The sequence below is a fragment of the Rana temporaria genome, chromosome 9, assembly GCF_905171775.1.
Source record: "Rana temporaria chromosome 9, aRanTem1.1, whole genome shotgun sequence".
Classification (NCBI taxonomy): Eukaryota; Metazoa; Chordata; class Amphibia; order Anura; family Ranidae; genus Rana; species Rana temporaria.
In genome coordinates, this window is record NC_053497.1 from 121362255 (window position 1) to 121434343 (window position 72089).

Here is a 72089-nt window from a genome sequence, read left to right on the forward strand (position 1 = left end):
TCATGTCTTGTTGTTGAAGGCTGCAATTCCCAAACCCTTTCCTGACAGAGGGGCCAGTCCACCTGAATCTTTTTTGGTCGATGGCTGCGAAGAGTACGTGGTGGAGGCCATCCTTGACTGTAGGAAACGCAAAGGGCAAACTCAATTCCTGGTCAATCGGAAGGGGTACGGCCCAGAGGACAACTCCTGGGAACCTGAAGGCAACATTCATGCCCAAAGATTGATCTGTGCTTTTTTTTCTGCCCCCTTGGGGGGGGCAATGTCAGGGACCTGCCAATAGATTCCGGCGTGCGCGCATGCGCGCAAACTGCTGTGCAAAGTGAACAGCAGCAGCTGCCTGTGCCTGTGGGACCGCAGTCATGCACGCTAACACACGATTGGCGCCATTTTGCCTTTAAAAGTCAGCAGCTGCGGTGACACTTTGCTGTCTGATCTGCAGCATTGTACCAGTATTCTGTGACCCTGTTGAAACCTGCTACCAGTACTGACCCGGCTCCGCCTGACCACCCGAACCTCTCCAATCCGACCTTTGGCTTGTTCTGACCCCGCTCTGCTCTGCTGCCTACTGTTGCCAGACCCCCTTGCCTGAACCTTGACCACGCTTATAGCCTTCTAGAACCTCTGTCTGATCACCTGCTTGACCCGGCCCATCTGACCCCGCTACTGTCTGATTGCTCTGTGCCTAACCCGGCTTGCCTCATCCAGCTCCTGCTGCCCTGTTCCAGTATCTGTGCCAGCTCCAGAGTCGCTGACCTTCCACTTCTGCAACTGCTGTCTCCTGTGCCAGCCATACCTGAAGGATCACCATCCTGTGCCTTACTGCTACCATCACCCAGGCACTCCTACCTCACTGTGCTCTCGAGCTCGCTTTCCCCACTCCAGCGGCTCCTGAGCCAGGGCTGTAAGAGAGGCCTCCTCCTGCAAACTAGGCTCCGACTACCAGGTACGTTCTCATACATAACAGAAACATGGTGGTGGCAGCATCATGCTGTGGGGATGTTTTTCAGCAGTCGGGACTGGGAAATTGGTCAGAGTTGAGGGAAAGATGGATGGTGCTAAATACAGGGATATTCTTGAGCAAAACCTGTACCATCTGTACCACACCAAACTGCTAAAAGCAAAACTTGAGTGGTTTAAGGAGAAACGTGTAAATGTGTTGGAATGGCCTAGTCAAAGCTCAGGCCTCAATCCAATTGAAAATATATTGTCAGACTTAAAGATTGCTGCTCACAAGTGCAAAGCAACCATCCAACTTGAAGGAGCTGGAGCAGTTTTGCAAGGAGGAATGGGCAAAAATCCCAGTGGTAAGATGTGGCAAACTCATAGAGACTTATCCAAAGCGACTTGAAGCTGTGATAGCTGCAAAAGGTGGCTCTACAAATTATTGACTTTAGGGGGGTGAATAGTAAGAGCATTTGTGTACATTTGCATTTCACAATTTTTATTTATTTATATATTTTATCGGAATTATGCATCCCTTAGGATTTTTCTGATTTTGATTTTATTCAGGTAGCTTAAATCTAGACGTTATTTAAATAGGGGTGCTGTGTTCAAGCACAGGAGAACTAGGAATAAAAGGGAATATTATATAGAGGGTCAATAGAGTGACAGTTCTGAGTCTGCTCGTGCTGCTGAAATCACATCCAAGATGATGCTGCCCAGCAGCAGTCTCAGGGCTTTTGAATGTCTATACATGGGCAATCTTTACAGGCGAATAACGTGCAAACTATACATTGAATGCACATATAATCTTAACGTTGGGGACCCCTGCACTGCAAGGGTTAAATGCTTGTTATTTCAAGGGTAAAAGAAGAGGGTCTATCACTTACCATATTCCTTGTTTCAGCGTCGGCCTCTTCTTTCTGAACCTCCAGCCTGTTGGGGTCATCACATACACTATAATGCAGGGCTAGTAACCTGGCAATGTATGTGGAGGGGGTGAATGCGTGACCCCAGCTGTGAGCATCTTAGAGAGAAGGATGGACCGATCTCACGGACAGAGAAACCCTGCTGGAGCATTGAACAAGGTACGTATTTCACCTTAGTTTGGCACCTCTGGACGTAATGAGCATTTAACCCACGTATCGCAAGTGGGTTAAAGTGCAGGGGTATTTTTTTGCTCCAGCCTGGAGATTAGCTTTAATCTATAATAAAGGAACATCAACCCTTCGATGACAGTTCTCAATAGTTTTTTATTTATTTTTTATTAAATATGAGTTTAAAAAGTGCTTATGCATCTCAGACACAATTTCTCAACCATTACACGATTAAACAGTAGAAGTCTAACACAAAATAAACTTATTGCTTATCTCCCACTTATGTCATAATTAAAACCCAGAATGGTCTTGGCTGATGCTAAATGAAAGGCTGACAGCATTGGCCCAAGATAAAATGAAATTATTTCATAAAATAAAGTGTGGGAACTCCCACCCAAGATCCACTCCCCCCACCAAAAAAAAAATGATAAGCTCATATGCATAATTACTAAACCCCATATTTTTCCGATCCACTGTACCTTAGTAATCCTTTATGTTACTGTCCGCTTCCTGTATATGGATTCATCGGGTAGTGTGCGGGTATTCCATCACTTCCTCGATGCCGCAATGTCTCCTGGGAGCTTTTGTCATTGTTCCCAGGAGACATTGCGGAGGTCTGCCACGAGTTAACGCGGGATTTAGAAAGAAGCAAGTTCTTTCTAAATCCCGCGATAACTCGTGGCAGACCTCTGCAATGTCTCCTGGGAACAATGACAAAAGCTCCCAGGAGACATTGCGGCATCAAGGAAGTGACGGAATACCCGCACACTACCCGATGAATCCATATACAGGAAGCGGCCAGTAACATAAAGGATTACTAAGGTTCGCCTGCCCCTGACAGTGACTCGAGCTGGGCATCGCCGCTTAGTGAAGGATTGGCTTGGGCGGCTCGGGCGGCTCGGCTGCTCTAGTCCTGCAAAGGGAACTGAGTTCCTGCTGTGAAAAAAGTGCAGGAACTCCGTTCCCACGCGTTCCCGCAGGACTTGAGCCCCGATGGGACCCATGGCTTCATTACCTTACGAATGATCCAAGGATGTCTGTAGCCCAGTCTTGGCTCTTAGATCAGATGTCTTTCGGGTGCTGAATCCGGGCTCCCCCCCCCCTCTCCTCAACTATTCTTTCCTCACTGTTTTCTCTTTTCTTTACCTCTGTTCTTTGTATTGTATTTTTACTTTGGGGGGTCAGATCCAGGCCTTAAGGGTCTGTGTGACCCCCAATTTTCCTTGGTTAGTATGTTTTTAAAGGACCATTGTCAGTCCGAACGGTCTGAGGAGTTAAGCCCCCCCCGATATGTAGATGGGGGATGGTTCTTTTAGATGGGCGGTTCACTTGATAAACCCTGGGATGTGAGGAGGGGCTTGAGGCTCTGCGGGGCAGTGGACTATTGTAGGACAACTAGAGGTGCTCTTAGGTTCCAGTCCATGCTTTAGTTTTTGTTTACCGTTTATAAATGCTATGCCAGGGGCCCCCTGGATGCCAGGACCCTGAGTGTTTGAATCCCATGTGCTGTATTGAGACTGTAGAATGTCAAGTTGAGTTTTTTATATATTTTTGTACGACAAAACTTTAACAAAAACGATTGAAACAAAAACCCAGAATGGATAACAATGTTAAACCACTTAAGGACCGCAAGGATTTGCCCCCTTAATGACCAGGTCATTTTTTGCGATACGGCACTGCGTTGCTTTATCTGACAATTGCGAGGTCGTGCGACGTTGTACCCAAACAAAATTGATGTTATTTTTTCCCCACAAATAGAGCTTTTTTTGGTGGAATTTGATCACATCTGCTTTTTTTTTGCGCTATAAACAAAAAAGACTGTTGATTAAAAAAAAAAATATCCCCCCAAAAAAGTAAAAAAAATAAGTTTTCATCAGTTTAGGCCGATATGTATTCTTCTACATATTTAGCTAGATTCACAGAAAATTAGGCCGGTATCAGTAGATACGCCGACCTAACTCGGAATCTGCGCCGTCCTAAATTTAAATGTATTCTCAAACTGAGATACACTTAAACCTAGCTAAGATACGACAGCCTGCGCCGTCGTATCTTAGGGTGCAATATTTAGGCTGGCCGCTAGGTGGCGCTTCCGTTGAGTTCGGCGTAGAATATGTAAATGACTAGATACGCCTATTCACGAACGTACGTGCGCCCATCGCAGTAAAGATACGCCGTTTACGTAAGGCGTTTTCAGGCGTAAAGTTATTCCATCAAATAGCTGGACTAGTCAATGTTAAGTATGGCCGTCGTTCCTGCATCGAAATTTGAAAATTTTACATCGTTTGCGTAAGTCGTCTGTGAATAGGGCTGGACATAATTTACGTTCACGTCAAAACCAATACGTCCTTGCGGCGTACTTAGGCGCACTGGGATATGTACACGGACGGCGCATGCGCCGTTCGTAAAAAACGTCAATCACGTCGGGTCACACTTAATATACATAAAACACGCCCCCCCACATCCTCATTTGAATTAGGCGCGCTTACGCCGACCAATTTACGCTACGCTGCCGTAACTTAGGAGGTAAGTGCTTTGTCAATACAGCACTTGCCTATCTAACTTACGGCGGCTTAGTGTAAATGCCATACGCTACGCCTGCCTAACGTTGCGCGCCCCTACCTGAATCTAGCTAATTGTTGGTAATATACACAACAAGCGTATATTGATTGATTTGCGCAAAAGTTATATCGTCTACAAAATAGGGGATATATTTATGGCATTTTTTATTATCATTTTTTTTTTACTAGTAATGGCGGTGATCAGCAATTTTTAGTGGGACTGCGATATTGCAGCGGACTGATCAGACATTAGTCAGAGCTCAATATAGCCACTGATTACTGTATAAATGTCACTGGCAGGAAAAGGGTTAATACTAGGGGGCGATCAAGGGGTTAAATGTTCCCTAGGGAGGTGTTTCTAACTGTGGTGGGAGTGTAGTGACTGGAGGAGGAGACAGATCGCTGTTCCTAATCACTAGGAACAGACAATCTGTCTATCCCCCCTGATACATGTTTACATTGACAGGTCCCAGTTCTGTCTCTCTCAGGAACGATCGGGGGTGGCCAGCATACATCACGGCCACCAGCCACACGCATGGGCCCCCCTAGTGGTCTTAAAGCGGCTGATGTACCATGACAGCGATTTGCCCAGGAAAGCAAACCTGCCACAGTATAACTGTGGCGGCTGGTCTTCAAGTGGTTAAAGTTCAACTCCCGCACTGCAAGGGTCAACTTATTTTTTCTAGGGGTGAGGAGTAAGCTTATACTCACTTGATGCTTTGTTCCACTGTAAAAAAACAGCGTTCCTTCAAGGTCAAGTGGTGGACTGGATTTTTCCTGGTCTATGAAGCCAGCTCCGGGTTTCATGAAGTCAGGAACAGTCCACAATTCAAGACCTCTAGAGTGCAGGGGTGCGTGACCGGTCTTGTGCTGGGAATATCGGAGAATTAGGTTAGATAGGATAGGAAGAATAGAGATGACTGGTGACCGTCGGAGGCCCGGGCGCGATGTGATGATGTCACTCCCGGGTACCCGGAAGTAAACAAAGCCGCAATTGCGGCTAGTAAGCATGAGATCATGATTTTTTTTTCACGATCTCATGCTTTCCAGCCTGGAGGAGAGATGTGGGGTCTTATTGACCCCGCATCTCTCCTTAAAGAGGACCTGTCACACACTATTCCTATTACAAGGGATGTTTAAAAGTGTAAAAAATAAATAAATAAGTGAAATAAAAAATAAATAAATTAAAAAAAATAAAACGCCCCTGTCCCCGGTAGCTGGCGCTCAGAAGCGAACACACGCGTAAGTCCCGCCCACATATGTAAACGTCGTTCAAACCACATATGTGAGGTATTACTGCGTGCGTTAGAGTGCAACAATTCTAGCACTAGACCTCCTCTGTAACTCTAAACTGGTAACCTGTAACATTTTTCAAAGCGTCGCCTATGGAGATTTTCAAGTAACAAATTTTGGCGCCATTCCATGTATGTGCGCAATTTTAAATATCTATTTACTCGGCGTAACATCATCTTTCATATTTTACAAACAAAGTGGACTAACTTTACTGTGTTGTTATTTTTTTAATTCATGAAACTATTTTTTCCCGAAAAAAATGCGTTTGAAAAAATTATTGCGCAAATACCGTGCAAGATAAAAAGTTGCAATGACTGCCATTTTATTCTCTATGGTGTCTGCTAAAAAACATATATAATGTTTGGGGGTTCTGAGTAATTTTCTAGCAAAAGAATGATGATTTTTACATGTAGGAGAGAAGTGCCAGAATAGGCCCGGTATGGGGGTGGGTATAAAAGCCCTGTATTGAAGGGGTTAAACTCTTACATAGACACCTTATGGGATAGCATAAAAATTGGTAAACATATTTGTACCTAGCGCTAACATAGATAGTAGCAATGACATGAACACTTTTTATTCTCCCTAAAGCTGCATACACCTTTGGGGGGGGGGGGGGGGTGGTTAGCTTGTGCGAATCAATTCCGGGTGTTTACTGGACCCGGAGCCACCGCAGCAGCATCCAGCCCTGATGCCTACAGCTTGCCAATGTCTATGACAGGCCTAAAAATATTTTACCTGGATGCTGTACTTAGTGATATCTGTGTTTTGAGCTCTATGCATTCAGGGAACTATGCATGGAATACAGAAAAATGTTCTGATCATACGTCCCTGAACATGTGCGTCCCTAAACAGGAGTGCCACTCCAGACAGCGTTTAGCTGCAGATTATTTTGGTTTTTCACAGACATTGACAGGCTGCAGTCATCGTGGCTTCATGCTGCACATTTGCCACCTGGGGGCGCTAAAACACCAGGAATTGACCAAACATCCATTGTGCAAGAGGCCTTTAAGTGAATATATGCCTGCCATGGCTTTTTCTTTGTAACATTTGATGGATTAGTAGAGGATTATTGATATCTGAAATATTAGCTTGTATCCTTCTTCTTAGGAGTCTAGTAGTACACAGCCAATATACTGGAGCTGGGAAATGATATATGTAACCAGATAAATTATGGATTTTGTATCAGTTTATGAACTGTTTTATTTTAGAGATTTTCTGTGTTGCTCATGGTTTGAAGTGAACTGACTTGGTGATGGGCGGCAATAGTGATATCTAGTGAAACAATAGCAAATTCATCCCCTAATAGGATGCTCTTAAAATCATTTGTAAAGGTCATTTTTGTTTTCATACATTTTTTTTAATATAAAATAAGTAAAATATGTTATACCTGCTCTGTGCAAGCACACTGACTGTGTTGATGGGGGAATCTAGCGCTTTTCTTTCCTGCACTATTACACATACTTACAGTTGCTGCGATGCGCTGAGTTGCCTATAATAGTGATTTTTCATGTGTCAATGTGCGCTGGAAACCCATTCAGAATTTTTAAGGCTGCCTTGACAAGGAAAGCCATAAGGTACCAAAACACATGCATTATAGCACATCCGTTAGGGTGCAAAAGTATGAAAGGGCGCAATAATATTTGCTCTATCACTCTCTACTCCTATTCTCTTTAAGGCTAGTTTCACACTGCTGGAATTCAAAATTTTGTGATTTTACCGCAATTTCGCGGCCGCGATTTCAGGTAATGCCGGTCAATAGAGCTGAATTTGCATCGCACACGGATCAAACTCGCACAGGACCCTTTTTTCCCGCAGCTTAGATTCGCACTGCACTGATGTGAACAGCACTAATGGAAAACAATGTTATTTTAATGACTTGCGAATTTGAGCGATGGCAACGGCTCAAATTCGCAAAAGAATTTACAGCAGTGTGAACCTAGCCTTAAGCCCAACTCTGGGAATTTTTTAAATGATCCCTTGCAGTGGGGTTGTGCTTACACTGCTAAGGTTGACCGTTCATTTATTCTAGGGGAGAGAAAAAACACTTTAACTTACCCACTTCCCTGGCAGATGGCGCACCCCCCCCTCCCCACCCCCATGATCGTGCAGTGGACTGTACCTTGGTGCCATGGCTATGGATCCTGCATTGGTCTTGACCACGTTAGACAGATGGAGAGAACTGGTGTAGCAACACAGTGGAGTGGAGGATTGGGTAAGTAAATCTACTTTAACAAGTCCCCGAGCCCTAAACAACCAGTTAACCCTTAGGCCCAGATTCTCAAAAGAGATACGACGGCGCATCTCCAGATACGCCGTCGTATCTCTGCCTAGCGCCGTCGTATCTATGCGACTGATTCTTAGAATCAGTTACGCATAGATATCCCTTAGATCCGACAGGCGTGATTCTCTTACGCCGTCGGATCTTAACTGCAATTTTTTTTTTGCCCGCTAGGTGGCACTTCCGTCAATTTCCCCGTTGAGTATGCAAATTAGCTAGATACGCGAATTCCCGAATGTATGCGCGGCCGACGCAGTAAAGTTACGACATTTAGGTTAGGCTTTTCCCGGCGTAAAGTTGCCCCTGGGTCTATGAGGCGCAGCCAATGTTAAGTATGGCCGTCGTTCTCGCATCGAAAATTTATAAATTTACGTTGTTTGCGTAAGTCGTCCGTGAATGGTGCTGGACGTAATTTACGTCCACGTCAAAACCAATGACGTCCTTGCGACGTCATTTAGAGCAATGCACGCTGGGATTTTTTAGGGACGGCGCATGCACAGTTCGTTCGGCGCAGGGACGCGCTTAATTTAAATGATACACGCCCCCTACCCGCCGAATTTGAATTCCGCCGGGGTGATTTGCGTTACGCCGCCGCAACTTTACACGCAAGTGCTTTGTGAGATACGTTACGCCCGCGCAAATTTATGCCCATCTACGAGAATCTGGGCCTTAATTTTTAAATTTCCTGGATTTGGCCTTCAAGAATTAAAACTGTACCTTGCAGCCTTTTTTTGTATTTGCAGTATAATTATCATAACCCAGATTTAATTACAATAATTACAATACATGAGGCTGTACAATTGTCATAACCCAGATTTAATTACAATACGTGAGGCTGTACAATTGTCATAACTCAGATTTAAATCCCAAAAATTGGTAGACATTGCATGTGAATTCAAAACACATTTTAGGTTAAGGCATTATCATTTATATACTGTACTCAGTTCTGTACCAGCCATCAATAATATGTCAATGTAATGACCACGTCAGAAAGTACAGCTCCTTCAACCACTCTATTTAAGACGAGCTCCACATCTTTTGCAGACTAAAGTTCCCATGAAAACATAAAATAGGTATAAAATAAATATGTTTTTTAACACAAAAAATAAACAGTAAAATAAATCAAAGAAAACAAAAACAAAAAGCAATTAACTAATTAAACACTATTTTCTCCATAGTTTTTGTCCTACATAAAACACCCAAAACATGTTGCTAATAATTCAGGTTTGTGCAGTTCTGTTATGACATTCAGCCTCAGTTTTCCCAAGATTTTTAGCTTGCTACATGGACATTGCTTTTTTTATATACATAGGGGTAGATTCAGAGAGAAGATACGACGGCGTATCTCCAGATACGACGGCGTATCTCCAGATACGCCGTCATATCTCGAAGTCCGGCCGGTCGTATCTATGCGCCTGATTCATAGAATCAGTTACGCATAGATTTCCCTAAGATCCGACCGGTGTAATTGTTTTACACCGTCGTATCTTAGGCTGCATATTTACGCTGGCCGCTAGGTGGCGCTTCCATAGATTTACGCGAGGAATATGCAAATGAGCTAGATACGCTGATTCAGAAACGTACGTCCGGCCGGCGCATTTTTTTTACGTCATTTACGTTAGGCTTTTTTCGGCGTATAGTTACCCCTGCTATATGAGGCGTATCCTATGTTAAGTATGGCCGTCGTTCCCGCGTCGAGTTGTGAAAATTTTACGCCGTTTGCGTAAGTCGTTCGCGAATAGGGCTGGACATAATTTACGTTCATGTCGAAAGCAATGACGATTTGCGGCAGAATTTCGAGCATGCGCACAGGGATTTTTTCACGAACGACGCATGCGCCGCTCGTAAAAAACTTTAAATTCATGGGGTCACAGTTAATATACATAAAACACGCCCCCATCATCCACATTTGAATTAGGCGGGCTTACGCCGACACAGATACGTTACGCCGCCGTAACTAAGGGCGCAAGTTGTTTCTGAATACAGAACTTGCGCCCTAAATTACGGCGGCGTAACGTATCTGAGATACGTTACGCTGGGCGGACAGATAGACCATTCTATCTGAATCTACCCCACACTGTATATGTTCACTGTTTGTCCTATTTTTTAATATACAGTATACTATAGCCATTTGTTTTTAACAGTTAATTGTATTTATATGCTTATGCTTATAATTATCATCAATTGTCATAAAGATAAATGAAGACGGTGAATATTGGCAGCTGATTTTAGACAGGCCATCTGCGGATCTCTGATATATGGACATATATTCAGCCATTGTAAAGAGACATTTAAGTGGGCCAAATTGACTTTGTAAACCAATCTTTAACATGTTCCCTGTTTATTAAAACATCCCTGTGTATATCATTTAACATTAAAAAGACAAGTTGCATAACCATCTAACAATTTCTAAAGCAACTGTCATTCTTACCCCATGAACAATGTCTGTTCTGAATGACCTGGTTAGTAAAAGTAATTTCTGTCACCCTAAAAGCCCGACACCCACCCAGCGTGTCCCATGTTGTCATACTCACAGCATATCCTCCAGCCTCCAGCAACCTCTTTACAATTCTTCCTCATATGAATATTCTTAAAACCCTCCAGAGCAAATCCCATGTCACCTCCTCACAAGAGGACGCCAGAACTTACAAACTGTCTGCAAACCAGACTTCGGTGAAGAAAAAATAAACTCCATGCATCGTGGGAATTATTTGGCATAATGATCCAAAAATAAAAAATAAATAAATAAGGAAAAGTTTAACTTTCCACAACATTTTAAAAGTGGTTATATTTTCTAAAAGTTTGTTAAACTACTTTGAAGGGAGAAATCCACCTAGTTGTGTATTTCCAAAGATTTGAAGAGACACTGCCACCTTGCCCATGCATACTTGCCAACAAATTTGGCCCAGTCCCTGGGACACTGTCACACTTTCCATGGCCCACACTTAACGTACCTGTGATCCTCTCAGTTAAAAACCTTTGTAAATTACTGCACATGCTCAGTAACTCAAATAGGGGTAAAGCTGTGATTCCGGAACACACCCCAGGACAATGCATATTCAGGACAGTGCACCTAGATGTGGTACTGTCCCTGTAAATTTGATAGCAATTATGTCTGTAGCGCTCACCCCCGGAGGAGCCGCTGATTAGTTTGGGATCGGCATATTGAGTTACCTTCTTGGCTTCGTCTAGGGGTGACATCCGAGAGTGTAGATGAAGAGCAAATGTCCAGAGACGAAATGAGTTTTTAATGCTTTATTCCAAGGCCCAACATGGCCAACATCAACATGGCACACAATAGAGAAATGTTGATGAGCATAGAGGCCTTGGATATGAAAAATAGCAAGCCTGCACTTAGCAATAGTGTAACTCAGTTCGTCGCCACCCTGATCAGGGTGGGTAAAGTGCCCCCGCACAGGCAGCTATCACAGGCCTGGCAGCCGGAGCGCCACTTAAAGATCACTGGGAGGGACAGACCTCTACTACCGGCCTGACTCAGAACCTCTGATACGGGCTTTGTCAAGTTGAGATATGTGAGAACAGGATGAGTGCATCCTCCCAGTAAATTCAGATTTGTGTCACCAACTGACAGCTTAGCATACCTGTGGTGCATCGTGGTGACTGGATCCCCGATGGTTCGTCCAGGCCTCCTGGGCAACCTCTAGTTCTAGGTTCTCCCCGGGCCGATCCCCCATCGCACAGCTCCCAGCCTAGGATCGTCTCAGCAGAAGGTTGGGACCCAGCAAGTCGCTGGGGCCCCTCTCAATGTTAGGGTGAGGCTCCGCATGGTGCACAACCTCATTGAAGCAGGCCACAGTGGCGGGGCCCATGGATGCGCATACCCTGAAGGTGGATACCGCACCTGGAACTCGGGCCCTGCACAGAACAGAGAGCAATGGCGGTTGCCACAGGTATATCTCCCCCCCAGCATGCCCAACGAGGGCAGAACTCCTCTGATTGGCTGCTGGGGAAAGTGGGTCTGTCAAAACCCCTCTAGCGCCAACTGCCACCCAGGGGTGATAACGCACCCCTGGAGCGCAGACTGACCTACAGGACAAATTCTGAAATTGGCAACAACCCAAATTTCCACAAATTGTGAATGGGAGTAAACTAACCCTCCCATTCCCCATTAACTTTGGCATAGCGCCCATACTGAAAGTAAGGGGGCACTCCATGTCCATGTGGGACAAAGTGACATTATCTCTACAGTGGGCTACATATTGTAGCTGCTGACTTTTAATATTACACCTGTCCTGAAATCCAGCAATGCTGACACCCCAGTCAACGTTTCCATCGGCTCTCAGGTGCTGCCGCTGCAATTGTCTGTAAGTGATATCATTTCAAATGTAACTATTTATAACAACTAAATATAAAACAATAGTAGTTATCTTGTAACATTGACACCCAGGTGCAGGTTTCTCATTAGTGTTTCTTCTCCTTCCTTTGCTCGCTGGCTTCCCCCAGCCAGGCACCCTCCTTTCCCCAGCCAGCCAACCACCCCCGTCGCTCGATCGATCGCCACTCCCCCTTCCCGTCGCTTGATCACCGATTCTCTTGCCCGTCAGCCCTGCACCTACCCCATTAAGGTCGCAAATTACCCCGGCGTCTTCTCCTGAGTCACAGCGCTTCTCCTCCCGGCCAATCAGGACTTAAGACTTGCTTCCTGATTCCTGATTGGCCTGGAGGAGAAACAGAAAGACATTAGCGAATATTAGTTCGCTAATGTCACATGTGCTTAAAAACAAACAAACATTGAAATCCATGAGTCCGGCGCCCTGCATGTAGACTAGGGGATGGGCGCATGGATCAGGGGGGCGGCTTTAGAGTGGTTCTAAAGCCTTAGGCCAGGTTCACATCGGTGCGTCTGCGGGTTTGTGCCTGGGGTCCGGTGCGCGTCGGTTCCCCGGGTCAGGAGCAATTCAGGTCAGATTTCTTGCCTGAATTTGCACCTGAATCGGACCCAAACAGGCACAGGACCCTTCTGCAATCCTGACCCCGGCCGCCCAGGACCTGTGTGAACCGGCTTCATGGAGAGCCGGTCACACTCGCCTGTCATGCAAATTGGATATGGGGATGCATTAAGGTAAAAAAAGTGCTGTGTTGCAGGATACCTGAGCTCGAGCTTGATCCATCTCTGAGTACAAGAGCACCAGCTCTCTCCCTCCTCACAGGGCAGATTAATAACAGCAAGCAAGAGCCACAATCGGGGCTGCTCTGTGCAAAACCATTGCACAGAGCAGGTAAGAACACCAACATACAAAGGCTTCAGCAATTGAGACTTTATTGGATGATGGACATTTCACATCTTTGCTCAGCTTAAACCTGGACGCCATAATGGTGTCAAAACACACTTATAATTATCCAACTTTTTCTCTTAGCCACTTAGCTCATCTTCTTCCCAGAAGATGGGAGACCTTTGAGATGATATACTAAGTTGAGTGACCATTCTTCTCAGTGTGAAAAGCAAATTCCTGTTCACTTTGGATACCCAATCATGTGCAAATGAAAGAAGTAGACTGGAGTTTGATTTTCAAATGGTTGGTGCAAATGTCGTAATATTCACATAATTTATTGAATGAACAATCTCCACTTCTTTGCAACCTGTGTTGCTGGGGTTTTGTTTGCTTCAATCAGGCTTTACATTCCCATACAAGACTGCCATTTGATAGTTTCTTGTCTGTTAAAAAGGTTGACCCCAGGACAGAAGTGAGGGGAAACTGCAACACAACCAGAATTACAATAGCTTTTTTCTCTGTCAGATTTGTATTGTTGTCTCTTTCCCTGTCATAGATTGTCTCCTCATTTCCTCTCTGGTAAAAGGATGTTCCCTGAACAGAACGTGAGGGGAAATCTCTCTACCATGGCCCTGATTAGCAGTCAAACCTAATATAGGCTCAAACATTTCTCTGTTCTACCCAAAACACACACACAAAAAAGGAATGATATATTGCAGCTTTCTACGTAGATGTAGCGGCTGCATTTATTTTGTAGACTTAAACTTTATCAACAAGTACAGAAAATACCTGTCAAAAAACTGCAACGTCCTTGTCTTTTCTTGTAAGCTAAACTAAAAGCAAAGAAAAAAGTTATCTTTCTTCTGTAAACTCTTAATCCCACCAGCTCCCATCTATTGGAGATGAACAAAGGCAGATATGTTTGAAATCTAGCCTGGGTGACAACCAAGGCTCGATCCATAGATACAATGGAGAAGACAGTGAAGCCACCAAGGGACACGAATTGTGTTTTTTTGCAGGTTAGGATTCAAGTGCAAATAAATCCACTGCAAGGAATTCGATTTACCCTTTCTTTTCCAATAATTTTTATTGAAAATTTACGTATAACAAATTCCAAGACAAAAGATTGTTTACATAAGATGTATACAAAATTATATCTCAAGGTACTAGAGGTATGGACAAAATGATATATTCCAATAAATGTACTCGTTATATTTCTTAGCTCTATATGCTATACCAGGGGTCTGCAAACTTTTCAAACAAAGGGCCACTTTATTATCCTTCGGACTTTAGGAGGGCCTGATTGTGGCCAGCGGGGGGCAGAAAATGTCCCGGACCCAGCTCCAGTGAGAATAAATGTGGCCTCAGGGTTGGTGTTTAGTAGGAGGAGGAGTAGGGCCCCTATCAGTAGGAGGAGGAGTAGGGCCCCTATCAGTAGGAGGAATAGTATCCCATCATTGATATTAGTAGAAGAAATAGTGCCCCCTTGTTGGTATCAGTAGAAGGAATAGTGCCCCACATCAGTGGGAGGAATAGTGCCCCAAGGGCCACATAAAGGCTAGCAGAGGGCCACATCTGGCCCTCTGGCCACAGTTTGGAGACCCCTGTGCTAAACCATAGTAAACTACAAGAAGAAAATCAATAACAAAAAATTTGGCACATTCATGGGTCCCTATCACTCCTTTAGACTCCATGAGGAGGAAAAGGAGGGAACCATAATCACGTGACTATGTGGCTAATATCCATATCGGCATGCATTGTAAAATCATTGGGGGAGAGGAGGCTAAACCAGGATTCCAAGTTGTAATTTGAGTCTGATAGAATCCCCACAGTATTTCACATACACCAATATACCATACTGTATAACTCACAGGCCACTCAAAAAGGATACAGGAAAGGAAAGAAAAGCCTGTAAAATGAAGGAAAGTAAGGGAAGGAAGAAAGGAGGGAAAGAAAAAAAGGGAGATGTGCACCCCTAACATTCCAGACATAAACGGTATGGATGCTAGATTTAACCTCTAACTGATTTAGTAAAATAAAAAATCCGTACCCTTTGAACTGTTTTATAGTTAAACCCTTGTATTATTTAGTTTGAGATATCACATTATTTTATTCTCTTTTTCCCCAAAGCCTTCTTCAGGGCCTGTTTTACCTCCCTGTTCCTCAAGCTGTAAATAATAGGGTTCAACATGGGGGTCATAATTGTATAAAGTACGGCCACCACTTTGACGTCCTTGTCCATGGCGTAAGTTGAGGATGGCCAAATGTAGCTGAAGATGCCGCTACCGTAATAGAGTGCCACCACTGTGAAGTGAGAGGCACAAGTGGAGAAGGTTTTAAGACGTCCTTTACTGGTGCTAATTTTTGAAACTGCTGCGATAATCCGAATGTAGGTCACCAGAATAAAAGTCAATGGCCCCATACCTGCTAAAACCACAACTATTAAAAACACAGCCTCCCCAAGCCGTGTGTCAGAACAAGACAATTTGAAGAGAGGGGTGACGTCACAGAAGAAGTGGTCCACTTTATGGGGACCACAGAAGTCAAGGTGTAAGATAGAGATGGCCTGAGTCAGTGAGTTGACAAGGCCACAGGCCCAGCAGGCAATGACCATCCGGATGCGGACCTCCTTGCTTATAATAAGCATGTAGTTGAGAGGGAAGCAGATAGCCACATATCGGTCATAAGCCATGACTGCTAGAAGATAACATTCAGCCACCACAAAGAATTGGAAGAACGAGAGCTGGGTGACACAGTCAGAGAAGGAGATCGTTTTCTGGGCAGTGGCTAAAATAAAGAGAAGTTTGGGAACAGTAACAGAAGAAAAAATGATGTCAATGATGGACAAGTTGGCTAAGAAGAAGTACATTGGCGTGTGTAGTCGCTGGCTGGAGGAGATGACAAAAAGGATGAGTATGTTACCAATGACTGTGATGAGATAGATGCAGAGGAAGACCAGGAAGAGACAAAGCTGAGGTTCTGTATCTTCTGATAAGCCAACAACCCAAAAAAAAGACACCAAAGTCTTGTTTTCCTGGTCAGCTTTTTCCATGGGGTTACTGTCAATCTGAGGAACAACAGAGAGGCATAAAAGAACTGTCTCAGTACCCTTTTATAGTATCACTAGACAAAGGTTATTGATTATTTTATTTACATAACTTTTAAAACCACCCCAAAGCTTAAAATGCAGGACAGGTTTGTAATGGCATCATTTTTTAATGGCACCCCAAATGTACCCCAAACTCATTCAAATGGGAGGGGGGGGGGGTGGCAGGATCTGTGGGCTTGTTAAAGGGGGCTTTCAGATTCCAATAAGTCAAACTTTTCACCCCTACAACCAACGTGCCAGGGTTGTGGGGAAGAGGCCCTTGTCCTCATCATCATAGGAACAAGGTGCTTTGGGGGGATTCCCCCTACCCCAAAGTACCCCCCTTTCCCCTTAAAAGCATTTGGAGCAGTGATGGAATATTGCGCGAAAAAAGCTTGCCAAACAATACAATCCAATTGCAAATTCTCTGATAGATTTACCAACAATTCAGTAGTCTCTTGGTCTGCCAAACTGATTTGTAAATTAATAGATTGTTAAGGTAGTTAAAGCACTGTGTATCTTTAAACCCCTACAGGCTTGGGTTCCCACCTCCCTCTTTTCTCCTCCAAAGCTGTAGCCATGCATCCTTTAAAAATGTTTTTTTTTTTCTACTTACTTTTTTTTCTGTGATGCTGGGTCTTATCTGGTGACATCACAGGTCCTCTTTGCCCTGTCTTCCTCCAGTGGTGGAAAGAGCCTGAATACTGCAGAGAGCGGTTCTTCAACCAGTAAGGGGAGTGGAGATGGATCCCTGACCTGGTTAGTCTGCAGGGGACAGCACCAGAAAGGAGGTGAGTATTGCAGCTTGAGCTGTTTTTGTATTTTGTACTTCTGCCAGGGATTCGCATGTGAGTTGTCTGATGGTGACAACAGTGGATCATGACTGTAAAATGTGACAGAGCCACTTGTAGTTACCATCAGACAGGCGTTCAACCTATAACAGGTCATGACTAAACAAGAGTCTTCATAACACAATTACCAGGTATTCTTTTTTAAAGGTTTAAAAATACAGAAACATTTTTTAAAATTACATGAACATGTATGTAGACCAGTCTGCAGCACTGACAGGCAAAGGATTGTAATTTTAGCAGCAGAGGAGACTTTTACACATAGCTACGGGAGGGGACACTTATTGCATAGCTGTGTACAGCCAGTGTTGAGCCTGTCCTCTACCCAATAGGAAGGCATACAGGATGTTGACTGCAAGGATTGTGGGAGGCGTAGTTCTGGCAGACTCAGCTAGCTTGGTGGCACTGGGGCAACAAGGAGAGGTGATTGCATACAGTTTTCCCTGGAAGAAGTGTTGAGGATGTTCTGAGAGGACCGACTGTAGCTTTGGTTGGTGACAGAATACTCACCACTACACCTGAGAGACAGACATGCTGACAGACATTTTGGGACATCGAAGAGAGCCACAGAAGTTGGAGGAGCCCACTGCCTGACCAAGGGGAAGGATGCTGCGGAAACTGATCACACAGTGAAGGTAACCTGCTGACATAGGAGTTGATAAAAAGGCTGCCGCCCAAATCCACATTGTAATTTGACAGAAGAGAGATAGTGTTGCCTCTGAGTATCACAGAGCCAGTGACTTCCTCAGTGCTTAAAAGGACCAGAGCCAGTGTCATCATCAGTGTTTAAAGGGACATTATCCTGAAAGCTCTGACTTAACAGTTGGGCCCCAACAAGGTGGCCAGCAGAATAGACTATATTACGGACTGCTGGTCTCATGCACACAGGATATAAAAAATGGCGCTTTTACAGGTGTTTAACTTTTTTTAAGCCTCTAAATGCACCCTTATGTTAGCTTATGTGGCCATGCTCTATGCATAAGCATTTATATGCGTAATAAAGTGTTACTAAGCCCAGGAGCCTGCATTCACTATATCTGGTCTCCCACAGTACACAGAACATGGAAATGCAATAGTTTTAGTAAATATACACTGTTAAATAACTTTTCTCATTAGCAGTATAAAGCAGTCTTGTGACTTCTATCAGTGTCTGGTTAAAGCTTGTAGGAGGAGTTTTCACTCTCCCATGATTGTCCTATGAGGATGCAAGTCCCCTGACCCTCTGTCTGGACGGTGCTAATTGGCTCTGTGCTGATCATTTGCACTCTCCCAAGGAAAAAAAAAAAAAAGCTCTCTAGCAATACACACCAAACTGAGCATGAGCAGCTGGCCCCCTAGCCTCTGTACTATCAGGAGATATATTGGGGACAGTGGAAGACTGGGAGGATCAGAGGAGACAGGATCAAACAGCCTTTTTTACATAATCCAGGGGATTAATTGCCCCCTTATGTTCCACAGTGAGTATAACAACCATGTTTTACTGCATATAGAGACCAGTGGTGGCCCGTCCATTAGGGGCACACGGGCGCTGCCCCCCTATCAATACAAATGCTGTTTGCTGGACGCATGGATTCCAATAGGGTTTTTTTGTGATTAGGCTAATAGGTTTAAAAAACGGGTGAGCTCGGTGCGCAAAGCACTGCACCCTGAGCCCACCCAGTTGTGTGACCCCACCGACCAAAAGTGTGGGGGGGGGGTTTGGGTGCGGTTGGCCGACCCGGGGGAGTGGTTGTTTTTGCCCCCCCCCCCCCCCACTGATACAAACTGATTTTACTGTTGTGGGTTTAGTAACATTTTAATGAAGAAGCACATTCAGGAGAGGAGCGGTTAAGCAGGAAAAACGCTGAATGTACCTAAATGCATGTATACGTGCTTAAATGCTAGGTGAGTTTAGTGCTTGAGGGCCGGATTCAGATACTTTGGAGCATCTTTAGGCGGGGCGTAACGTATCTCAGATACGTTACGCCGCCGTAAATTAGGGCGCAAGTTCCGTATTCAGAAAGAACTTGTGCCCTTAGTTACGGCGGAGTAACGTATGTTGTCGGGCGTAAGCCCGCCTAATTCAAATGGGGATGATGTGGGCGTGTTTTATTTAAATGAATGGTGACCCCGCCTATTTGACGTATTTTACGAACGGCGCATTTTCAAAACTCGACGCAGGAACGACGTCCATACTTAACATAGGATACGCCTCATATAGCAGGGGTAACTTTACGCCGGAAAAAGTCTAACGTAAACGATGTAAAAAAATGCGCCGAATCGGCGTATCTACCTAATTAGCATATTTCTCGCGTAAATATACGGAAGCACCACCTAGCGGCCAGCGTAAATATGCAGCCTAAGATACGACGGTGTAAGACACTTACGCCGGTCGGATCTTAGGGAAATCTATGCGTAACTGATTCTATGAATCAGTCGCATAGATACGACGCCGCACACTCAGAGATATGACGGATACACTGTTGTATCTCCTTTCTGAATCTAGCCCTGAATGTTCATTTACTCTAATAGCCAGAATAAATGAATATTCTGGTCAATGGAATGAAAAAAAAACATCCTGGGCTAGATTCACAGAGAGATACGACGGTATATCTCCTGATACGCCGTCGTATCTCTGACTTAGGCCGGTCGTATCTATGCGCCTGATTCATAGAATCAGTTACGCACAGATATGCCTAAGATCCGACAGGTGTAACTGTGTTACACCGTTGGATCTTAACTGCAATTTAAAAATGGCCGCAGGGGGGGTTTCGCTGATTTACACTGAGAAATATGTAAATCAGCGAGATACGCCAATTCACGAACGTACGAGGACCCGACGCAGTGTTGTTACGACGTTTACGTAGCGGTTTTCCCGGCGTATACTTACCCCTGCTTCTATGAGGCGCAGCCAATGTTAAGTATAGCCGTCGTTCCCGCGTCAAATTTTTATTTTTTTACGTCGTTTGCGTAAGTCGGTCGCGAATACGGATGGCCGTAATTTACGTTAACGCCGAAAACAATGACGTCCTAGCGACGTCATTTGGAGCATGCGCACTGGGAAATTTCATCGGCGGCGCATGCGCAGTTAAATCGGCGCAGGGACGCGCCTGATTTAAATTGTACACTCCCCCTAGCCGCGGAATTTTAATTCCGCCTGGGGATTTACGAGCCGCCGCCGCAAGTTTGGAGGTAAGTGTTTTGTGAATTACCCACTTGCCTCTCAAACTTGCGGCAGCGTATCTTAAATCACATAGATCACGCGGATCTAAAGATCCGCTGATCTATGTAAATCTAGCCCCCTGTGTGCATGAGGCCTTAGTAAGGACTGCCATAGACGGAGTGAATTTCTTTCCAGCAACCACAGACAGTGTTGACAGAGGAATCCAGCCATTGTGTTCTCCCCAGTGGGAGAAGACAGCAATTATTGCTAGTGGCTATAGCAGCTGTTTGCAATAATTAATCCAAAGTGTGTACAAGTATACAGTACATACGGCACTCCTAGGAGAAATCCAAAGTCCCTTGGAACTTTCATCTGTATCTGTAAACCATCAGCAGGGTAAAGGAATGGATGAGGCAACGGGATGGATGGCTGAATAGGAAAGAGGCCAAGACTTGAACCTCTGCAGCTCCCTCAGAAGATCTGGGTAGGATCGCCTCAATGTAGAAGTAAACGAACAGTAGGGCGCTGAGGTCAGTATCAAATAAAGAAACACTTTATTCAAATAAGCAGCACACTTACATTGAAGTTAGCATGAAACAGCATGGATAGGGAACACTTGAGACCAAGCAGCTGTGATCAGTGTGAGGCTGTAGGCATAACTGAGAAAACAGAGATCAGGGGTGACAGAAGGTCAACCAGCTCAAAGTATGGATATTAGCGACATTGTTTTAGGCTGCATCTGAAGCACCCTGAAAGCATTTGAAGAAGAGGGCAAAGTCCCTGGAAATGGGCCATGCACACCCCATCTTGGCATTTTGACAGCTGTCATCCTCGTGTGCAGCCTAGAATGCTGCCGCTAATATCCTTGGTCTCTGTTTGCTCAGTGAAGCCTACAGCCTCACACTGATTACAGCTGCTTGGTCTCAGGTGTTCCCTATCCATGCTGTTTCATGCTAGCTTCAATGTAAGTGTGCTGCTTAATTTTTTTTTTTTTTTTTTTTTTTAAGTGTATTTTGTGCGTGTACTCGAGAGAGGAGCCGGACTGCAGGAGTTGGGAGCAGGCAGGCCTCCCCCAGAGGCAATCTGCCACCTTTCTCCATGCCCCGGGTGGCAATGGCAGGTGTGTGAGGGGGTCCTCCCACACAGCCCGCCCTACCTGCTCCGCTTTGAAGCCCAACGGGGCAGAGGGACTGCCTATAAGGGAGTGAGAGGATTTGCCCGCTCAACCAGCCCCGTTAGTCCTTCGCCTCTCTTTTTAGAGACCGCGTGGTCAAAGTGCGTGCATGTTAACCCAATTTCGAGTGCGTGTAAGTGTGGTGTTTTTTTTTGTGGGAGGGGGGTGGGCGTACTAAGCGCAGGCTTACCTCGCATAGCACACCCACCGGGAGCCGGGCTGAGACCACCAAACTCAATTCACATGTAGCCAAGACCGGGATCCGAACCCCTAGCTGCAGAGGTGAATGGCTTATCAGCGCAGTGCCAATCGCGTTGTGCCACCGCAGCTCCCTGTGTGCTGCTTATTTAAATAAAGTTTTTTTTTTTTATACTGACCTCAGCGCCCTGCTGTTCATTTTCTTCTGCTTGCAATAATTGCATGAAAATTCCAGCAAGCTGGATGTACACAAGATTATCGACTGATCCATTCAACATACCCATATACATGGTTTGAATCAGCAGGAACCGGCCGAGATCCAAACCATCTATGGCGGGCTTAAAGTGGGAGTTCACCCCCAAAATTTTTTTTAACATTAGATTGATGCTCATTTTGTCAAGGGGAATCGGGTGTTTTTTTTTAAAATCGAAGCAGTACTTACCGTTTTAGAGATCGATCTTCTCCGCCGCTTCCGGGTATGGTCTTCGGGACTGGGCGTTCCTATTTGATTGACAGGCTTCCGACAGGCTTCTGATGGTCGCATACATCGCGTCACGAGTAGCCGAAAGAAGCGAACGTCGGTGCGGCTCTATACGGCGCCTGCGCACCGACGTTCGGCTACTTTCGGAAAATCGTGGCCAGCGTGTGGGTCCTGCTGGCCACTGACCTGTGGTCCTGCTGGCCACTAGCCTAGGGTGACCAGACCTCATCGGTTTCCAGGGACAGTCCCCGGACTGAGGACACTGTCCCTGGACCAAGTCTGTCCTCGGTTTTGTCCCTTTGCAGGGCCAATCAGGGGCAGGTGCACCGCAAGCTGGGGCAGTGTGAGGGGGGCCCAGGGCCGGCCCTATCATGGGTCGTATCTAATCCCCATGCACTGAACAGACTGCACTGATGGGCACTGGTGAGGCTGTGCTGATGGGCACTGGTGAGGTTGCGCTTATTCGGTGGTTCAATGGGCCACTTGACTGGACTTGCCCCCCAGGCCTAAGGCTGCCAGCCCTCCCCTGACGGCATATACATCTGCAAAAATTATTCTCCACCCAGCCAGGTGTGTCAGAGTGCGTGGGGCTGTTTGTAGAGTCGTGAACACAAGCACAAAGAACCCGAGAAGCAGCAACTCCTTTGGAGGTAAGCGCTACAAAAGTATAGCAAGAACTTTTTTTTTTGCATTTAGATACAGCAGAGAAGGGTTGAAACCCCGGCCAAATTATTTTTTTATCTGCAAACTATGCATGACTATGGGGCTATGCTGCAACTTCCCTGCAACCATGTGTAATGCACCCAATTGTGACACAGTAATACGCCACATACAGGATTATGTCAGGTGTGACATAGCGCCACCTCACTGCCTATCAAATGCCTTCTGAAGAGCAATCCAACATGGATTCATGTGTGAATGAGCCCTTAGAGTACTGTATTTTAATGTTTTTGTATCACCTGCATTACTCACCTTTGTTTGTATCTCCAATGATGCCCATACATGTACAGATCTAATACACAACTCATTTTGGTTAATTAAAAAAAATGCTTAAAAAAAATTCATGCTAATTGCAGGGAACAGCCATTCTAGAGCAACCATTATGCAGTTTTAATTAACAGAGGAAAATGAATTGGTTTATATGAGTATCTGATTAAAATCAGTTGACAGTCAAACTTTGATAAATCAATCTAAATCTTTGCATGTATGGCCTGCATTATTTTGTACATCATGGGAAAAGGTGGCCCTATATCAATCTATTAATAAAGCAATTGACATTTATTAGGTGTTGTACATATAGAGTACTATACATCTACAGTAAAACCTTGGTTTGCGAGCATAATGCCGCGTACACACGACCGTTTTTCATGATGTGAAAATGACATTTTTTTAAATGTCATTAAAAACGATCGTGTGTGGGCTCCAGAGCATTTTTCATGACGTGAAAAATGGGCATTAAAAATTTAGAACATGCTCTATTTTTTTTCATGTAGTTTTTCACGTTGTCCTTTTTCACGTCATAAAAAATGGTCGTGTGTAGGCTTTAACGACGTGAAAAAAACGTGCACGGTCAGGCCCCGTACACACGGCCGAGGAACTCGACGTGCTAAACACATCGAGTTCCTCGGCCAGTTCAGCACTGAAGCCGCCGAGGAGCTCGGCGGGACGAGAGCTCCCATAGAACAACGAGGAAATAGAGAACATGTTCTCTATTTCCTCGTCGAGCTCCTCGTCGGCTTCCTCGGCCGAAAGTGTACACACGACCAGTTTCCTCGGCAGAATTCAGCCAGAAACTCGGTCGGAAGCTGAATTCTGCCGAGGAAACTGGTCGTGTGTACGGGGCCTCAGAAGCAAGTTATGAGACAGGAGCACTCGTTCTGGTAAAACTAGCGTTCGTAATGAAGATAGCACATTATTCACGCTGTAACAGACTGAAAAGCGCGAATCGTCTCTCACCAAACTTTTACTAACACGAAATCAGCTAAAGCAGCCCCAAGGGTGGCGCCATCCGAATGGAACTTCCCCTTTATAGTGCCAACGTACGTGTTGTACGTGACCGCGCTTTGCTAGAGCATTTTTCTTCACGATCATGTGTAGGCAAGGCAGGCTTAACAATCGGGTTGACATTTTTTTTTTCTAGACCATTAAAAATGGTCCTGTGTACGCGGCATTATTTGTTTCAGAAACATGCTTGTAATCCAAAGCACTTGTATATCAAAGCATTTTTTCCCAGGGTATAAAAGAGAAGAGAGGCGTCTCTAAGTGTAGCAATAAGTTGCTAAATGTTGTACCTTCATTAAATGTAACCATATTGCTACACTCAGGCCCCGTACACACGGTCGGACAAAACCGATGAGAATGGACCGAGGTTCAGTTTCATTGGTCCAAACCGACCGAGTGTATAGCCCATCGGTCTGTTTTCCTTCGGTCCAAAATTTTAAAACATTCTTCAAAACCAAACCGATGGCTCGCTGCCCGATCGGTCCAAACCGATGGTTAGTACAGAAAGCATCGGTTTAAAACCCGCGCATGCTCAGAATCAAGTCGACGCATGCTTAGAAGCATTGAACTTCGTTTTATTCAGCACGTCGTATGTTTGACGTCACCGCGTTCTGATCCGATCAGTTTTTGGAACGATGGTGTGTACGCACATCAGGCCACTTCATCGGTGAACCGATGAAAATGGTCCGTCGGACCATTCTCATCGGTTTGGTCCGACCGTGTGTACGGGGCCTTAGAGGCTCCTCTCTTCTCTTTCATACACAGTTGTGACATGACGCTACTCTTATATCAAGTCATCGCTTGTATATCAAGGCAAAATGTATTGAAACATTTTGCTTGTCTTGCAAAACGCTCTCAAACCAAGTTACTCTCAAACCAAGGTTTTACTGTATATGCTTTTAGAATAAAGAAATACATTTTTGCACGTCATCATTTTTATTTTATTGAACATTTAGCTATTTGTCTGGATTTTTATTCGCAAAGGATCTTACATCCTGCTACATATGAGATTCTATAAGCTATTTTCATATTCTGCTTATTGGTTTATAAAGCTCACCTAACCGAAACACCATTTTTTTTTCTGACAACAAAGGCTACTTAGCAAAAGCACGTCCATCCAAAAAAGTCAATGTATTTATCATTTGTATCTTTTTCTTTTTTTAGGAAATTAAGCGGTTCAGTTTCCTTTTAAATGCTGCTTTGCTTAGGTCTAAATCTGTTCCAGAAAAGTACAATTTGGAATGTTGTCATATTACAATTAAATGACAAATCATTCAAATCTGCTGGTTATCTCCGCTCCGTAGGATGAAGCGTATTAAGCACGGCGAGGAAAAAGCTTTTCTTTAAAATGTGGGATCTGACACCTGATAATCTGACTGCTGTTTTGTCTTTCAGTATCTCCAGCTTGCAGCTAAGATCCCTGCGCTCTGATCTCTGAATAAAAGCTTCACAAAGCCTTCGGGAATAAATCCCATATGAATTTTTCATCTTGTGTGACATTGTAAAAATTATAATAAAAATAAATAAATAAATAAATAAATAAAAAGTGTTCCTTGAGTACAGTTTCTCAGCCAGTAGAATTTAAAGTGTCAGTCCATCCAAAAAATGAGAATTTTAGATTTTTGTGGGTGCTAGAGAATTAAAGTGTATCTAAACCCAAAAAGAAAAACATAATATATTACAACTTACTGCTTCTTAGGCGTTGTGTCTTCATTAGTTTTTTCTTTTTTAACGTTTTTTTTCCCCCTAATTTTTACCTGATGATTCTGTCAGAAACATTTTTTTTTTTTCTGTTGAAAAGCCTGTGGCGTGCAAAACACCCAAAAACTCCACCCGGTGCAGAGAAAAATGTGCACACACATAAAGAGTGAAATCACAAAAAACTGCGACGGGTGCATACGTCAGTGGTCCTCCGAAGAGGACCCGTCTCTGATCCCCCGGGGCGTTAGGCTCCTGACAGGGAAAAGAGTTACTGTGGTCCAAGCAGCCGAAGCCACAAGGACCCAACATCCTCGGAGGGACTGCCGAAACAGAACCCTCCTCGGTGAGGCTCCCCCGAAGGGAGACCCCATGAGAGCCGGCGAACTTAGCCAGAAGGCCGGGTCCACCAACTCCCAAGACTTTCAGAGGCAGGCCCGAGGACCAGCACCCTACTCGCCACACATAAAGTGCAAGCACCAAAACAAAAAAAGTGACAAACAAAACAAACACGGGGAAAAATAAAAAGGAAAGTGGGGAGAAGGAAGATGGGAGAGTGAGGTAAAGTGACCAATGTGCAATACATTGGCCGGCCCTCCGGCCAGGAAACAAAAATTCCTCTGGTCCTAGCCAAATGGCCGGGCCCTAGCAGCAGGTGTCAAAAAGGTGTGTGTGGAGATCAGTGACCTGAAGGTGCCACACGATGAGTGCCCCTCAAACACTCGTGCAATGTATGGCACCCCTGGACTGCCACTCCAGGGGCACAATCTCCACGGGCTTTTCAACAGTCCCTAGCCCCCGGTCCGGACCGGCAGCACCCTTCCCAGCCAGGAAGGTGGGAGAAGAGGTCGGGGAGAACCCACCTAAGCAGGCTCTACCCACAACCCCTATCTCTCCCACCTAATCACATTCTGGAAGTACTACCCGCTCCTTCCCGGTTAAAGGAGAAGCAAGGGTTCCCTCCAGAACAACTGACTGGGGCAGATACCACCAAATCCAGGCCAACGGCCAGGGACCCGGCCTCTTGGCTTCGACCTCATGCCTCTCTGTCCCGATCAGAAGGCTTCCACCTCCACGCCAACAGGCTTAGCGTCCGCCGACTGCCATCCCTTTCCCCCTGCCACAGGGTACCGGGGACAGTCAGCTTAGCACCACCTATTGGCAACTGATAAGAACAGATACTACACTTGATCTTAGCCAAAAGGCGATTCTGTCAGAAACATTTCCAGTCCTAAACAGACAACACACACTCACTCTGCTCTGTTAGGACAACAAAAACAGACCAGGACTACAGCACTCTGCCCCTCTCCTCCTTTTCATTGCGAGAGAATACAGTCCTGGGACCTCTGCAAAGGCCGAGAGCCCAGGAAGTTATTCGTTTACAGGATTTCAGGTATTTGTTTTTTTTTTTGCACTTATTGAATAGATCTAACAAAACTCTTTTATTGGTATTTAAAGCGGTTGTAAACCCGCATCAAAATTATTTTTTTTCTCCTGCAAGGCAAAAGTCATAATGAGCTAATATGCACCGCATACTAGCTCATTATGAAATACTTACCTCGGAACGAGGTGTGTAGAACTTACCTGGTCCACGCCGAGCGAGATGTCCTCTTGCCTGGCGTGTCTTCCGGGTATCGCCGCTCCAGCGATGTGATTGGCTGGAGCGGCGATGACGTCACTCCCGCGCGTGCGCGGGAGATTTAAATTCGGCAAGGTCCGGCGGCTGCCGGTCCTTTCGCCGTAGATCCCCCCTGCGCATGCGCCGCGGCGCATTGTGAGGGGAATATCTCCTAATCCGTGCAGGTTTAGGAGATATTCTCCTTACCTACAGGTAAGCCTTATTATAGGCTTACCTGTAGGTAAAAGTCAAAAAAGTGGGTTTACAACCACTTTAACAGACCAACAGCGAGCAAATAGAAGATGCTTATTATTAGGGGTTACATACCCTTCATAACAGTTTCTTCTATGGCTCAAGGATATTGGCGAGTTCTTGGGTCTGCACACCCGCTGGAACCATTATGAGGGGCTCTCGCAAATTGGGTGAGATCAGAGCCTGGATTTATGGCAGAGAGATCTTAAATTGGATATACATACTGGGCTAGATTCACATAGCCCGCCCTAACTTTGCGGCGGCGTAGTGTATCGTGTTTACACTATGCCGCCGTAAGTTAGCGAGGCAAGTACATGATTCACATAGTACTTGCCTGCTAAGTTACGGCGGCGTAGCCTAAAGCGGGCGGGCGTAAGGGCGCCTAATTCAAAATAGGCTGACGGGGCGTGTTTAATGTTAATTTTGTTTGACCTGAGGTGATTGACGTTTTTTTGGAACGGCGCATGCCCGTAAGCCCGTAAACCCTATTCACGGACGACTTACGCAAACAACGTAAAATTTACAAATTTCGACGCGGGAACGGCGGCCATACTTAACATTACTATTCCAGCTATTTGATGGAATAACTTTAGGCCTGATAATGCGTTATGTAAACGGCGTATCTGTACTGCGTCGGCCGGGCGTACGTTCGTGAATAGTGATTTACATATTCTACGCCGACCGCAATGGAAGTGCCACCTAGCGGCCAGCCTAAATATTGCACCCTAAGATAGGATGGCGCAAGCCGTCTTATCTGAGATAGGTTTAAGTGTATCTCTGTTTGAGAATACACTTAAACTTAGGTCGGCGCAGATTCCGAGTTAGGTCGGCGTATCTACTGATACGCCGGCCTAACTCTTACTGAATCTAGCCCACTGTATATAGATTTTTCAGGCTGAATGAAAAAATCTATCAACTTCCTCCATCCATGCCAAACAACACAGATGGATAGATCTTCCATTGGCTTGTATGTGTAGTCCTCTTGTGGGGAAGGAAAGAGGGGGGGGGGAGAGGGGTGGTGGTTCTGAAAAATGGCCCTCCCATAAGAGGATATTGCAATAAACCTGTAGGTAAATAAGAAAATCAGAACCTTCGCTAAGTGGAAGAGTGGGTTTGATAATAAAGTGGACAGTGCTTCCTCCAAGGACAGGGCCTCTGTGAGGTAAAGCATACCCCTTCCTGGGAAATGAACCAGTTATCTAGATAATTAAAGTACATCCATCCAATGTACAAGCAATATCAAAAAAGAGGCCAACAAGAGTCCTGGTGGAATTGTACACATATACTAAGGTATACAGCATATAGTTATTAATAAAGATGGATATTGCAGTTAAGTTCAGTTACAGGGGTCCCTGAGGATGATCACGATGCAGCATCCGTTTGGTGTCAGAGACCCTTCCTTCCTTCTCTGAGGTTGATCACGATGCAGCATCCGTTTGGTGTCAGAGACCCTTCCTTCCTTCTCTGAGGTTGATCACGATGCAGCATCCGTTTGGTGTCAGAGACCCTTCCTTCCTTCTCTGAGGTTGATCACGATGCAGCATCCGTTTGGTGTCAGAGACCCTTCCTTCCTTCTCTGAGGTTGATCACGATGCAGCATCCGTTTGGTGTCAGAGACCCTTCGTTCTCTGAGGATGATCACGATGCAGCATCCGTTTGGTGTCAGAGACCCTTCCTTCCCTGAGCTGGTCACTCAGCTGTCGGCTAATTGCCAGCTCCTATCTCTCCATAGTTACTCACCTGTTAATGATATCCTGCTCGTCAGTCCTGCCTACTTAAGCCGTCCAGCTCAGATGATCTCTGCCTTCGCCTTGGTCAAAATCACAGAGACTATCCCCTGTGTTCCTGTTAAAGACTTGCTTGGCTGACATACCTTCTGGCTCCTGATCCTGCTTGCTGTTCTACTATGTTCTTCTCTGGCTCCCTGATGTTTGGCGTGTCTGACTATCCGATCTAGTTCCTTTATGTTTTGACTATGCTTACTCTGTTTATCTTTTTATTATTATTGTTATTAATATTAAACAAGTGCGATTTAACTGTACTTCTGTCTTGGTCTGATTCATGGTTTCTGACAGCCCATTGCTTTAGCCTCACTGTGCCCATCAATTCAGCCTCACTGTGCCCATCGATTCAGCCTCACTGTGCCCATCAAAGCATCCTCACTATGCCTATTAATCCAACCTCCCTGTTTCCAATAATGCAGCCTCACTGTGCTTATCAATTCAGCCTTACTGTGCCCATCAATGCAGCCTCACTGTACCCAGCAAATGCAGCCTCACTGTGCCCATCAATTCAGCCCCTCTGTGCCCAATAATGCAACCTCACTGTGACCATCAATTCAGCCTCACTGTGCCCATCAATTCAGCCTCACTGTGCACATCAGAAGCATCCCCACTGTGCCCATCAAATGCAGATCAGGTTGCCCATCAAATGCAGCCTCATTGTGTCCATTAATGCAGTTTCACTGTGTCCATCACTTTAGCCTCACTTTGCCCATCAATTCAGCCTCACTGTGCCCATCAATGCATCCTCACTGTGCCCATCATTTCAACCTCCCTGTGCCCAATAATGCAGCCTCACTGTGCCCATAAATTTAGCCTCCCTGTGCCCAATAATGCAGCCTCACTGTGCCCATCAATTCACCCTCACTGTGCACCATCAATGCAGCCTCACTGTGCCCCATCAATGCAGCCTCACTTTGCCCATCAATGCAGCCTCACTCTGCCCATCAATTTAGCCTCTCTATGCCCAATAATGCAGCCTCATTGTGCCCATCAGAAGAATCCCCACTGTGTCCATCAAATGCAGCCTCATAGTGCCCATGAATAGCAGCCTCATTGTGTCCATGAATGCAGTCTCACTGTGTACATCACTTTAGCCTCACTGTGCCCACCAATTCAGCCTCACTTTGCCCATCAATGCATCCTCACTGTGTCCACCAATTCAACATCCCTGTGTCCAATAATGCAGCCTCACTGTGCCCATTTAATTTAGCCTCCCTGTGCCCATCAAACGCAGCCTCACTTTGCCCATCAAATGCAGCCTCCCTGTGCCCATCAATTCAGCCTCCCTGTGCCCATCAATGCAGCCTCACTGTGCCCATCAATTCAGCCTCCCTGTGCACATCAATACAGCCTCACTGTGCACATCAATACAGCCTCACTGTGCACATCAATACAGCCTCACTGTGCTCATTAATTCAGCTTCACTGTGCCCATCAAATGCAGCCTCACTGTGCCCATCAAATTCAGCCTCACTGTGCCCATCAAATTCAGCCTCATTGTGCCCATCAGATGCATCCCCACTGTGCCCATCAAATGCAGCCTCACTCTGCCCATCAGATGCAGCCTCCCTGTGCCCATCAATTCAGCCTCCCTGTGCCCAATAATGCAGCCTCACTGTGCCCATCAAATTCAGCCTCACTGTGTCCATCAAATTCAGCCTCCCTGTGCTCTTCATGTCAGTTTCACTGTGCCCATCAAATGCAGCCTCACTGTTCCCATAAAATACAGCCTCACTGTGACCATAAAATGCAGCCTCACTATGCCTATCAAATTCAGCCTCTCTGAGCCCATCAAATGCAGACTCACCAGTGCCTGGATTACACAAAACGAGCATCTCCCCCTGTGTTACAGAGCTTTGATTTGAATTGCCCGAGCCGGGCAGCCACTGTAACAAAGTTCTGCCTCCTAGATCAGCTTCTGTGATAGACATTGCACTGATTCCATTTCCTGGCATTGGATCAGTGTGCCGTCTATCACAGGAGGTGGGACTTTATTACAGCAGCCACCGAACAGACCCAAGCTCCGTGACACATAGCGGGATTGCTGCAGCCACAGCTCTAAGCGGCCCCATGGCCGGAAGAGGATTTGTGCTGTGAAGGGGGGAGAGGACTGTTTTTCTGTTTGAAGGAATTTGGGGGTGGGGATTTGCGCTTGAAAGGCAATTCGGGGGGAATGATAATTTAAACTGGGGGGGGGGGGGGGGGGGTGTATTTAGGTTTTGTGCTGCCCTAGGCCTGACTAAACTCGTGCACCCCCTAATTGAAATATGACCCACCCCTTCCTGTCAAGGCCACACCCCATGCATTGTAAGACCCACCCTGAAATTTTCAAGTGGGGACACTAGTTCTGATGGCCTGGGGGCGGGGGGCAATGGATTCCCTTAATTTGCATAGATTTCCTCTCACTTCACAACAACTTTATCCATGCCTTTAATACACATCACCCGTCCCAGGATTGGACGGGTGATCTGTCTATCAAAGTCCCCGGACAAAGAGGAGGGGCTGTATGTGACAGCGAGTGGTGGTAAAACACAGCAGTTGAAATAAAAGCTGTGTGTTCCCTGTGCTCTGATCATCCGGACGGCGGCTGCTCTCTTCCCCTCCATGGTCGCTGGGAGAATGGCTCCCATACCAACCCCTTCCTCGCCAGCCCTCAAAATCCACTCACAAAATGTGAGCGGTATTTTTGGTATGATTTTCTGATTGTGTGTACGGGCCATTAGGCTTTGTTCACACAAGCGGCTGGGGGCGGTAAAACAATGCAGTTGGGCGACGGGCTTTACAACCCCCAAACGGTCCACCTGAACCTGTGCATGTAACCACTCAGGGCTGTACATACGGCATTCCGAAAATGAAACGACATGTTGCATTCAACGGGTGATACCGCCAACACACAACCAATGCAAGTCAATGGGGCGTACCATGACCACGAAAAACGCATGTGATTGCGGAATGGTACTTTGACATTTACTGGAAGAAGACATAAGGCCCTATGAAGAGCTATTTAAAGTGGATTGCTCTTCAGAGGCCTCTACTTGTTTGAATATGCTCTTAACTACTTACTGCCCTCCCACTGTCAAATGACAGCAGAGCGGAGCGTTTTGACTCCCGTACGGTGCCCAGATTAGCCGCGATCGCAGGCGCACTCTGTTCCTGGGACACGGCGCGACCCCGATCTCGACAAAAAGACGTGGCCTTGGCTCTTTGCCAATGTGTCCAATCACAGCCGATCACATGTAAACAAAGACGTGTAGTTTATCTGACAGAGTGTGAGGTGAGGAGAGTCGATGATCGGCATCTTCTCACAAGGGATATGTGAAAGGTAATCAGGGCACTGATCCATGAGTGCCCTGATTACAATGCAGCTCCAGCAGAGCCCAACAGTAACACCAGTCAGTGCCCATCAGTGACACCAGTCTGTGCCCATCAGGGAGGCCAATCTGTGCCCATCAGTGAGGCCAATCTGTGCCCATCAGTGAGGCCAATCTGTGCTGCCTTTCAGTGTCCATCAATGCCTGCCCATCAGCGCTGCCTATCAGTGCCCATCAATGCTGCATATCAGTGCCACCTATTAATGCCCATCAATGCCTGCCCATCAGTTCTAATTAATGCCGCCCATCAGTGCCGCTTATCAGTGCTGCATATAAGTGCCTCCTCATCAGTGTCCATCAATGCTGCGTATCAGTGACTCCTATTAATGCCCATCAATGCCTGCCCATCAGTTCTAATTAATGCCGCCCATCAGTGCCGCTTATCAGTGCTGCATATAAGTGCCACCTTTCAGTGCCTATCAGTGCTGCATATAAGTGCCTCCTCATCAGTGTCCATCAATGCTGCGTATCAGTGACTCCTATTAATGCCCATCAATGCCTGCCCATCAGTTCTTATTAATGTCGCCCATCAGTGCCGCTTATCAGTGCTGCATATAAGTGCCACCTTTCAGTGCCTATCAGTGCTGCATATAAGTGCCTCCTCATCAGTGCCCATTTGTTCCGCCTCATCAGTGCCCATCAGTGCAGCTTCATCAGTGAAGTAGAAAAATTACTTATTTACAACATTTTCGGACAGAAACAAAGAAAAACTTTTTATTTATTTTTTTATTTTTGGCATTTTCTATTTTTTTTAGCAAAAAAATCAAAAACCCAGCAGAGATTAATCCTCATCAAAATAAATCTCTATTTGTGTAAAGAAAATTATTAAAAATTCACTGTAGCATGACCGTGCAATTCAAATAGCGACATCGGAAGAATTACCCGGGCAGGAAGGGGGTGAAAGTGCCCTGGTTTGAAGTACTTTTTATTGCCATGGTGGCATTTTGCTCCCGACCTTTCTCGGTGACCACACAGGAAGTTAGGGGAAATCTCCCCTGTGATGCAGAACAGCAACATAAACCTGATTTTGTTCAGGCAATCGTACCATCCATGTTTATTCCAAGATTTGCCAACACCTCTTCTTTGCTGCCTCTTGCTAATGTCCTGATTAGGGGGCTGAGCCAGCACAGCTGTCCCTACTCAGGGTGTTATATCTCAGCAGGTGGGAGCAAGGTGCTGTTTGCTCAGAGTTGTACTCTTTGTGGTGAGTAGTTGCAGAAAAATATTGTGTACAGCAAGCTTTGTAACACTAACCTTCAACTTGGGGAAGTTACAAATCTAAAGGGTAGTGCAGGTTTCAGTAAATGTTAGTATTACTTGTTTAAGGTTGGGTCCTAACTAGTATATTGTTGGGAAGCTGTGTGATCTACATTTGTGTGTAATACTGTTTGTTTTTGTTGTGCGTGTATGTGTGTTTTTTTTTTTTTTTGTATAGATTTATTTATTTTTTATAAACTTGCTGTCCCATAGTACCTGCTGCTGGGGAAAAAAAGCAGACATGCTGTATGTATTCTAATTGCAACACCCCAGCATTGTGTGTGTGTGTGTGTGTGTGTGTGTGTGGTTACACAGCTTTTTGTTCTATGGGCCCTAGCTGTGACTTGCCTTCATTTCCATGCACTGGATAATATGTAACTGCACCGTGTGAATTTGTACCCTTAAAGTGGTTGTAAACCCATTTTTTTTTACTTTTGCCTATAATAAGGCCTACCTGTAGGTATAAAGAATATCTCCTAAACCTGTACGGTTTTGGAGATATTCCCCTCGCAATGCGCCGCTGATTGCAGCGGCGCATGCGCAGGGGGGATCCTCGGCTGAAGGGCCGACCCATGCCGGAAAGGAAATCTCCCGCGCGCATGCCCGGGAGTGACGTCATCGCCGCTCCAGCCAATCACAGCGCTGGAGTGGCGATACCTGGAAGACACGCTCAGCGTGGACCAGGTAAGCTACCTACCTCGTTCCGAGGTAAGTATTTCATAATGAGCTAATATGCGGTGCATACTAGCTCATTATGTCTTTTTCCTTGCAGGTGTAAAAAAAAAGAAAAATTACCGTGTATAACGCGCTCACGCGTATACCACGCACCCCTAAAGTTGCCCCCAATCCTGTGGAATTTTTTATTTATTTTTTTGTACTTAGTTTTGGTGTCTTGCGCGGCGTCCATCAGCGGCTTCGGGTGTCCTCTTCGTTGGGTCCGGCGTCCTTCTGCGGCTTCGGGTGTTTTCTTCGTTGGGTCCGGCGTCCTTCTGCGGCTTCGGGTGTCCTCTTCGTCGGGTCCGGCGTCCTTCTGTGGCGTCCTCCCCGCTCGTTTCCCGCGCCGACATATACAGAGCGCAGTACACTCGTGTATTGTCGGCAACTCTCGTGCTGACGTCCTGTAGGTCCAGGACGTGAGCGCGGAAGGTGCCGAGACTGCCCGACTATACCCGAGTGTACTGCGCTTGGTATATGTCGGCGCAGTATTCAAAACTCGGCGCGGGTATCAGCGTATACCGCGCACCCATGATTTTGCCCTGATTTTCAGGGCAAAAAAGTGCGCGGTATACGCCGATAAATACGGTATATGTGGGTTTACAACCGCTTTAACACTGCTGTGTGTGTGTGTGTGCGCATTTCCTGCATGCTGTGGTGCGCTCTTAGGCTAGGTTCACACTATTGCGATGCAGAAAAAACAGTGCGGGTTCCTGTATTGCATGTCTCAGGGCAGTATGAAATGCCTGCCAATGTGAAATGCTGTGGGTGTCAATTCAAAGTTGATGACACCCCCAGATTGATATACAGATCACAGTGCAAACTGTCAAATGATGCAGGAGTTTGATTGCATAGGTGCGGACACCCATGTGATCCGATTCCTGTGTGGACCAAAAGTGTCCTGCACCGTTTTTGTCCTAATGCAATGCAAATTCAGCCATATGATCTGTATGGCTGAATTTGCATCGCACAATTATCGCATGTGATCTGCACGGCAATATGGTGCAAATCGCATGCAATGTCTGACATCACAAAATTGTGAACCCAGCCTCAGAAAATGCTCCAAAAACACACGGTTAAAAAATAGTGTGTGTGAGATATCTATAGATCTATTACACATGCTTTATTATTTAATTGTGTGTTTTTGGGGTGTGTGATTTTATTCATTTTTTTAATTTGTATTTATTTTTTTATTTAGGATTCGCATTGGTGAAATATATCAGGGGCTATCTCTTGGGCGAGGGTTCTTCCCCCGATTCCTTGCACCCTCAGCACATGGTCCTCTGCTACTGGACACCACCTTTCTCCTGGAGTCACAGGAGTCCCCTCCAGGCCTCCGAATCCTGGGATTCGCTCCTCACATGGTCAGGCTCTACTACAGGGGTCTCAAACTCAAATTACTTGAGGACCACAACACAAGTTTTCATATCCCATGGGGGGCCGCATGCAAACTTTCAAACTTCAAAAACAGTACTGGTGTCAGCAGACGCATTATTAACCCCTAGTATTGTTGTCAGCAAACACATTATTAACTCTGACCACTGCACTGCCGACGTACCACTGCACTGCCGACGTACCACTACACTGCCGACGTACCACTCACCATCAAGGCACAGCATCAGGGTACAGTGCACATCAGGGTACAGCACATCAGGGTACAGGGCACAGCACATCGGGGTACAGGGCCCAGGACATCAGAGCACAGCACATAGGGGTACAGCACAACAGGCCACATCAGGGTTCAGGACAGGGCACACGGCACATCAGGGTACATGGGCCACATCAGGGCACATGGAGCACACCAGGACACAATCAGGGCACATGGCACATCAGGGTACCCTGATGTACAGATCCCAGCACATGAGGGTACATGGGGCACATGAGGGTACATGGGGCACATGAGGGTACATGGGGCACATGGGGGCACATGAGGGTACATGGGGGCACATGAGGGTACATGGGGGCACATGGGGGCACATGAGGGTACATGGGGCACATGAGGGTACATGGGGCACATGAGGGTACATGGGGCACATGAGGGTACATGGGGCACATCAGGGTACACATGAGGGTACATATGGCGCATCAGGGTACATATGGCGCATCAGGGTAGATATGGCACATCAGGGCACATCAGGGTACATGGGGCACAATCGGAGCACATAAAAGCACATCAGGGCACATGAGAGCACAGGTCAGCGTTTACTTGTATTCTTCAAATGCAGAGAATTGCGGGAAGCGTCTGTCATAAGTTCACTTCTCTGTCATGTCACGCTGATACTCCCCGGCGGCCCCCCCTCTCTTCTCGTCCATCCCAGATGTCACAAATGGGGATGGATGAGAAGAGAGGGGGGGCCGTCGGGGAGTAGCAGCTTGACATGTCAGAGAAGTGAACTTATGGCAGACACTTCCCGCGATTCTCTGCATGCATCTCGATCTACACTTCCGCGGCCCCCCCCTGCCCTGCCTGCGGGCCATTTATACCCGGTCCGCGGGCTGCAAATGGCCCGCGGGCCGGTACTTTGAGATCGCTGCTCTACAATATTTAAAGGCCATCTCCCCACCTTCTGGACTGCTCTTGCCCAGGGATTTGCAGATGTATCTTGAATATTTAGGCCCTTGTTTCCGTACCCCCACCCACTAAATTCTGGAACTGTCCTGAAGCCAGGGGGATGTAGTAGACTTGGCCTGCAGAGCCCAACGTCCCTTGACCCCAGTTGCACTGACTTCAGACTTAAGGCACGCTATAAGAAAATCGGACAAACCTTTTTGTCCGAGGAACTTTCGGATAGTGTGTACACAACTTTCAACTGCAGATTCCGAATTTTCGTACGAAAATTCCCAAAGGGCCAAACTCCAAAACATTTCTCATACGGGAACAGAATGAATGGTTTTCATTTAGTGTGTACAGTTTTCATACAAGAAAAAAAACCTTTGCCATATAAGACTTTTCGTACAAATTTTCCTGCATCGGTTCCAATTTGCTGTGAAACAATGAGGCATATCATCCGATTTTTAGTGTACCCCACTTAAGGCTGGTTTCACACGGGTGGTCTGAACAGGTCTACCTATAGGTTTTCCAGGTGGACCTGAACGGACCAGCCATTCTCTATGAAGCCAATTTCAGCAGACATGTGACCGCTGGCATCTGATCCTATCTGCCAAAAACAGATGGGGGCTCTGTCCAGGGGATCGGACAGGCAGTCTGTTTCCATCTGACCACCCCATAGAGAATAGTGGGGCTGGGTCCACTCTGCATTATCGGAGCAGACAGACTTGTCCTCCGCCTGCTCAGAGGGGATTCTTGTGGCTGCAGGAAAGAAGAAAATTGCATATGTATGGTAAGGTGACCAGATTTTTAAAATTAAATCCAGGGACATAATTTTTTTTTTTTTTTACTAGTAATGACGGCAATCGGCAACTCTCTGCCTGCCGCCGCCCGCCTCACAGCCTGTCAAGTCTCACTCTCCGGGCCCTGGCTACTACTAGGTGGGATGCGGAGGAAGATCCCTCCACCAGGGAAGGCAAGGAGATAGGCAGGCGGCTGGCCGGGACTTGAGCCAAGGCAGAAGAACATGTGAGCGGAGCTAGATGGGCATGCGCCCAACCAGCACATGATCATCAGAAAGGGGCACAGATAATGGGGGGGGGGGGGGGATACACCCCCCTAAGCTAGTAGGAGTGGTGGAGCGGGGGGGTGTACTTTTTTTTTATTTTTTTTTTATATTCTGCACTGAATGTCTTTGAACTTGCCCCTGTTCAAATCCAATCTGGGGACAGACTTGGTCTGGGGACAGTGTCCTCAATCCGGGGACTGTCCCCTGAAACCAGGGATGTCTGGTCACCCTAATGTATGGCCTACCTTAGGACGGCCATAAACAGTTCGAATCTGGGCAAGTTCAACAGGAACCAACCAAGAGTTTAACCATTAGTGGGCAGGCTCGATGCACCAAGTTGATTGCTCAACTTTGGTACAACCAGCCCCCTGCATTCACCTCCTATAGCTGTCCGCTATATTCTACTTCTCCCAGTGGGAATGGCTTCCCTCCCTGCTCCCAGTTTTGAAAAGCGCTGATTAGTGTAGATATAAAGAGGTAATTTTTTTTTTTTTAATTCTCAATTAACCACTGTATTAGCCTCTGAATTTAAAGATTTAAAGTCCAAAGTCTAGATATGCCTACTTGTTGGCGATGGTGTGTGTGTGTGTGTGTGTGTGTGTGTGTGTGTGTGTGTGTATATCTTTATATCTCTTCAAGCAAGTGCTAATTTGTAAAGTTGTTTGTTTTTTCTGTTGTAAATAAACCTGTAGCACTTACCTGCTCTGTGCAATGTTATTGCACAGAGTGCCTAGAACCTCTTTTGGGGTCCCACTGCTGCTCCTGGCCAGAGGCGTTGCTAGGGGGGTGCAGTCTGCACCCGGGTGACACCCGCTAGAGGGGTGACACCATCCCGACTATTTTTTTTTTTAATATATATATTTTTTTTTTTAGCTGACATGCCCAGCAGGTGACACCCGCCAGAGGGGTGACACCGGGGCCGCCGCACCGCTAAACGCCATACTGTATTGTTTGGAGCGGTGCGAGCAGGGCATCTAGCCGTGAGGGGAGGCTGCCTGTAACATTCCTCAGTCTGGCTATCCCTGTGTGAGCCAGAGTTGGTGGGCAGAGCTGTGGGTGTGGCTGCATCCTCTTCTCCTCCCACAGACTCCTTCACCATCGATGATGCTGCAGCTCAAGCAGCTAGAGGTGAGGACACAGCAGCCCCGCCCACAAGCCCGGGTCTTCATCTGCATTCATGCAATGTAGGTAAGTTACTCTGCAGTGTTCCAAGATGCCCTGTGCCCCCCACTTACCCTGTGCCACCCCAAACTATCCTATATCACCCCAACATGCCCTATACCACCTTAACCTGTCCTGTACCACCCCACTACACCAACCTGCCACTATACCACCCTATACTACCCTAACCTGCCACTATACTGCCCTATACTATAATTTACAGGGGCTGGTTTGGGGTGCGCCCCGTGCCCATGCGCTGCCTGCTTGGTGCTGGGCAGCCTAGACAGAGGGGGGGGGGGGGGAACACCATGTTTTACCGCACTGGGTGACACCAACCCTAGTGACGCCACTGCTCCTGGCTCCCCCTCTTCATGATGTGCATCGATGGGAAACTGCTTCCTATTGTGACACACCTCCAGGCTGATGTGTCTATACAGTAAAGCTCAGCCCCACTCCTGATCCCTTGTCACAGGATTTGACTGACAGCAGCCAATAGCTCTTGCTGCACTCGGCAAAGATGAGGAGGAGAGAGCTGCTGCAGACATGCACAGCACTGGATTGAATTTGTAAGTATGGGGAGGGGGGATATGAGGGGGCGATACACATGCTAAAACATTTTTTACCTTTATGGGAATACTTTAAGGCTTAGGCTTTTCGACCGCTTTAATTCCTAATTTTGGCATTTGCTGCAGTCCTAAAGCTGTATTCTTTCTTTTTCAGGATTCTGTTCAGTCACAGCAGTTTTCCAGATGGTAAGCAAAGAGGACTTTGTGGTGATATCTCTTCAGGATGACGTGACGGTGTACCTGACATAAATGTTCAGTGGTAGCCATCTTGTGCCTCAGCCCAGTACCACTGTTCATTTTCTAGGACCTAGTGATATCACTGGTGGAGGTAGAGGAAAGCAAAGACCATTGGTGGTTTAAAGCCTTTCCACCCCAGAAAAACTTTCTTAGTGTTCCACTTTTTTCGTTTTTAGGTGTGCCCATTCATAATGGTTAATTTTAAGCATAACATAATTTACACTTGGAGCAAATCCTAACAACTTGGAATGTGTTATTCAGGATTTATATAGCGCCAACAGTTTGCACAGCGTTTAACAAAAGTTACATTACAATTTGGTACAAGAGGAATTGGGAGGGCCCTGCTCGCTAGAGCTTGCAACCTAAATTAGCTGCACAGACTTGGCATAGTGATATCACTGGAGTTTCCAAAGGATGGAAGAGACTGTCGGGTTGTTTAACTCGGGTGGAAGCCTCAACATAAGTTTTTATTTTTGTCGCATGATATTTGCAGAGTTTTTTTTATGGGTAAAAAAATAGTTTATTGGATTTTAATGCACAAAAACAAAATATAAAACCCGTTATGCCGAGTAAATGGTTGCCAAACTTGTCGTGCAATCGCAGCTTACATATGCATGTGGGACCTGTATGTGTTTGCATTTTGCACATTAGCACAGGGAAATAAAAAAATAAAGGGATATAAACATCATCCCTTGTAATGGCATGGGCTGTGACAGGCCTTCTTTATGGAGACGTCTGGGGTCTTTTATACCCCGATTCTCTCCTCTAGCATCCAATGCTGCCCATTAGACACATAAGTCTGGCTGGTAATGACCAGGTAAACAATGAATTGAAACGGTGCCAAAATCCTCATCACTTCCTGTTTCTGACATCACACAGTGGGAGGAACAGCCGTTCCTCACTGTGTGCCTAGAGGTGGATGCTGCCAGTCGCATCCTCACCAGGCTCTCCATCTGCACGGAAGAGCCCGGTAGGAGGGGGGTGGGATCTCATTCTGTCTGTAAAAGTAATCCAGCAGCTTGTTGGCTGCCAGGGTTACTTTTGCGGCGAAGTCCCAGGTTTTGTGTTCTCAACAGAAGGAGGGGGAAAAATCCTTTCAATGATGTCAACCAGAACTGTCCTGTTTTGGGAAGCTTTCCTCACTTCCTGTTTGGCTATGAGATGGGAAGTAAAGGAAAATATTCCCAAGGAGAAACGGAGGCCAGAAAAACTGACTAGGGTTATAACTTACTCCAACATGCAAAAAACTGTTTGTTTTGTTTTATGAGAGATTTCTTTCTTTTTTTTTTTTTTTCTTTTTTTTCTTTCTCCTCTTCACCTTTTTGTTTTCTCCTCTTCACCTTTTTGTTTTCTCCTCTTCACCTTTTTGTTTTCTCCTCTTCACCTTTTTGTTTTCTCCTCTTCACCTTTTTGTTTTCTCCTCTTCACCTTTTTGTTTTCTCCTCTTCACCTTTTTGTTTTCTCCTCTTCACCTTTTTGTTTTCTCCTCTTCACCTTTTTGTTTTCTCCTCTTCACCTTTTTGTTTTCTCCTCTTCACCTTTTTGTTTTCTCCTCTTCACCTTTTTGTTTTCTCCTCTTCACCTTTTTGTTTTCTCCTCTTCACCTTTTTGTTTTCTCCTCTTCACCTTTTTGTTTTCTCCTCTTCACCTTTTTGTTTTCTCCTCTTCACCTTTTTGTTTTCTCCTCTTCACCTTTTTGTTTTCTCCTCTTCACCTTTTTGTTTTCTCCTCTTCACCTTTTTGTTTTCTCCTCTTCACCTTTTTGTTTTCTCCTCTTCACCTTTTTGTTTTCTCCTCTTCACCTTTTTGTTTTCTCCTCTTCACCTTTTTGTTTTCTCCTCTTCACCTTTTTGTTTTCTCCTCTTCACCTTTTTGTTTTTTCTTTCTCCTCTTCACCTTTTTTCTTCTATATATGGACATTGACAAATCTTTTTAGCATGGTTGTTGTGCTAAAATTACTTATCTTATATTTAATTTTCATTTTAGGGTATTTCAAAGGGACTAGGCCCACTCTGCATCTTCCTGAGTACGGAGGAAGGGGTCTCATTTCAGACGGATAATGAGATGTTCTGGTGTTCCTATTGTAATGGGAATAAGTACAGAATCCATGCCCGAGAGATGAAGGACCTTGGTAGTAAATTCCATATATCCTTACTCCAAAATGGCAAGGTCTTATTGAAGGATTTCCGAGACATGTATGTAAGTTGGGTGAACTGTGATGGAATCCTTTACTTGGAGACAGAGAAATGCATCCCTGATACATTGTGCGAGTTTGATGTGTTCAACGATGGGGAGAAAGTGATATTAAAGGCATCCAATGGCCTGTATGTTTGCAGATCTTATAAAAATCGCGAAGACATCATTGAGGTTGGTAAAACTCGCATTGTAGATTGCTGCCGGCTTCGTACTGGAATGGGTGACTTGTATCCTCCTTGTTTCGATATCTCTAATGTGGAGCTTAATGATCTGTCAAAACTCAGTTGCCGACCATGTGTAATAAAGAAAGCGATCTTTACCAACAAGACTGAGGAGTCTGAGAGCCATGACTTAACCCTCAGCTGGGAGATTCGTACTACAGAGACCACCCAATGGGAAACAACTTGGGGCCTGAATGCCACACATTCCACCACAGTCTCCCTTATGGCTTTTCAAGCCTCCATGACCTACAATGGCACTTTCCGAAAGGTTGCATCCACAAACCAATCCATTGTCGAGAAGAGGAGCATTACGGTCAATGTTCCAAAGCGCACCAAAGTCACAGCTCAGCTAATTGTGTCTAAAATGGAAAATGCTTCGATCCCCTTTACTGCATTCATCCGCAAGACAAAGATTAGTGGTGAAACGGTCGACCTGGAGGAGAAAGGTGTGTGGCAGGGACTAGTGTATGATAACGTATCTCTGGAGACCAAAGAAGAGCCGCTGTGGTGTACACTGCTGTAAAGCATTACAGTGCAGCAATTGAAGTCTTGGATGCAAGTCTTATGGCTGCTGATGGTTCCCACCACAGGGCTAACCATGTCCAACAAGTGTCATTGCTGTTGACAGGTGAGACAAAGACTGCCCAAGATATCTTGTGGATGTTTTAAAAAAAAAAAAAAAATTCAACGTGAAATGTGTTTTGATTACACATATGGTATTCATTGCCTTTCAGCCTGGTCAGAAAATAAGGGCACTAGTTGATATGGCTTGAAGCTTTGACACCTGAGTAATATTCTATATGACCCAGCTTCTTATGCAAGAAATACAAAGAAGATCTGAACTCTGCTCAGCTACAACACTTTTGCAGTATCATTGGGGTTGGGTCCCCAGGAATGTTTGGGGGGTGGGGGTCTGTGGTGCTGTTGACTTAATGTGTGTGTATATTCATGTACTCATGTTGCTGGGACACTGCTGTTCTGTATTTGCACTTTTACAATTCTAAAAAAACGACTATTTAAAAATAAAAGCAGTCTGCACTGAAATATATCTGTGTAGTGTTGCGATTTGTCTGGTAAATGAAGTTTTTAAAGGTAAACTCCACTAATAATCCCAATTTCCACCTCTCAGGTGCTTGTATTGGCACTGTCAATTTACACAGCCATACACACTATAGCAGGGCTCAAAATTTCAAGTCTTGAGCCACTAGCCAGGCCTCAAGAGTTACTCGCCACCAGTTGCCCTACCCTGCTCCGCCCCTAATTCTGCTGCTAATCACGCCCTCGTAAATTATCTTGTGAAATGACACTTAAATGTTTTATGCAGAATTAAGTTACAAAAATAAAACAACTTTATCAGTTCCTCTCAGCACGTGCCGTGCCCCCCCCCCCCCCCTTGCGGCCTCACTCTTTTTTTCTGCTTTTACCAAGCTATTGTCCCTTGATCTGTCTTCCAGCAAAATCAGTAACATTAGCAAAGGAGCATTTGCAGGACTGGTGAGGCTAAATATTTCTGGAAATCTCCTTGGAAATGTTACAACCAAAAGTTTTGAAACCCTGTGGGCTTCCCCTCTTAAAACCTTGGATCTTGGTGTAAATAAACTCATTGCCACTCACTGTGCCCCCATTGCGGCCAGATCATGAGAGGAGGAAAGCCACAGGATCACAGAGCGGTATATCACGCTGTTACAACTTGCGTTGAAATGTCCTCTGCTCGCTCACACAGCCCCGCCTCCTCCTGACCCCGCACCTGTAATGGACAACACATCCCAGTATTGGAGCGGCGTTCTGTCTTACAGGCACTGGGTCAGGAGGAGGCGGGGCTGTGAGCAAGAAGAGCGGAGGAAATTTCAATGTAAGTTGTAATGGCGTGATATGCCGCTCTGCAATCCTGCGGCTTTCCTCCTCCATGCTCTCTGCCATCGGGGCAGTCACAGCTCCCGATCGACCCTGACTGCCGGCAGTGCTCGCCCCCTCCAAGGCAGCCCAGCTCCTTGCCAGACCTTATTTTCCACTCGCAGAATGCGAGTAGGTGAGTGGAAAATTTTGAGGTCTGCACTATAGTATACATTTAAATCAGTCCCTGCCCTCGAAGCTCATAATCCAAGGTTGCTAACTCTCATTCACACAATGGGGAAAATTGTTTGATCCGAATGTATGTATCCCACCTACAAAAATGACGTGTTTATAATTTATTTTTTTCATAGGTGTATTTTAAATGATAGTCAGAATATCAACCAAAAACACATGATATAAATTGATTTGGGTTCAGTGAGTAAAATGGCATATGTAAGTATTTGATCCCCAAGCCAAACATGACTTGGTGGAGAAACTCTTGCTGGCAAAAAGAGGCAAGCTTTTTGTAGTTGGTTACCAGGTTTGCATACATCTCAGGAGGGATTTTGATCCACTCTTTACAGATCTTTTCTAAAATCTTTAAGGTTTCTTGGCTGTTGCTTGGCAACTTGGTTTCATCGCCCTCCATACATTTACTATAGGATTAAGGTCTGGAGACTGGCTAGACCACTTCATGACCTTAACGTGTTTCTTCTTGAGCCACTCCTTTGTTGCTTTTGGGTCTTTGTCATGCTTGGAGACCATCCATGACCCAATTTCAGTGTTCTAGTTGAGGGAAGAAGGCTCACATCCAAGATTTTACAATACATGGCCCTGTCCATTGGACCCTTAATACAGCAAAGTCGGCCTGTACCCTTCTGTGGTTTTTAATTTTTTTTGGTTGATGCTCTGTCTAACATTTAAAATAAACCTATGATAAAAAATCTATAGACCCTTAATTTCTTTATAAGTGGGCAAATCTACAGGTGATCAAATGTACCCCAATGTATGGGGCCAAGCTACACTTTCCAAAATCTTGTGACTCAAGTTTGATCTTGAAATGTGCATCTGATCTGAAACATGTCATTCTGAGGTTGTGATATTGAGGAGGTCTGTGCCATCAGCTCTTGGCTGCTGCAGCTGCCATTCGGCGTAAGGGAACTCTGCAGCTGATGATTACATACCGACTAATGAACTGCCTCACCCTGCTCTCCACATGCTCGGTTCCTCTCTATCAGCACTGTGCTAAAAATGTAGAGGCTGATCTGCTGACAGCCTAAAGATTTACTACTTCTTAGGGGCTCTGGGCTTCAGAAAAATGGCAGCCTCCAGCAAGAACGGGAGCAATGCTGGAGGAAATTTCAAGCGCACACTAATTTTTGGTAGCATAATTAATGTATGTTCCTTGTTATGGTAAAGTTCATCTTTTAGATGAACTGTTAGTTGTTGACTATTGTGCATCAGATCTACAAACTTTTGATGCAGCCCAGACCGTGACAGGAAAGAACTTGCAAGTGAGATTCAGGTCTTGGCTGGGGATAACACAACTTGCTCAAACTTGTGCTGCATTCACATTGGGCTTAAGACTGTTCTCCTGGCAGAAAACTCAGTTGAGTTTGTTTTTTCATTTTCCTTGCCAGTAAACTCCAATCAAATGCAAACCAGAAGGGTTTGTTTTCCCTGCCTCTAAACGTTGCACTCAAAATATGCCTGTAAACGTCCAAATGTGTGTAGTAAGGTCCCGGGTCCCCTTTGCTCTAATCAGAAGTTGCTCTATTTCTTCTCTGTTCACTTCCTGCTTGTCTGATTTTACTGACCACAGTGAAGGGGGGATTTACTGTGGTGGTCAGTAACGTGCTCACCCCCTCCTGGGAACTACATCTGTGCGGCAGGACGCTCTCTACGTGTTGGAGACCTCAAGGAGGTGTGAATACCTGGGTGTGCCGCAATTCATACTGGGAAATGTAGTTCTTACATGAACGAACGATGCAAACCAGGAAGTGAATGAGAGAACAAACTAAAATGGCGGAGGTGATATAATTGAAGGAATTTAATAGGTATTTACTCTGTTTTTAACAGAATCATTACACTATTCTGTCTGTCTACCTTGCAGACATTAATTTTAGGCAACAAAAATGTTTCCTTTAAGTAGTTGCAATGGTAATTAACAGACTCCAAGACTTCTATAGGTAGACAGCCATGCAGGGAAAGGCACCCAGCAAGACACGACGTCTACATATGTAGGGTTGCTGTCTAATAAGACTGTTGCCATAGAACAGTTTCTAACACAAATTGTAACAAACTTCTGTAATTCCTCTACAATCACTTCTTGTAGATCTTCACTCAACTGAGCTCCCAGTCTCTCTTATCACTAGACTTGCTGATCCACTGGATCTCCTGAGCACTTCCAACCTTCTCACTGAGTATCTTCCTCAAGTGTCACCCCTGCTGGGTGCCTAGATAGGTACTCAAGTGTCACCCCACTGGCCTGCTTGGTCCCTGGCTTGGCACACACTGCTGATCTGCAACCGTCGCCTCTGCTGGCCTGAGTCCCTGGCTTGACATCTGCTGAAGTTTCCCAATTATTTACCGTCCCCCGGTGGTGAGAATACTGCACGGTACTTCAGCTACTGGCTGTGGTCCCTGGTAATAAGGTGGCTGGTCCCTTAGTGGCAACAGCTTCCCCTCTACCTCTGACCGGTTCTCCGGCCGGCAGAACTGTCACTTATGGTTGGACTGCAAGCCACAGTCCCAACCCTACACTGCTCTTTTTTCTTCTAGATAGGCCTTCAGACAGCCTAGTGGTCAGATGTCCCAGGTTAGGCCTTGGGCTCTGGCCTAGCAGCCTGGGGCAGCACAACTCATGTCCACCCAGACAGCCATCCAGGTGGCACAGAACCCCAGTCACCTAATCTCGCCCAAATAAACTGGCTCTTCCAGCAGGTCAAGAAGATCCCTGCCCATTGGCTGAGACCCCATCTATTTCTGACCTGTCCTTGAAATGCCCTTGTTGTATCATCTAATGTCACCAGATACCTGGCCATCTAGTGACAAAGTACAGCAATTCCAGAATTGGGCCTCATTTGTTTTTCATCAGTTTGAAAAACTGACCATTTGTCAGTTTACATCCATTTTTTTTTTTTGTCTGATCTGTTTTTTGACAGATGAAAAATAGGGCTTTCATCCGTTCAAAAAAACAGAAGAGGATGAAAACGATTGAAAATAGGTGATCATCCGTTGTCGTCCTTTTTTCCCATAGGAATGCATTGATCTGTTTTCAGCCATCAACTGATACATGAAAAACGGACGAACGGTCCGTGTGTGTGAAAGGGGCTTTAGGGTGGAATCAATTGACCAAGGCAGATAAATGTATTAGAAACCCTACCTAACCATCAGGGTGCTACATCTGCATGGACACAGAACATTGAGCTGCTTCTAAAACTCAAAACTCCGGTAGAAGCAACAATTTTTTATTTTTTGCCAGTGTGCATGGAGCCTAAAGGTATATGTGAGCCCTCAACAAAAACTATTTCTCTAGTGCTGGGAACAAAGAGGCTGGATTAAATTACAGCATATGGACTGCTCATAGAACTAAACTGATGTTTTATTGGATACAAAATCATTAAAACCACCTATTAGGTTATTGACTGGGGCGGTCAATCCTAGACCAGGAACACACAGAATCACTGACACTGCATGAGATCATGCTACAGGAAACAAACACCTAAAACAAGTTAGTCCGGACACCAAAGTGTGCTGACCCATGGAGTACTACCACGGCCAATTTCCATATGTCGGTAAACAGAAAGGTGTTACCTATGGTAGTGCTCCTGTGTGTCAGCCCCCTTGGAGGCTTGAGCTGGGGGAGAGACTGCTAGTCAGCTATGCTGAATACTAGGGTGCTATATACATAGGCTACATTCACACCGGCGATTAGTGTCGTAGTGAATTATAGTATAGAATTAGAGGTTGGTGTGGCTGCTAACCCCCATTCAACATGATAGTTCGCTGGCATCTGCATCTATTCGTGGCTCTTTACACAGCCAGCGGTTGCCTGTGGTGATCACTGTTGGACGCACTTTGTCTGCGAACAGTAGCAATCACCATAGGTAATATTTGGCTGTCTAGAGCGCATTGAATAGGTGTGACTGCTGGTGGCTGCACCTACCTGCTTAGTTACAGGAGGAGCTGTTTGTCACCTATTCGTATTGCTGGTGTATTTTATGTGTGTTCCAAGACCATTTCTCTTTCTTCACTGTGTCCCAGGAAGGGCAAAATGTTGGACACTGGGTGGTGACTATGGCGGCCATTTTGAATCCAACTTTTGTTTTTTCAATAGGAAGAGGGTCATGTGACACAAACTTTCACAAGAAAAACAATGGTGTGCTTGGTTTTAACGTAACTTTATTATTTCATGAGTTATTTACAAGTTTCTGACCACTTATAAAATGTGTTCAATGTGCTCTCCAGTGACATGCGGCGAGTGCTACGCTGTGGGCTCTTACTGAATGAAGCTAGGACAGCCACTGATGTTTCTTCATTAGACCCCTTCCACACTGGATATGCCTATAGCGGAGCGTTAAAATCGCGGTAAAACACTGCTATTTTACCACAATTTTAATGCTTCGCTATAGTCGTATCCAGTGTGAAAGGGGTCTAATGAAGAAACATCGGTGGCTGTCCTAGCTTCATTCAGCAAGAGCTGAATTTATTGTGAAATTCCCAATAAGTTTGATGTGTCACATGATTCTCTTCATATTGAAAAAACAAAAGTTGGATTCAAAATGGCCGCCATGGTCACCACCCATCTTGAAAAGTTTCCCCCCTCACATATACTAATGTGCCACAAACAGGAAGTTTAATATTACCAACCATTCCATTAAGGTGTATCCATATAAATGGCCCACCCTGTAGTCAGTCTATGCTTTCCTAATGAAAGGAGAGGGTCTACAAAGAGTAGTATAGAGGCCTTCCTATAAGTATCGGCAAAATAGTTTCTCGTTGCAAATCTGATGTTCTTCGCTAGCTAGTTGGAGCTCATTAACTTTAATACATTTGAATTTGATGAAAGCAATAGATTCCTAGTGATAAAGATCTTAAGGCGTCTGGACACAATGTTCAAACAATACAGTAAAGTGTTCTTGGGTAAAGATGTCTGTGCAAAGTGTCTCTGTAATGGTGGCAATGAATAAAGGTCAAGCAATTTGCCCTCTCACCAATAACCAAATCACTCTGATGTCTTCTGTACAGGAACTCGTGTAACGCCACTCATGCAGCGGATGCGCTGTCTCGATCTTCCAAAGTGAAGCTTGCCACACGCACCCACACAGACAGGCAGGGAATCTGGGTGATGTTGACGACAGGATGTCCAACAGCGAATAACAGAGCTAGGCCCCTTAGGCCTCGTGTTGGAGTAAGACTCCATGTGGTAGGCCGCGAACTCTCTCCCTGTTAAACAGAGAGCTCCGTCTTGCGTCAGGCCCAGGAGGAAGAGACTCCACGCAGGCTTTTTGCTCCTTTTTATAGCTACTCCCACCAATCTTCATGTTACAGCAAAGATCCCGGGGATGTGTAGTCTCAAGGTACATGGGTGTAAAGTAACTCTCTGAAGGAGAACTATACGTCCCATAATTCACTTTGTTGGGCACACAAATATGAGGTCACTGGTTACACTGATAATTACACAGACAGCGATATCTAGGAACACTGAAAGGTACGGTGCTTTCTGCTGGTAGTCCATGTCGCTTCATATATATTTTAAATATTGTTACATTTTTCCACAGTGCCGTTGAGGGGTGGGGCTTTGACATTGGGAATCTAAGCAAACCCCTGAAGTCTTATTTTTGAGGCAAAGGCAGCTCCAGCTGCACTGCAGATGAATGAACAGGAGACACAGGCTCCTGTTCATTAATGAACCCGTTTACTATGCTTCCATTATGAATGGACACAGGAGAGATTGGTACTGATCACTCACTGTGTTTATTCAGAAAAGGAAGCGTCGCTAAATTACATAATTACTGACCCGTTCCCCTGCTTTCCATCCTGAAGATCCCCACAGCAGCCGATGGGAGAGGAGATGTGAGGTGTAAATCCAGAAGTGCGGCACGGACAGTGGGGGCGTGGGTAGGTAGAATCCAATAGTGGACAGAGTGGGTGATCACTGGAGTGCGTGGGAGAAATAACTGGAACCAATCTTTTATGGCTCTCCCTGTGGCAGCTGAAAGCTGGCGGAAGGGAGGAGGAGCTGCTAGATTGGTTCAGTGATTGGATTAGTGTCCACATGTGATTCCCACTGCCACTGCAAATATGCCCTTGGAGCCCTCGGGCAGTGCCCAGGGGTGCCTGTGCGATAAGACGGCCCTGATACTAGCCACAGATCACCAGGTGAAAATAAAGGGGAATGACAGCCTAAAAACAGATGCAGCCACCACACACATTACAATTCATAGTACAATCTCCTTTAGATCTACCAATGACTGTGTAGTGCCTGCTTGACTGGATATATTAAGCAGGTCCTTATATTACATAATATTTTGGGAAATTTAAAAGTTAATTGTGCAGCCAGATTGTAACCCGTATGGTGACAGTAAGAATTGGTAAGCTGCACTATAATACAGTTTAGTTTTTGGGTTAAAGCGGTAGTAAACCCGCTGCCGTTTTTTTTTTCCTACAGTCAGCGGCGCATTGCAAGGGGAATATCTCCTAAACCTTACAGGTTTAGGAGATATTCTTTATACCTACAGGTAAGCCTTATTATAGGCTTACCTGTAGGTTAAAGTGGTAGTACAGAGTTTACTACCACTTTAACCACTTGCTTACTGGGCACATATACCCCCCTCCTGCCCAGGTGAAATTTCAGCTTCCGGCACTTGCTTTAACTGACAATTGCGCGGTCGTGCGACGTGGCTCCCAAACAAAATTGGCGTCCTTTTTTCCCCACAAGTAGATCTTTATTTTAGTGGTATTTGATCACCTCTGCGGTTTTTATTTTTTGCGCTATAAACAAAAAAAGAGCGAAAACTGTGAAAAAAAATGCAATCTTTTTTACTTGTTGCTATAATAAATAGCTTAATTAAAAAAAAAAAAAATTCTCAGTCTAGGCCGATATGTATTCTACATATTTTTGGTAAAAAAAATAAAAATAAATCGCAATAAGCGACTGGTTTGCGCAAAAGTTATAGTGCCTAGAATTATTATTATTTTTATTTTTTTATTTTTTTTACTAGTAATGGCGGCGATCTGCGATTTTTATTGGCACTGCGACATTATGGCGGACATATTGGACACTTTTGACACATTTTTGGCACCATTCACATTTATAATTCGATCAGTGCTATAAATATGCACTAATTACTGTATAAATGTGACTGGCAGGGAAGGGGTTAACACTAGGGGGCGAGGAAGGTTAAATGTGTACCCTGCATAGTGATAGTGTGGGAAGGGGACTGACTGGGGGAGATGACCGATCTGTGTCCCTATGTACAAGGGACACAGATTGGTCTCCTCTCTCCCTGACAGGTCGTGGATCTGTGTGTTTACACACACAGATCCACGTCCTTGTCTGTGTAACCGCCGATCGCTGGGGGCCTGGCGGACATTGCGGCCGCCAGGCACGCACATCGGCATCTTAGTGATGCGGCGGGCACGGGCGTACCCCCCAGTGGCTGGAGGCCGTATATAGACGGCCTCCCGGAAATTGGCATCCACCCTGCGGCCGTATAAAGTCGTACGGCCGTCAGGAAGTGGTTAAAGTGATTGCAAAGGTTTGTTTATTTTTATTTTCTAAATAACAAACATTTTATACTTACCTCCTCTATGCAGTTGGTTTTGCACAGGGCAGTCTGGATCCTCCTGTTCTCGGGTCCCTCTTTGCTGCTCCTGGCGCCTTCCTTATGTTGAGTGCCCCCTCAGCCAGCAACTATCTATGGGGGCACCCAAGGTAAGTCACAGTTCCATGTGTCCAATCAGACATAGAGCCCCGACCCGGCCCCACCCCTTCTCTCCCCTAATTGGCTAACTGACTTTGACAACCGCAGCAGCCAATGACGCCGCTGCTGTGTTTCAGACAATCAGGAGGAGTGTCCTGGATGGCCGAGGGAATCGTGGACATCGCTGGAGAGAGATGGGGCTTGGGTAAGAAATTAAAGGGGTGCTGAGGTTGCTGCTACACACAGAAGTTTTTTTTTTATCTTAATGCATAGAATGCATTAAGAAAAAAAAACTCCTATCTTTACAACTCCTTTAAATACTGCTTTAACCTTACTCCGGGCAATCATAATATGCAAAGACTCAAATGTAAAGCACCAGATGCAATGGTCAAACTGTAAATCATTCTAATGGGAGTCATAGCTGAGTATGGACATTGTGGTTTCCTAGCTCATCATCTTTGCATTGTTATCAAATGTTTCAAAATGTTATTATTTTTCAAGATTGACATGACTGCTTTTACCAGGAAATAATTTGTGTTGATTTGAAAATGTTAACCTGCATCATTATACCGAGCTAGAAGGAATTAGTATAGTTTGGCTAATTGATGAATATTTGCTTTAATGGGCCTCTTGGGCAGGATAGTCCCGTGTGTATCTTTCTTGAGACTCCTAACGCTTCCTCCGCGTAAACACACCTGTGTAATGTCTCTACAGAGCGTCTATTGAGCCTTTGGGATCTACAAAGTCTGATCAGTTTTACCTCTTTGTTCTCCAACAAGCTATCTAAGAATGGAGCACAGTGTGTTTATTGTTATTATGTATGATCAAATATATTGATCATAATTTAGACCGTATAAGTAATGACTGTCTCCAGCTGCAGTTCAATTAGGAATACTTTCTGCAGAAAGGAAATCTATTGAATAGAAAGTGGAGATATATTATATTTCAATATTAATGCTTCAATACAAACCCCCACCTCCTAAAACATTACAATTCCTGCAATACTGAATGCTCCACACAAAACAGATATTATTCCTGATGGCAATCTCTGAGGGGATTGATTATATTGGTATAGTCCGGGATTTGCGCACGGCTTCTGAAGTACATCCCTGACACACATTTATGTCCGCTCAGTTTATCCAGCATGGACACGGACCAAGTTCACTCTACTCTGTGGGTGACCATGAGTAAACGGACTTTGCTGTCCATTTACACATAACTACCCTCTAATCTGCCTAACTGGAAGGATGTGTCCTCTTTAATATATATATATTTTTTTGTGAACTCGAAATTAGACCATTTACACCTACCTGTCCAAAGTAGGGTGACCACAATTCCAAACTACCATTCAGGGACACCCTCCCTTCCCAAAAATCAGCTTGTGCTGTAATGAATCACAGCACAGTGATTGGACACAAGAGGCGGGATTTATGATTTCTCCAATCACAGGCAGGGGGCGGGGATTGTGCTCCTCCAGGCATTCCCGGCCAGGACAAGTACTGTCAGTGAGTAAAGCAGTGATGTGGCGGCCTTTTTTGGGGGCATCAGATTGGCCTGGGGACTGTCCCGGGCAATCCGGGACACGTGGTCACCCTAGTCCAAAGGAATGCATGGACCTTCCGATCAGGTCCACCAGAAAAACTGACAGGCGGACCTGACCGGATCGCCTGTGTGAAAGGGGCCTTAGAAGTTGTAACTAACCATATAACACTGCTGAGGTTTTTACAATAACTGAGGGTTACTGTCCATGTTTGTCTTAAAGCAGGGGTCTCCAAACTGCGGCCCGAGGACCAGATGTGGCCCTTTGCTAGCCTTTATCCGGCCTTTGGGGCACTATTCCTCCAACTGATATGAGGCACTATTCCTCCAACTGATATGAGGCACAATTCCTCCAACTGATATGAGGCAATATTCCTCCCACTGACACCAACAAGGGGACACAATTTCTTCTACTGATATCAATGATGGGATACTATTCCTCCTACTGATATGGGGCACTATTCCTCCAACTGATATGAGGCACTATTTCTCCAACTGATATGAGGCACTGTTCCTCCCACTGACATCAACAAGGGGGCACTATTTCTTCTACTGATATCAATGATGGGATACTATTCCTCCTACTGATATGGGGCACTATTCCTCCAACTGATATGAGGCACAATTCCTCCAACTGATGTGGGGCACTATTCCTCCAACTGATATGGGGCACTATTCCTCCAACTGATATGAGGCACTATTCTTCCAACTGATATGGGGCACTATTCCTCCAACTGATATGAGGCACTATTCCTCCAACTGATATGGGGCACAATTCCTCCAACTGATATGAGGCACTATTCCTCCAACTGATATGAGGCACTATTCCTCCCACTGACACCAACAAGGGGACACAATTTCTTCTACTGATATCAATGATGGGATACTATTCCTCCTACTGATAGGGGCCCTACTCCTCCTCCTACTGACCACCAACCCTGAGACCATATTTATTCTCACTCAGGGCCGGCCTGTGTGAGCTAATCTTGTGTCGCCCCCCCCCATCTTCACCCCTCGCCCCTTGGTCACCTAAACATTCACAAAGAGGCTGTCCGGGGCCCCTCTATCCTCTGCCAGGAGCCTGGGGAGCGACAATGAGGAAGAGGTGAGGCAAGAGTCAGCGCCACCCCTAGGTGGCAGTGCGCCCTAGGTGGCTGCCTTCCTAATCTGCCTAGTGGTAGCGCTGGCCGGGCCCTTCTGTGACTCACATTCTGCGAGCTGTGATGGCCGCACGGCGCTCCTGTTGCCCATGGCGCCCTGTGCGGCCGCACAGCTCGCACACCCCAAAGACCGGCCCTGTTCTCACTGGTGCTGGGCCCAGGACATTTTCTGCCCCCGCTGACTACAATCTGGCCCTCCTAAAGTCTGAAGGACAATAAACTGGCCCTTTGTTTGGAAAGTTTGGAGACCCCTGTCTTAAAGAATGAGAGATCTTCCAAATGGATTTTGGACCCTAATATTGCATAACAGCATAAACATTTCTGATACTTTGTATTATGTCAGATGTTTATTTTAGGACTATATTGCTCCACAGACCTGTAAGTAAACACCTATCCACCTATTTGTAAGTAGAGACCCAACTGCAGATACAAGTGCTTGAGAGAAGTCAGATTGTTCCTCCATGTTTGTGTAACAGATTTTATTACTTTTACCTTTCTTTACTCTACAACTCCTTATTGGCAGAGTTACTTATTGTCTACTGCAAAGTGAATAATGAGAGCTCGTTCAGAGGAAAAACGGTCAAGATAAGCGTAGCTCCAACAATAAAATAACACAAGGGCCCTCTGTGCATTCTTTCATGGACAGCAAATGGATAACTGGACACTTAATGAAATTATTTAATGCAAATTAAATTGATACACATTGTTGATAGGGCATTGTTCTTCTTGTGAAACGGAGGCCTCCTCCAAGGTAACATAGGAATCCAAGGACACATTGTTGTGAAGTACTTTCAGCAGATGGGGGGGGGGTGATTTTCTGAAGGGTGCAGGAACTTTACTAATAGCGGAAAGGCTGGTCATAAGAGTTCAGTTGGATGTGCTGCATTGGCTTTTAGGCCCAGATTCAGAAAGGACTTACGACGGCGCAGCGCCATGTACGCCGTCGTAAGTCCTAATCCGAGCCGTCGTATCTATGCGCTTGATTCTTAGAATCAGTTACGCATAGATATCCATTAGATCCGACAGGCGTATGTCTCTTACGCCGTCGGATCTTAACTGCATTTTTTTTAACCGCTAGGTGGCGCTTCCGTCGAATTCCGTGTCGAGTATGCAAATTAGCTAGATATGCAAATTCCCAAGCGTACGCATGGCCGACGCAGTACAGATACGACGTTTACGTTATGCTTTTCCCGGCGTAAAGTTGCCCCTGCTATATGAGGCGCAGCCAATGTTAAATATGGTCGTCGTTCCCGCGACAAAATTTTAACTTTTTACGTCGTTTGCGTAAGTCGTCCGTGAATGGGGCAGGACGTCATTTACGTTCACGTCGAAACCAATGACGTCCTTGTGGCGTACTTTGGAGCAATGCACACTGGGAAATTCCACAACGAAAAACGTCAATCACGTCGGGTCACAGTAGTTTTACATAAAACACGCCCCCCTGATCCAAATTTTAATTAAGCGGGCTTACACCGGCCGATTTACGCTGCGCCGACACAACTTACAGAGCAAGTGCTTTGAGAATACAGCACTTGCCCGTCTAAGTTGCGGAGGCATAACGTAAAGCGGACACGTTACAACCGCACAAAATTACGCCGCTGGACGAGAATCTGGGCCTTAATGTGCTTCTACATTAGTTGCATACTGGTCTTGGTTCAACATAAATACTTTATTTAGTGGACATCACTGGTAGACAAGGCCATAGATGTAATATTGTCACCCAGTCAACTAAAACATTGTTATCTCATGTCTGTGTAGTCCAAGAATGCCCATACACAGAAGCCTAGTATGGGAGTGGGGATCGAAAGTTTGGGCACCCCAGGTAAAAATTTGTATTAATGTGCATAACGAAGCCAAGGAAAGATGGAAAAATCTCCAAAAGGCATCAAATTACAGATTAGACATTCTTATAATATGTCAAAAAAAGTTAGATTTTATTTCCATCATTTACACTTTCAAAATTACAGAAAACAAAAAAATGGCGTCTGCAAAAGTTTGGGCACCCTGCAGAATTTATAGAAAGGATTGCCCCCTTTGCATAGCTGAGACCTGCCAGTGTCATGGATTGTTCTCAATCATCGTCTGGGAAGACCAGGTGATGTCAATCTCAAAGGTTTTAAATGCCCAGACTCATCTGACCTTGCCCCAACACTCAGCACCATGGGTTCTTCTAAGCAGTTGTCTAGAAAACTGAAACTGAAAATAGTTGACGCTCACAAAGCTGGAGAAGGCTATAAGAAGATAGCAAAGCGTTTTCAGATGTCAATATCCTCTGTTCGGAATGTAATTAAGAAATGGCACATGCCCCCCCGTCCGTAGAAAATTGGGTAGCGACCATTAATCTAACCATTTCCAGCGAGAGAGTGACCTTTACCAGACAAGGGAATTATGGGAAATTTGTAAGACTCTGGGGACCCTGGATGAGGGCTGTGGGAGATCCCTCATAGGGGGACCTAGCGGCGGAGCTGCCCTGGCCCACTGAGACTCCACCTCCTCTGCCAACAAGGGATAATTACAGTCCAATTGCCCAGCCGTCTCGAATGGGGAGACCCCCAGGAGGGGGGCCTGGTTAGAAACCTCCTCAGCCAGACTTTCCCCGTTAACGACTCATGGTGGTAGTGAGGTTGGCAGACGGACCCGCCCATTGCCTAGATAGGGAAACGACGAGGGTGGTACGCTCCTTAGGATTGGGGGAGGGGGGGAGGGAGACATAAGGGAAGGACACGAGGGGGAATATGAGGTGGAAGGTAGCTCTTTCCTTTTTTCTTCTTTTTTTGCTTTGTGGTAATGGCAAATGTAGATTCCTTCCTCATGGTAAAAGACTGTCATTTTCTATGCTAATTTTGTAACAATGTTAATTGTACCTGTCAATCACTGAATCAAGAAAAGCAAATAAAAACAAATGATTTAAAGAAATGGCAGTCATCAGGAACAGTGGAAGTTAAAGCAAGATCTGGAAGATCAAGAAAAATATCAGACAGAACAGCTCGCAGGATTGTGAGAAAAGCAATTCAAAACCCACGTTTGACTGCACGATCCCTCCAGAAAGATCTGGCAGACACTGGAGTTGTGGTACACAATTCCACTATAAAGAGATACTTGTACAAATATGGTCTTCATAGAAGAGTCATCAGAAGAAAACCTCTTCTACGTCCTCACCACAAAAATCAGTGTTTGAACTTTGCAAATGAACATATAGACAAGCCTGATGCATTTTGGAAACAAGTTCTGTGGACCGATGAGGTTAAAATGGAACTTTTTGGCCGGAATGAGCAAAGGTACGTTTGGAGAAGAAAGGGCACAGAATTTAATGAAAAGAACCTCTGTCCAACTGTTAAGCATGGGGGTGGATCAATCATGCTTTGGGGTTGTATTGCAGCCAGTGGCACAGGGAACATTTCACGAGTAGAAGGAAAAATGGATTCAATAAAATTTCAGCAAATTTTGGATGGTAACTTGATGCCATCTGTGAAAAAGCTGAAGTTAAAGAGAGGATGGCTTCTACAAATGGATAATGATCCTAAACACACCTCAAAATCCACGGGGGATTACATCAAGAGGCGTAAACTGAAGGTTTTGCCATGGCCTTCACAATCTCCTGACCTCAACATAATTGAAAATCTATGGATAGACCTTAAAAAAGCAGTGCGTGACAGACAGCCCAGAAATCTCAAATAACTGGAAGACTTTTGTAAGGAAGAATGGGCAAAGATACCTCAAACAAGAATTGGCTACAAAAAGCGTTTACAAGCTGTGATACTTGCCAAAGGGGGCAGTACAAGATATTAACTCTGCAGGGTGCCCAAACTTTTGCAGACGCCATTTTTTTGTTTTCTGTAAATTTGAAAGTGTAAATGATGGAAATAAAATCTAACTTTTTTTGACATATTATAAGAATGTCTAATCTGTAATTTGATGCTTTTTGGATATTTTTCCATCTTTCCTTGGCTTCGTTATGCACATTAATACAAATTTTTACCTGGGGTGCCCAAACTTTCGATCCCCACTGTACATGGACTGTAATGTCAGACGGCATTGGCCGGTTCAATAAAAACTGTCCGATATTTGGCCCATGTGTACTGCAGCTGGTCCAACAGTCGAAGGGTCATGACCAAAAAGATCTGCCGATCGGCTCCCCCCGGCAGGGGGATACCCCCTGTCAGAACACATTAGCACAGCAGGGGAGATCGATGTACTAACATTGGATAGTTAGTACGTTGGCTCCTCCTAAACTGTCAGTTTTTTTGTGCAGTCCTGCTAGGTTTAAAAAAAAAAACTAGTAGGACATATTTTTACCCTACAGCGGAACTCCAGCCATAAATTAAGCATCTAATTTCCTGACCATCTATCACAATGTTTAGGCCTTTAAGTGCAAAGTCAAGAGAAACACCCAAAAGTTCACCACATTTTGCAAAGTAGACTCTCCATCATATTTAATTTAGGGGCACGGTGAGTCTTTTAAAGAGCACATTCTTTACCACAAGTTTGTGGAAACTGAAGAAAGAAAATGAAAATGTATTTTTTCCCCACACAGCTGTCAATTAATAAGATATTTCTAATGCAAAGCATGGATATACTTAGAATTACACCCCAAAACATATGGGTATACCCTATGTCACCACGGTGGCACTGCACTGATGTGGCTAGTGATCAGGGACACTGGCTGGCTGCTCTGGCATACAGATTCACTAGAGCTGTCAGCCAGTGTCCCTAGCCATCACTAGCCACCATAGTGACACTGTACTAGGGTGGCTAGTGATCAGGGATGCTGGCTGCTCTAATGACACTGCACTGGGTAAAAAATAAAACACGGTTTTCACTCAGTGTGTGAGAAGAGTGAGGATGCACCGATGTGCGCTAATGAGGAGGCACCGACACCATACACTAATGAGGAGGCACCGGCGTACACTAATGAGGAGGCACCAACGTACGCTAATGAGGAGGCACTGACCTACGCGAATGAGGAGGCACTGATGTGCACTAATGAGGAGGCACTGACATACACTAATGAGGAGGCACTGACGTGCACTAGTGAGGAGGCACTGACGTGCACTAGTGAGGAGGCACCGACGTTTGCTAATGAGGAGGCACCGACGTACGCTAATGAGGAGGCACTTATGTGCACTAATGAGGAGTCACCAACATACGCTAATGAGGAGGCACCGACGTGCACTAATGAGGAGGCACTGATGTGCACTAATGAGGAGGCACTGATGTGCACTAATGAGGAGGCACAGAAATGCACTAATGAGGAGGCACTGATGTGCACTAATGAGGAGGCACCGACATGCACTAATGAGGAGGCACTGATGTGCACGAATGAGGAGGCACCAACGTGCACTAATGAGGAGGCACTGATGTGCACTAATGAGGAGGCACTGATGTGCACTAATGATGAGGCACCGTTGTATGCTAATGAGGAGGAATTGACGTGCACTAATGAGGAGGCACCAACGTACGCTAATGAGGAGGCACTGATGTGCACTAATGAGGAGGCACTGACATGCACTAATGAGAAGGCACTGACATGCACTAATGAGGAGGCACTGATGTACGCTAATGAGGAGGCACTGATGTACGCTAATGAGGAGGCACCGACGTGCACTAATGAGAAGGCACTGATGTGCGCTAATGAGGAGGCACTGACATACGCTAATGAGGAGGCACTGACGTGCACTAATGAGAAGGCACTGATGTGCACTAATGAGGAGGCACTGATGTGCACTAATGAGGAGGCACTGATGTGCACTAATGAGGAGGCACTGACGTGCACTAATGAGGAGGCAATGACGTACGCTAATGAGGAGGCACTGACGTGCACTAATGAGGAGGCACTGACGTGCACTAATGAGGAGGCACTGACGTGCACTAATGAGGAGGCACTGACGTGCACTAATGAGGAGGCACTTATGATTTTTAAGATTTTTCACAGCTATCACATAGCTGAGGACCATTTTCCTCAGCCCCATACCCTGCTCTGTGATCTGTTGTGTTCAATGGATGCAGCAATTCAAGAGTGTGCTGTTGAGCAGTGCAAAATAGCCTTCCACCCTCAGCAGACTGTCGTCTGGCCATTTATGTATAAAGGCCGTTTATGTATAAAGGCCAGATGGCAAGTCCCCATTGAACTTACTGTATCTCCATGATTGATTATCTGCACATGCCTATGCAAATGATACAGTGGTCGGGAGATTTGAAAGCCCTGCTTTTCTTCCCCCTCTTTCCTTATGGCTTTAGGGACAAATCGGACCAATTTCAGTTGGTCTTGTACTAGCATGTGACCACTTTGACCAATAATAATTGCTCTAAACCATCTTGGAAGTCCTAAGGAAACAAGGGGAAGAGGAGTGCACACAGAGGTGACCACAATTAGGAACACCATTGCTAGCTTACACTGATCTGATAACACTGTACTGGTGTGGCAGCAACCAGGAACACTGTTGCTGACTGCACTAGTCTTGGTCATTAGCATTGATGTGGTGCAATTAGGAGCACGGTTTCTGGTTGCACTGGTCATGACACTGGGCAGCATGATGTGGCAGCAATCAGGAACACTGTTGCTGGCCTACACTGGTATGGTGTAATTGTTCCTGGTGTGGCAGAAATCAGGAACATTGTGGCTTGCTGCACTGATCTGGTGACATAGTAATGGTGTGACAGTAATCAGGGATACTGGTTTAGCGGCACAGCACTGGGGTGGCAGCGATCAGGGACACTGGCTGTCTGCACTGGTATGATCAGCAGCAGTTTTTTTTTAAACAGTAGGGCATCACCAAAGCAGCCAACCATTGCCCCTGATTACTAGCCATACCAGTATAGTGTCATCATAGGGATATTGTACTGGTGTGGCTAGTGATCAGGGAAACTGGCTGGCTGACACTGTACTGTAAGAATAACACTGTTATTGCTGTGGAAACATTCTTCCAATTGGTGTGAGAAGAAACAGAGTGCTGGCTGCAACATACAGCCTTTGGGGCAGATCCACAAATAAATTACGCCGGCGTATCTATTGATACGCCGGCGTAATTTCAAAATTCCCGCGTCGTATCTTTGTTTTGATACAACAAGATACGACGGCATCTGGGATCGATCCGACAGGCGTACGTCTTCGTATGCCGTCGGATCTCAGCTGCAATTTTTCGGCGGCCGCTAGGTGGCGTTCCCGTCGAAATCCGCGTCGAGTATGCAAATTAGCTATTTACGGCAATCCACGAATGTACGTCGGCCCGGCGCATTTTTTTCCGTCGTCGCTATTATGAGTCGTTTGCGTAAGTCGTTCGCGAATAGGAATTTGCGTAGAATGACGTCACCGTCGTCAGCATTGGCTGGTTCCGGTTTAATTTCGAGCTTGCGCACTGGGATACCCCCAGGGACAGCGAATGCGCAGTTAAAAAAAAAACTTTGTTTACGTCGGGTCACAACGTATTAACATAAAACACGCCCCCATCACAGCCATTTGAATTCCGCGCCCCTACTGCCGCGATAGATACACTACGCCGCCCTAACTTACGGCGCGGATTCGTTGTAGATTCAATTTTAAAAAGATAAGTTACGGCGGCGTAGCGTATCTTAGATACGCTGCGCCCGGCGCAGATGTATGTAGATCTGCCCCTTTGTTTGTATCTGTGTAGCGCTACCCCCGCAGGAGCCGCTGATTTGTTGTTGGGATCGGCATATTAAGTTACCTTGATGTGGCCCAGGGGTGTAGTTGTAGAAACAAAGGCCCGGATTCAGGTACGACTTGCGCATTATTTGCGGAGGCACAGGGCAACGATTTTGCCCTACGCCCCCGCAAATAATTTGCGCTGCCCTCGATTCACGGAGCAGTAGCTCCGTAAATTGCGAGGGCCCGCCGGCAAAAATGCCCGGTTTTGTATCCACAAAACAAGATACGACGAAATGAGGGATCGATCCGACAGGCGTACGTCTTAGTACGCCGTCGGATCGTAGGTGCATATTTACGCTGGCCGCTAGGCGGCGTTTCCGTTGAATTCCGCGTCGAGTATGCAAATTAGCTAGATACGGCGATCCACGAACGTACGTCCGGCCGGCGCATTTTTTTACGTTGTTTGCGTTCGGCTTTTTCCGGCGTATAGTTACCCCTGCTATATGAGGCGTACTCAATGTTAAGTATGGCCGTCGTTCCCACGTCGAATTTTGAAAATGTTATGTCGTTTGCGTAAGTCGTGCGCGAATACGGATTTGCGTAGAATGATGTCAGCGTCGTAAACATTGGCTTTTTACGGTTTATTTTCGAGCATGCGCACTGGGATACCCCCACGGACGGCGCATGCGCCGTTCAAAAAAAACGTCATTTACGTCGGGTCACGACGTATTTACATAAAACACGTCCCCATCACATCAATTTGAATTGCGCGCCCTTACGCCGCCAAATTTACACTACGCCGCCGTAACTTACGGCGCGCATTCTTTGAGGATTCGAAAAAAAAAATGTAAGTTACGGCGGCGTAGTGTATCAGAGATACGCTACGCCCGACGCAAATATGCGCCGATGTATGTGGATCTGCCCCTATATTTGGAGCAGGCATTGGCAAGCATGTCCATTCATCACCTAGTATCTGCTAAGCAGAAGAAAAAACACAGAGCCTCAAGAGGTCAGCAAACAATTTGATGTGAAGTATCTTATCAAGGTTGTGCATAACCGGGAATGTGACAAATGGGATAGACTCTGCAGGGGTTGGGGTGCAATTCCTTTCATCTTGGGTCAAGGGTTCTTCCTGCATTCCTGAGTCACAGGATCTTCCAGTACAGAATCTGCTCTTCTGATAGGTGTGTTAATGAGGCAGATTTGGGTGACGCTGCATATTCTGTACCCTCCCTCTCGGAGACAAGATCTATTAAATTACCATTGAAAGGAATGAAGCAATTAAACCCCCTTCTGGGGGACAAACAAAGGAGGCATGGGGCAGAGCTCACTTCCTCCACAGATAGGAGAGGTCACCTTTGTGTTATTCATACAACTGGATGCTAGGAGGATAACTAGCCAAGCTGGTTTTCTTTAGTCTGGGTTTCTTTATTGAGAGAATACATTATAATCTACAGAAGCAAACACATAAGTAAATTAGTCAAGACAATCTGTGGATGTTTGTCACTGGTTGCTTTAGGTGAACTACTCAACTATGTGAACTAGTAAAGGAACCCATTGCAAGAGTACATGTTCATATAAGACCACGGGCCCCTTTAGGATAGCCATAGATGAATTATTGTTTTTTTAACCACTTAAGGCCCGGAACCATTATGCAGCTTAAAGACCAAGCCACTTTTTGCGATTCGGCACTGCGTCGCTTTAACTGACAATTGCGCGGTCCGGCGATGTGGCCCCCAAACAAAATTGGCGTCCTTTTTTTCCCACAAATAGAGCTTTCTTTTGGTGGTATTTGATCACCTCTGCGGTTTTTATTTTTTGTGCTATAAACAAAAATACAGCGACAATTTTGAAAAAAAAACAATATTTTTTACTTTTTGCTATAATAAATATCCCCAAAAAAGATATAAACAAAACATTTTTTTCCATCAGTTTAGGCCGATACGTATTCTACATATTTCTGGTAATAAGCGTTTATTGATTGGTTTGCACAAAATGTACAGCGTCTGCTAAATAGGGGATAGTTTTATTGCATTTTTATGCTAAACTGTCCGAACTTTGATACATCAGTTAGCTTATTGATCAATTGTGTACAACCAGCCTGTCTGTTTTTTTTTATGATCAGTGCCGCTGGTTATAGCTGGCAGTACTGATCATTGTATTCTGTCAGCAGGGAAGGCTCCCCCTCTGGCGGAATACAATAATAGCTCAGCGTGATTGATTCCCCCATCCACATTCAATGTGCGGATGGGGGAATCAATATTTTTTTTTCCACTCAACTAGCCGTAATTGAATCATGTATGGCCAGCCTTATGAAAACTGTTTAAGGAGTATAATGGTCCAGTTTATCAGCTCTGTAATAAACTATGGCTTTTTAGATATTTACAAATCTGCCTAATCCGACTCTTATTTTAGGCTAGGTTTACATCTATGCTTGTGCGGTTGATGCATTTTTGTGGTGCGTTTTGCGTGTTTTGTGCTTTTTATTTTTGCCAATGACAATCTATGTATTCATGTTGTTAGGAGGAAGTGTCTCTTGTCATGCAGGAAAACACATCAAAAACGCATCAACATGCATTTTGGTTGCGATTCTTTGAAGTTTATAGAGCCAAAAATGCACCATGCTGCATGTAAAAGAGTCCTGCACTTTTCCAAAACAAAATGGGATCCATAGGAAACAAGGTTAAATGGATTGTAGTGCGTTTCTGCAGATCTGCAATGCACTATTCCCAACGCACACATTCCTGAAGAGATGGCTGTATTTATACAGTAAGTGGGTGCTGAAGCAACCACCAGCTGGAACCGTGTGTAGTCAGAGAGAATAATGTTACCAACACACCAAGATCTAAAAAAATTGGTCCAAAGCTTTAATCAGCGATCACATCATTACAGCAGAAAGCAACATTTCTGAGCCACGCAGGGCCCCTTCATCAGGGATCTGCATATCTCAAAACACACAAAAAAAATTGATCAAAAGAATAAATAGAAAATCACATATAAATAAATGTATAAATGGTAATAAATAGCTTAAGAACATCAAGGGGTAGATTCAGAAAGAAGTTACGCTGGCGTATCTATTGATACGCTGCGTAACTTCTAGGATGCTCCGGCGTATCTTTTTTCTGTATTCAGAAAACAAGATACGCCGGAATTTGGCTAAGATCCGACTGGCGTAAGTCTCTTATGCCGTCGTATCTTAGTTGCATATTTACGCTGGCCGCTAGGTGGCGATTCCGTCGATTTACGAGAGGAATATGCAATAGGCTTTTTCCGGCGTAAAGTTACCCCTGCTATATGAAGCGTATCCTATGTTAAGTATGGACGTCGGGCCAGCGTCGAATTTTCCGTTGATTACGTCGTTTGCGTAAGTCGTTCGCGAATAGGGCTGTGCGTAATTTACGCTCACGTCGAAAGCATTGGCTTTTTGCGGGTTAATTTGGAGCATGCGCACTGGGTTACGTTCACGGACGGCGCATGCGCCATTAGTCAAAAACGTCAATTACGCGGGGTCAGCCTTCATTACCATACAACACGCCCACTACATGGATAATTTGAATTCCGCGGGCTTACGCCGGACCACATATGCTACGCCGCCTTAACTTAGGGCGCAGGTTCTTTCTGAATACAGAACCTGCCTCACTAAGTTACAGCGGCATAGCGTATCTGAGATACGCAACACTCACAGAAATTTACGCCGGGCTATTTGAATCTACCCCCAAGTCTCCTGAAAAAGATATCTTCATGCCACCCTAAAGATGACACTACCGATAGAAATTGTTAAGAATGTTTGTCCACTCGAGATACTTATGGTAAGGGCTGGGAATTTTTCTATATCTATAAGCCCTACATCACTATTGCAAGTGTAGCGCCCTGCTCCTGTTGAGTAGGCGCTTTATTGTAAATTTAGTTACCTGAGCTGTAGTTTAGCTCAGAGGATTCAAGGTTGGAAATGCAATAGGCTGGGTGCATTAGGTGCCTTCTTCCCAGAAGCAGCCCAGTAGGCGTGGTCAACCCGCTGTGCATTCTGGGGGAGGGCACATAAGGGACAGACACTCTTCTGGCGGGGTCTTCTGATCCTGACCTGATGGCCCTCCTGGCCTCAGGGATGCTCTGACAGCAGTGGCGGCTGGTGCTCCATTTTTTTGGGGGGGCGCAAACAATACCACAACCAACCCCCCCCCCCCCCGATCACTCGCCCGCAATAGGGCCTACAGACAGACAGGTATCTATAGATAGATAGATGGATATAGATAGATAAAGACATGTAGATAGAAAAATAGATAACCAGAAATGCAGATAGATAGATAGATATGTAGATAGATAAATAGATATGTCGATAGATAGATAGATAGATAGAGAGACACACATATAGATAGATAGATAGATAGATAGATAGATAGATAGATAGATAACTAGAGAGACATACATGTAGATAGATAGATAGATAGATAGATAGATAGATAGATAGATAGATAGATAGATAGATAGATAGATAGATAGAGACATACATGTAGATAGATAGATAACTAGAGAGATAGATAGATAGATAGATAGATAGATAGATAACTAGAGAGACATACATGTAGATAGATAGATAGATAGATAACTAGAGAGACATACATGTAGATAGATAGATAGATAGATAGATAGATAGATAGATAGATAGATAGATAGATAGATAGATAGAGACATACATGTAGATAGATAGATAACTAGAGAGATAGATAGATAGATAGATAGATAGATAACTAGAGAGACATACATGTAGATAGATAGATAGATAGATAACTAGAGAGACATACATGTAGATAGATAGATAGATAGATAGATAGATAGATAGATAGATAGATAGATAGATAGATAGATAGATAGATAGATAACTAGAGAGATAGATAGATAGATAGATAGATAGATAGATAGATAGATAGATAGATAGATAGATAGATAGATAACTAGAGAGACATACATGTAGATAGATAGATAGATAGATAACTAGAGAGACATACATGTAGATAGATAGATAGATAGATAGATAGATAGATAGATAGATAGATAGATAACTAGAGAGACAGACATGTAGATAGATAGATAGATAGATAGATAGATAGATAGATAGATAGATAGATAGATAGATAGATAACTAGAGAGACAGACATGTAGATAGATAGATAGATAGATAGAGAGAGAGAGACAGACATGTAGATAGATAGATAGATAGATAGATAGATAACTAGAGAGACATACATGTAGATAGATAGATAGATAACTAGAGAGACAGACATGTAGGTAGGTAGATAGATAGATAGATAGATAGATAGATAGATAGATAGATAGATAGATAACTAGAGAGACAGATAGATAGTTAGATAGATAGATAGATAACTAGAGAGACAGACATGTAGATAGATAGATAGATAGATAGATAGATAACTAGAGAGACATACAGATAGATAGATAGATAGATAGATAGATAGATAGATAGATAGATAGATAGATAGATAGATAGATAGATAGATAGATAACTAGAGAGACATACATGTAGATAGATAGATAGATAGATAGATAGATAGATAGATAGATAGATAGATAGATAGATAGATAGATAGATAACTAGAGAGACAGATAGATAGATAGATAGATAGATAGATAGATAGATAGATAGATAGATAGATAGATAGATAGATAGATAACTAGAGAGACATACATGTAGATAGATAGATAGATAGATAGATAGATAGATAGATAGATAGATAGATAGATAGATAACTAGAGAGACATATAGATAGATAGATAGATAGATAGATAGATAGATAGATAGATAGATAGATAGATAGATAGATAGATAGATAACTAGAGAGACATACATGTAGATAGATAGATGGATAGAGAGACAGACAGACAGATAGATAGATAGATAGATAGATAGATAGATAGATAGATAGATAGATAGATAGATAGATAGATAGATAACTAGAGAGACAGATAGATAGATAGATAGATAGATAGATAGATAGATAGATAGATAGATAGATAACTAGAGAGACAGACATGTAGATAGATGGATGGATGGATGGATGGATGGATAGATAGATAGATAGATAGATAGATAGATAGATAGATAGATAGATAACTAGAGAGACAGACATGTAGATAGATAGATAGATAGATAGATAGATAGATAGATAGATAGATAGATGAGAGAAAGAGGGAGATGTATCACTGTCCTTCACCAGGGATTTAGTAATGAATAAGGCTGGGTTCACACTACGGTTTTCCCGTCCGTCAGCCGCATACGATTTATATGAAAAACCGTATGCGGCTGAAACGGACGGGAACGTATGGAACCGCACATATGTGCGTTTTCCATTGACGTTAATGTTAAAGGAAAACGTATGCGTTTGCCATACTGTTTTAAAAACGGCCGCAAAACCGTGGTTGAACACGGTTTTGCGTACGTTTAAAAAACGTTTTGCCAGCAAATCGTACGCACCCGGATGCATCTGAGTGCATACGATTTGCAATGCATTGTCTATCTATACGTTTTCCCGTCCGGGCCCGTACGTTTTCAATACTGAAATCGTATGCGGCTGACGGACGGGAAAACCGTAGTGTGAACCCAGCCTAAGAGAAGTATTAGATCAGTCCCCCATGGCCCCCCCTTCTCTCCCCTCTCCTGCCTGACACATGTCTCTGACACAGCAGCACACTGTCGGGTGAATGGCTCTGGCTGAAGGCTGATTTTAGGGCAGAGTTGATTCCCGGGACACAGAAGCAGATCTCCCTCCACCTGCAGTCCGATCATCACAGATCACAGTACAAGATGCTGCTGTATGACACTGACAGGATAACACACACTCAGCTCTGCTCAGATCAGATCACAGTACCTCCACCATCCCGCATACCAACCCCCACACTCTCCACTGCACATGATCCTCACCCTTTCCTCTTTCTATGACCCCTCTGGTTGCATGTCACCATTTAATTTATCACTGCACTGATTCCTTCACTAGTACCCTTCTGTATTCAACAAACAGGGACACTTTTGCTAATTACTGAGCCTGCTTCTGTACCTTGTAGAACGGCTGGCTCACGGGGATTTCTTGCTCACGGGGATGTGTGGCTGACGGGGATGCGTCCCTCTGAGATGCATAGTGCCGACGTCACTTCCTGATGTCGGCACTATGCACAGCAATATACTGGGTACAGTGCACGCGCCCGGCCACAATATAGTTCAATTCGCCGGAAGCAAGTGGCGCGATCGGCTCCGCCACAAATGCATTTTTTTTCTGCCAATGTAGCGCCTCGTCTGCAATCTTGTGATTGCACAGACGTGGCGCTACTCGTACTGAACTGCACCCGGCGCCCGACACAGTGCACATAAGGACCTTTTTTTGCATTTTTTTTTTAAAGGGACATGTTTAAAAAAATTTTTTTTTTTTTTTTTTTATTATAATTTTTTAACTGACTTGGGGAGGGGGGGCGGCGCCCGGGCGCCCCCTATGGACGGGCCGCCACTGTCTGACAGTGTTTTTCGGTCTCTGGGCCTGCTGGACCGAGGCTCCGCAACTGAGAGTAGGCCCAGGAGTTTCTGGGGCCTACTGGTCCAGGGGTGGTCCTGTGCTGTCTTGCCTGTGGGAAGAAGCCAAGCAATTGGGGACTCAATTGAAGGATGCACCCGGATCAACTTGCTTCACTGTGCTGCCGGCCTGGCTGAAAGATCCTGGCACCGTGAGCTGTGTACTTTCTTTGAAATTTCGCTAAGTGTGTGCGTGGTTACACAATCCTGTGGCAGAGGGCTGTGTAACGACCCAACGACACTCATCAAGTCTGTGGCAGAGACTTTGAACGAGCTTCGCACCGGCTGCTAGGTCAGTGAGAGGGAGCCTATCCGGTGGTTGATAAATCCAGCGTGGAACCGATTTGTCCTCTGGATCTAAGACTGTACCAGTGATCCGTACCTGAATCTTCCCTATCTCTCTACCCCCTCTGTTAAGAACCTGTTTAATAAAACTCTTGAAGAAAAAGATACCGAAGAGTTGGTGCGGACTTTCTTTTGAACAACTCTTCAGGAGAGACCCCTAGATCGAGTGTGGTGAACAGTAAGGTAATGGCAGGCCCAAATCAAACCAGAAGATCTTTCGGGGGTAGTGCTACACAAGCATTACGTTTTCTCTGTGGCGGTTCAATTCCATAGGGAATCAATCAATATAGCTGTTAGGTTTAATTATCCCCAGCTAATAGCTACTGCTTTTCCCCAAGAGAAAAAAAACAAAAAAAACAAGGATGTCTGCTTTCCGTAAACAGAATGGCGAAATTTCCTCAATTTAATAGAGCGTGATCTAACAAGCAGTATTCATTACCTATACATTAGGTTGTTCACTGTCAACAACACATTCCCATGTCTATTAAAAAGCTTATAGCCTTCCACACTGCCTACCAATGCAATCTGTCTGGGACCTCATCTTTATGATTCCTGCACAGCTTGTGCATTTTATTGGTGGAATAGTGTAGCATAGGGGCAGATCCACAGAGCGAGTACGCCGGTGTATCTACTGATACGCCGGCGTACTTTCAAATTTCCCACGTCGTATCGTTGTTTTGAACCCTCAAAACAAGATACGACGGCTTCTGGGTTAGATCCGACAGGTGTATGTCTTCGTACGCCTTTGCATCTAAGATGCAATTCTTCGGCGTCCGCTGGGTGGCGTTCACGTCGTTTTCCGCGTCGGGTATGCAAATTAGCTATTTCCGACGATCCACGAACCTACGAGCGGCCGTCGCATTTTTTTACGGCGTCTCTAGTCGGCTTTTTCCGGCGTATAGTTAAAGCTCGTATTTTGTCGCGTATAGTTAGACTTGCTATGTTAAGTATGGCCGTCGTTCCCGCGTTTAATTTGAAATTTTTTTTTTTTTTGCGTAAGTCGTCCGTGAATCGGAATGTACGTAAGTCACATCTATGTTAAAAAAATACGTCCTTTAGCGCAATGCACGGCGGGAAATT

At 45.2% G+C, this 72089-nt stretch overlaps 2 protein-coding genes across 2 annotated transcripts; one reads left to right on the forward strand and one right to left on the reverse strand.

The window, feature by feature from the left end:
- Nucleotides 1-15040: 15040 nt before the first annotated feature.
- On the reverse strand, nucleotides 15041-16460 carry LOC120914470 (olfactory receptor 1019-like). Its single transcript, XM_040325155.1, has one exon. The coding sequence runs from the start codon at nucleotides 16449-16451 to the stop codon at nucleotides 15504-15506; it is 948 nt and encodes a 315-aa protein (XP_040181089.1). The 5' UTR covers nucleotides 16452-16460; the 3' UTR covers nucleotides 15041-15503.
- Nucleotides 16461-33986: 17526 nt separating this feature from the next.
- On the forward strand, nucleotides 33987-44066 carry LOC120914582. The gene is made up of 3 exons (XM_040325262.1): nucleotides 33987-34257; nucleotides 40523-40554; nucleotides 42592-44066. Exons 1-3 carry the CDS (start codon nucleotides 33987-33989, stop codon nucleotides 43543-43545), a joined length of 1257 nt encoding a protein of 418 aa, XP_040181196.1. The 3' UTR covers nucleotides 43546-44066.
- Nucleotides 44067-72089: the final 28023 nt, after the last annotated feature.

Bases quoted from the DNA above. Each gene is read 5' to 3' on its own strand.
- LOC120914470 (XM_040325155.1), bottom strand. From the start codon at position 16,451: ATGGAAAAAGCTGACCAGGAAAACAAGACTTTGGTGTCTTTTTTTTGG.
- LOC120914582 (XM_040325262.1), top strand. From the start codon at position 33,987: ATGGTGGCATTTTGCTCCCGACCTTTCTCGGTGACCACACAGGAAGTT. The intron at 34,258-40,522 runs GTGAGTAGTTGC...TTTCTTTTTCAG, and splicing joins TCAGAGTTGTACTCTTTGTG to GATTCTGTTCAGTCACAGCA. The intron at 40,555-42,591 runs GTAAGCAAAGAG...TTTTCATTTTAG, and splicing joins TCACAGCAGTTTTCCAGATG to GGTATTTCAAAGGGACTAGG.